A 71555-nucleotide genomic window follows, 5' to 3' on the forward strand; every position below is an offset into this window, starting at 1 on the left:
CCCCCCCTCCTTCCTCCTCTTCCAATCCTATTTCCCTACCCCTTCCCCTCTCCCCGTCTCCCCCAACTGCTCTGCAACAGCATCTTAGAATGAGGCACGGAGCCGGGGGAAGCTGAGCCCAGCTGCAACCAGGTAAAGAACGCACCAAAAACACCATTTCCATATGGGAAGCCCACCATAGCCACTGCAATTGCCATGGCTGCCACAAAAGCAGCTAGTCATAGCAGCAGTCACAGCCACCATTCAGATGGCACGCCAGGCTCTCAACTGCATTGACACAAGGAGAGGCACCAGTAGAGACAAAAAAAGAAAAAAAAAGTAAAGAAAAAAAGAAGAGGTCCTCCATAAAGCACACTCCAGAGTAATAGAAGAAGCATCTGCTTTATGAGGTCCTAATACAGGGGAGGACTTGATCACACCTGTCCCAGCACTGGACAGGTCATATAGGCCACAAACCAACAGAGGAACAGTTAGTCTGTCAGATGGAGAGAACAAATCTATGGTTATTAGAGGGGGGAGGGGGCGGGGGGAGGGTAGGGGGCAGGGAGGAGGAGAAAAGGGAGAGATTGGATAAAGGGAATAAAGAATAAGTATGATTTGTAACAATGAATATGCTAAGAGAATATAAAAAAAATGTCCTATTATACACTTTCTTTGAATTCTTTCAATTTGAAGCATTTCTTTCCTTCCTTCCTCCCTTCCTGCTTCTGTCCCTCCTTCCTTCCATCTATGTTCCAGTGATTCTTGCTCTAATTTCACTCTCCAGCTCTTTAATTGAAGTCAAATGAAAGTGCACTTATCCTGCTAACATGAGCCTTTCCAGCCCACACGAAACTTTATTATTGCAAATTTTAAAAAGGAGTTATGTTCTATACCTCTGTTAGAGACTGAAAATTCTGTTCCTCCAAAAGTGATATCTTGAAACTGATGCCCGATATAATGGCCTTAGGAGACTTTAGTAGGTGATTAGGTCATGAGGGTGGAGCCCTCGTGGATGGGATTAGTGCCCTTCTAAAAGAGACCCCAGGGAGCTCTCTAGTTCTCTCTGCCATGTGAAGATACAACAAATCAGTATACAGCCCTCACCACACACCAGACCTGCCCACACCTTGATCTTGGACTTCCTAGCCTCCAGAACTACAAGAAATAAATGTTTGTTATTTATGCCACTCTGTCTATGGAATTTGTTATAGCAGCCCAAACAGACTGAGACACTCCATCTCCAGTATGTTTTAAATATTTGCAGAGCCTTAGGCACTGATAAAAGTATCTGGCAGGAACTCACCCCCATGGCCTTCCCTGAGAGGACATCCCATCTACCATTCCCACATGCACTTGTCCTCCACGGATTTCTCATCAGGAATCATGGACATGAAGACTAATAAGTCATGTTCCTTGTCTGAGGTTGGTTAGAGTTCTTAATTGCAAACAACAGAATCAACTCTGACTAGTTTGAGCAGAACATAGATTTACTACAGGATGTGAGGTTGCTCACAGACTCATGATACAGAATGGGAAGGAGTTCTGAGACTCTGCTTGCAGGACCAGCACAAGACCGTGCTGCAGGACTGAACAGATAAGAAGCTGCCCTCACCAGTGCCACCCCCAGAGTAATGATTGGGCTTCTGCTACCAGAACTGACTGCCACATTTCAATTATAAACGTGGCCTTGCACTGCTATTGCCAAAGCCACATGCAGACTGGCAAAAGGTTGTTCTGCAGAGAGCCTGCTTCCTCGTGATGCTCACTTCCAAACTGAAGCCTCGTGTGGTGTGTCTGGCTGGCAGAGTCCAGGCCACTGCCCAGCTTTCTAGCCTCATGGGAGGTGGGTCAGGAGACAGGCTGATAAACAGGAAGTTCCAAAACATCTTAAAATAATACATTAAGGTTATTTAGGGCTGGCCTGTGGCTCACTTGGGAGAGTGTGGTGCTGATAACACCAAGGCTGTGGGTTTGGATCCCTGTATAGGGATGGCCAGTTGCTCACTTGGGAGAACGTGGTGCTGACAACACCAAGTCAAGGGTGAAGATCCCCTTACTGGTCATCTTTTAAAAAAAAAAGATATATATGTATATATATTAAGGTTATTTAAATTATTCTGAGCTATGATTATGTCAAATGTGCCCCAGTAGTCTACAGTCTAAGAGAGAGAGAAGCGCAAACATTTCCAGTGTGGCCTGAAGGCTGATGGCAGAAACATACCTGAGACATCACAGCTAATGAAGAAAGCAACACCAACATGGGAGAAGGTACACATTGCTTTGAGGGCTTGTCTAATTCTTTCTAAATGAAAAGGAAGCCTTTTAAATTTCAAATCAAATGTGTAGAGTTCTCTCTCATATGTTCAAGAAGTTTTCAGGCTATTTAGCCACTTTGTAAGTTTGCCTGTTCACCTGAGGAGTGATTTCATTGATCTAGGGAGCTTTCGCAGCATTTGGATAAAAAAGGTAACTGCCTAAGATTCCTCCCTCACCCCACCATTGGCCAATTACCCTAATTGTTTTAATTGCCCCAAATAGTAGCTTTTGAAATGTACCATAAAAAATTGACATTATAATTCTTAATTTGGAAATATGGCTGAATTTAAATGCAGCAGACTTAAAAGACTGAGTCTGCTGATTAGTCTGTCATGCATTTGTGTGGCTCTGTGCTCTGTTAAATAGAAGTACTTGAGACACGTGGAGAGCAGGGGGCACCAGCATGCTCAGGGCATGCTGCTGGAGGCTGTCTTAACAGCGCTCTGCCCTGTGTCCTCAGTTCATCTCTCTTGGCCAGAATTGAAGATGTTGCAAAAAACTCACTGCTGTACATGTTAGCCTCCAGCTGTTTTGGTAACCTGCACCCCAACTTTTGTCAAAAATCACACATAGCGATGGTGTTGCTTTTACAAACTAAGCAAATTGGGTCATGCACAACTTCCTAAGCTTTTTTGTTTGTGTTTTTAAGTAAATGACTACAGTCACTGAAAGCTTTGAGGTGGATGAGCTATTTAAAGGATATTTAATTGTACTAGAAAATACACAGATAAAGTGAAGTCTGCATTTTGACTTATAAGTGAAGACCACATTTCAGACAAAACCCTAAAGAGCTTGCATTTACATCTGTCTCCTTTTCTTATCATGTGGAATCTTAAGACACCACGTTTCTCCCTAAAATCCTCCTATAGGAAAATTAAACACTGGTGCATAGAAGGTCAAGAGAATGTTAACTGAGGGAATGATTTGAATTTATATGATGTAAGCCTTGGTGTGAAAATACATGGCATGGTATTTAGAAAAGTTGGATATGATTATTTTTATTTAAAGAGAAAAATTGTAACTCAGAAAGGGCACAAGATAAAGTTTTCACAAAATAATCTTTCAGGGCAATTTTAAAAGGTTCTAATAGTACTAGAAACCAGATAGTAAAAAGCAGGATTATCTTGTTTAGCCAGAACTCTTTAGTGTAGACAGACTAGAGGATTGAGAATTGAAGCAATAATAGAGATTGAATTGCTCAGACAGTTGAATTATCTCAAAGGTTATGGGCAAACTGACCTCCAACCTCCTGTTGCCAAGAGAACTAGCCAAAGGCACCATCTTCTAAGAACTACCAGCCATGAGAATGAAAAAGCCCACTGAAAATAAGAATTAACACTGATACTAAACTAGATATCAGACAAGTGCTTGCAAGTGAGAAATGCCCTCACCCGTCCAATGCCAAAGGATGTAAACACGAGGTACAGCAAAGCGAGACTTTAATAACGGCCTTGCAAGTCCAGGTGTCAGTGAATGGGACCAGCACACAGAAAAGGGCTGTAGCAAGCAGTTTATTCCCTAGTTTGCAAGTCCCTCCCCCCACTTCCTCATTAGCTGAGTACTACAGGGTGCACAATCCTCCTTAACACCTAAAATGTATTACCCCCTCGCAAGGAATTCCTTTATCTGGGGTCTCAAGACAAGCCCGTGGAAAAGGCCCACTTAAGCCCTGTGAAACACCAGGGAATGAAGAAAACCATGGGGCTAGTAACGAATTACCATCTCAAGGAGAGCTCTATCTGTTCCAAGAAAACAATAGGAGCTAGTCATAAAAGAGCTCTATCTGTTCAGAGACCCTCTGTGAATGGGCTGGACCAGTCAGACAACTATTGGGCGGGGCCTGAATCAGTTAAAACACCCTCAGATAAGTCATTTCTGAAAATGAATCACTTAGAATTATTTTCTTACATTGCATAACATAGAGTAAAATATGATTTCAACTGAATTTAGAACTATTACTTGGAAATCACATACAGTTGACCCTTGGACAACTCAGAGGTTGGGGCCCCAACCCCTGCCCAGTCTGCCTATAACTTTCCCCGAGTCCTGCATGGACCCCACACCATTGGGGGCTTGTTGTTATTTAAGTAGTAGATAAGTAGTGAAGTACTTAACTATGAATAGCCTACTAATAGCCTACTGTTAAGTAGGGTACTTAACTGTTTGGTTAGGTATGTCATGCATTTATGGATTATACATGGATTTTTTTTCAATAAATATATTGTAAAAACTTTTGTTAGGCATGTGTATAAATGGACCTACACAGCTCAAACCCTCATTGTTCAAGGGTTCACTGTATTAGGACAGGCACTCTAAGGACAAAATTGTAAGGAACATTTTGAACTTTTATGTAGCACTTTCATTTTATGTGGTAATAATGGTATGGTTATTGTTTAATAAAAATTACCAGAGCCATTGCTGTGGATTAAGTTCCTGCACTAGGTCCCAACAGACCAGACTAGAAGTCAAAACAGAGTCACACCTGCCAAGTTCCACGTCACTTATGTTGTGGTCCAACCTTCTGAGAAGTCAGGACAAAGAGGTTACAGCCAATTTCCCAGACAGGCCAATTTAAATCTTCAATAGCTATGATAACGAAGTTCCCTCTGCTTTAATCCTTACACAAAAGACATAGCCTGAAGTAACCTGATGTTAACTAGTCAGTTATTTTTCTCTTGTTCTGTCTCCCTGTCCCCACCTTACAAGGAAAATCACTTTGAATTTTGTTCTTTGTTTCTGTTTTCTGCAGTCTTTTCTGCCTGTAAAGACTTTGTTATTTGTAATGAACTTTGGAGCATGTCTCTGACTGGTCAGACGGTGTTTCCTGGGTCCGTCCTCATGTTTAACTCCCAATAAACTTTACAAAATTATTTCTGCCTTGACAGCCTTTGTAAGACTGGCCCAAAAGCGTGAATCTTACTTGTTGGGAAGGCTCATCTCACAAAGACCAGGAGACAGAGATCGCTGCAATCAAGCAAGAGGTTTTTTATTTCCAGCATGCTGGGGTCACTCCATCTTCAGGACAGAAATGGCCCCGAGCTCTTAACATGAGCACTTTTTATACAGTTTGGTAGGCAGACTTTGGCAACAGGATGAGTTGTATACAGCTTATTGGTCACCTGAGGTAACTTTTAAATTCATTGGTGGCTTTCAGTGGGTTGGTATACAGATGAGGAACTGGGGAATTGCCCAACAGCCCACCCTTTGTGTGGTTAGGCCCTTCCCGGAACTGGGTGAACTTTGGGTGGTTTGGGAAGTCCTTCATCTGCCCTTACCAGAAAGTCCCACCCGCAGGGGCTTGTAAAACCTTGTGCAAGCTAATTACAGAAGCAGAAAAGCTAGTCAGTTAATATTTAAGGGTGGGGGAAGGGGTTCAGGTCCACACCTTAATTTCAATTGATGTTATTATTAAACTATTTTTCTTTATATTATTGAGAAAAGGAAATTAAGTCTGAAATGTTTGTGTTATTGGAAATAATGCTATTCAGTGTAAAAGAAGAGATTCAATTATAAAATCAAAGAAATTAAGTAGAAATTCTATACTGGATTTTAAGTGGAAATATGTTGGGGCATTGAGGCCACACACCTCCTCCCGGAGCAGAGAACTAGCCACGACCCCACCCACATATGTGTATGTAATCTGTTGAAAACATTCGCCTGGACAGGAGAGATAAAGATGGCGCCAGATGGAAGCCGCCAGGGAGTGGCCAAGGAAAGACATAGTTTAAAATTATTGGATAGAAGATATTTCCGTGCTCATGCTCACCGTGTGATTGCAATAGCAAAGCATTAGAGCAAGATGCACGTTCACATGACCTTTAGGAATATAGGTTGAAGTTAGGAAATCCCCTTGTCATATGCTTATAAAAGCAGGTGCTTGTGTGAAAATAAATGGAACTGCTTGATGGAACCCCTGCCACGTCTGAGTGTCTCTCTGCAGGGCTGAATAGGCAGTGGCATACTCACCTTCCTCCCAGGCTCTCCTGGCCACTAGGGTGGCAGGAGTAATCCTACCGGTTCCCTCTCTTGCTCATCCCATGGCGGGGGGATAAAAGGGGCTACTGGGAGGTTCAGGGCCTGCCGCCCCTGAGCCCCAGCAGAAATATCCATATGAACTTTTTTTTTAAATCCTTTTTAGCACTGTCCACTGAAATGGCAAGAAGCAGCATCCCTCTGGAAGCCTAAGTGTGCCAAGACCCCATATGTTGGTTACCAACACCATTCATGAATGAAGCCAGAGCTCCTTGGAGAAATGTCTCTTCCATGTTGGGGGCAGGGAAAGGACAGAGTGGGCAGGAGGCATCTTGTACCAGAAAACATGAAAGCTTTCAAAGATTAATGGGATCACATCAAAAGGATGCCTTTACAAGGGCTCCCATTGGCCAAAGAAACCCCAGATAAGCCAAAAAAGAGTAGTAATCATAGTTTATAGAAACACATTAAATTTACGAAAATTCATGAGTCTGTTATGCTCAAAACAGAAAAAAATTCAAAATAATTTGTTATGAATGAAATAGCTATTACACCAATTTGTTACTTTTAAAATTGGGTAGAGTTGGTGCGAGGGTTGTGGGTTATTGTTAAGCTGATTTAACATTGCCTCCCCCCAGAACCACACTTGACCAGCTTTAAAAAACAAATAAATAAACCTACGTCAACAAGGAAAGAATTTAGCTTTTATCCTGCCTTTTCATTAGGGCCTGTGTTTGTGTGTAAGTAAATAGATTTAGTTGATTAAGTAAACTCTACCTTATAGAAGACTAGAAATAGAAAACCACACCCCCAACAGAATTATTAGTTTAGGTGGGAATTGCCAGTCACGGCTGAAATATTGCCGCATCTGCCTCAGATGAATGGCCCTTTCAGAGCACCTGATAGGAATGAGCTGCAGTCCATCAGGAATGTAGGAGAGCAGCCGTGTTTTGTGCCAGCTAATGGACGTGGTAAGGCAGATTTTGACCTGCAACTACGTTTCACAATGAAGTTATTGGAGAGTAGTGATGGATTTTGGACGTGGCTGGCACCATTGTGCACACAATAAGCACCAGCACGAAAGAGCCTCCAGCCTCATCTTCTACTCCAGCATGAAGCGCCTCCTCCCTTCTCCTTTCAAGAAGCCTCCTGACTTAGAAACCACTTTCCAGCTTCTGCATCGGTGCAGTTCTCCACCCACTTCCATCAATCTAATGATCCCTCCCCCCATACATTTCGCACCCAAAAGCTAATAAAAACTCTTGCAAACCCATTGTTGCTGCTGTCCCCCATTTTCAGGGCAGTCTTGGGCTCTCCTCCATTTTGAGTACAGCCCAGCAGAGATTTCTTTCTTTAATAAATCTTGAACAATATCCAGCATCTCGACTCACTTTCTATCATTATGGTGTCAAAACCTGGGAAGGGTCTTGGCCAGACCGTCAGCTGATCCCCTCTCTTGGGTTGATTGGCTCCCAGCTGCCATTACTAGACCTGCTGAAACTGGGTACCTCATGACTCTCCTTTTGTCATTTCAGACCAATGCATCCAACACTGGCCTCAATTCAGAGTGAGTCAGGGGGTCTGTCCTCCCTACTTCTATAGGTTCCCCTGACTACTCTCTATGACTTTGGTCTCTATGAAGCCCAGGTGCCTGGCCGATGGAACTCTTCTCATGCCCCCCAGCTATTGGAGGACGCTCCTCTAGCCAGTCGGTGGCTTTTCTCTTGATAAGAAGGTGGACAGCAGAGAGGACACTCTTTGTTGGCACACTTCTTCTACCAGGACTGACTGCCCATTCTCACCCTCTACACTGGATGCTCAAGATCCAAACCTCCACACACTACACACTTGGACTATCTCTGGACAATTTCTTGTCCTCCAGGGAGACATTAAACCTAAACATCTTGTTTTCTACCATACTCCATGCTCTATGCCTCTGGGCCATCTCCTGGCCAATTTCTTGGCCTCCAGGGAGACACTAAAACTCGAACGCCTTGTTACAATGGATCCCAGTGGGCACAAGATGGCACTCGATTTAGACACTCACCAAAATGGCAAAAGCTGTAGAGATTCCTTGTTCAAGCCTTCTCCTACCTCTGAACGTGTTCTCTCTGTCAAAATTGTCCTATGTCTCAAATTCTCCTAGCTCATGCTCCACCTCTCCTTCCAGACTCAGATCAATCTGCTGATCTGTCAGCCCTCCACATTTCTCTCTCTTCCCCACACCGGGCCTCCAGATGGTCATCTTCAGCCCAACTCCTCCTCTTCTCCCCCTTCATCAGGTAACAACCCCGCCTCAGCTCCAGCTTTTTATAACCCTTCCGTGAAGTGGCTAGGGTGGAGGGAATTGTCTAAGTCCATGTACAGGGAGCAGGTCTGGATGGCAGCTCAGGTACATGCTCAAAATAATAGGGGGCCTGTGGGAGCCATTGCTGTTCCTTGCACAGACCCAAGTTGGAACTACCAGGTTGGCCATGGGGAACAGGATCTCCAGGATAACATGATCACACACTTGATTTATGGCCTCCAAAAGGCTACTCACAAGTCAGTCAATTATGACAAGCTTAGAGAAATCACACAGAGATCCACTGGAAATCCCAGCAAGTTCCTAAACTGCCTTTCTGAGGCTTTACATGAAAACACATGTATAGATCCAAACTCCCCTGCAGGCATGGCCCTCTTACACTCTCATTTCATTACCCAATCAGCCCCAGATATTCAAAAAACTATAAAAGAGATCAGGCTAAATACCAGCTCCTGGCTAATGCCATCTGTGGCTCACATACTCCAAAGCTGGCTGCCTCTAGGGGAGTGGCACAGTCAATGCCTAGTGATCTGGCCATTTGTAGTGAGGACAGGTTACGACAGGCCCGTGCTGTGTGGCCCAGTTGACTGCATTTCTTTCTTTAATAAAGCTTGAACAGTACCTGGCATCTCGACTCACTTTCTTTCATTAGTCACCGTCAGCTTTTGTGGTTTTGGATCTTTCTCTTCCTTTTGACACCCTGGAAAAACTTCCTTCTTGCCAGTCTTTAGCACTGAGTAAGGAGTAAGAGGATGTCCCACATTCCTTTGGAAAGATTTGCTAGCTCCCTAAAGGCATGGCTGTGCAGGTCAGCCCAGCAGGTACCTGGAAGAGCTGCAGGGATCTGAGAACAGAGACAGCAGGTGCAGGAAAGGTCTCTGATAAAAATCAAGTCAGTAGTTTTCTTTAATGAACTTTTCTCATATACTTGAGGAGAAAGCATGGAGAGAGAAAGACCAGTAAGGTAATTCCTGCTAACCAAAAGCTTCATCTGCAGTTAGAGAGACCTGTGAGTGAACACATGCAAGCCAAGCACGTGCAGATGCAGAGGAGTCTTGGAGCACATGGGCCAGGCAGAGTGAAGGGCCAGTTATGCGGGGCTAAGCTTACACTTGAGTCCTGAGGCTCATGGGAGGCTTTCTCTCTCCACACAGAGCCCAGAACTCTGGCAAAGACAAAGTCAAGCATACAAAATGAATGATTAGAAGCAGTGGGAAAAGGTATGAGATTTCCCACTGCTGGAATTTGACTCTGTGAAAAACACCCTCACCCGTTCAAGGTCAAAGAATAGACACAGAGACACAAGGTACAGTGAAGTGAGACTTTAATTATGGCCTTGCAAGTTTCAGGTGACTGATGGGCAGGCCCACGGAAAAGGCCTGTAGCAAGCAATTTATTTACTAGTGTGCAAGTCCCTGTCCCCACCTCCTCATTGTTTGGGGTGCACAAACTTCCTGGTGATGTCTAAGAGTACCCTAATTTACTACCCCCTCGTAGGAAATTTCTTTGTCTGAGGGCTCAGGACAAGCCCATGAAAAAAGCCCACCCAAAACCCTGTGAAAGGAGAAACATTAGGAAAGAAAGAGAACTATAAAGGGCTATTAACTCATTAACGTCTCAAGGAGAACTTTAGCCATTTGAAGTAAACAATTAAGGGTCGGAAACTCATTAGCATCTGAAGGAGAACTTTATCTATTTAGTGACCCCCCCCCCCCAGGAATGGGCTGAACCAGTCAGACAACTTTCAGGCTGGGCCTGAATTCTGAAAATGAATCACTTAGATTATTTTCTTACAGATTCCTAATTTCAGAGAGCATTGAGACTAATCGTGAAAAACTGTACTCCAGAACAAGATTTTTTAAAAGGTTCTCAGTTGCTTTAAATTTACCATTTCCAATGTCTGTTGTTATCAAAAAGGACACTCAGAACACCCGGGAATTCAGTTTATGAGTGATAGCCTTACCAAAAGAAGACTGACCAGTTGTTTAAATTCTGCTCTCCCTGGAGGTGGGAGACTTCCTAGCAATGTTGACTCCCAGGCCTTGGGCAAGCTCTTACTGCCTCTTTATCTTGGGAATTTCCAGAGCTTTTTGTCTTCTGGAGACATGGGAAGTATATTATCTGAAAGAAAGTGAGCTGAGATGCCAGGTACCATTCAAGCCTGAACCTGCCGTTTCTTATTAAAGAAAGAAATCTGCTGGGCTGTGCTTAAAATGGAGGACAGCCTGGGATTGCCCTGAAAATGGGGGACAGCAGCAGGTGTGGGGGTGGTAGAGCTTATATAGTGTGCCAAGGGCTGGCTAATACCATCAAGGAGGGTCATTAGGCTTCTCGTAAAGGGAAGGGGGGAAGGGAGGGGAGGGGAGCAGGTGGGCGGTGCCACTTTGTACTTGGACTTGTCTAAAGTGGCGCTGGTTATGTTGCAGATCTATTATTATCACATTTGGTAAATGTTTGGTCTGCACTGGGAGAGCAGTGTACATGATAATGGTACATGCTAAGGACAAGGAGTCAGATCTGGTCTCCAGTATAATCTCAGAGTAGTAGTCACGTTAGTATTTTGATAGGTATTAGTGGAGAATACTGCTGATGATGTAAATATATTAACCATAAGAGAGTCCCGGGCTCAGTTTAAAGTCTGAGGGGGTGGTGGGGGAAGGATGTGGTAATAGGAGGTTGGCCTGTTCCCTAAGATCCCTAATGAGTGAAAGAGTAGGGAGATACTGGCCTAAAGGTGCTGAGCTGGAAGGGAGAGGTGTGAGAGTGAAGGATCTGCCATACATAAGTTCGAGGGGGCTGAGGCCTGTGGGCTTGCGGGGGGCAGCCTGTAGGCGAGTGAGTGACTGATGGGGAGGCCAGGACAAGGGATGATTCTGAGGTGAGAGCATGCGTTACTGCTGTAGCGTCCTCTGAAGTGCAGGGAAAAGCCTCAATCCAACCTGTAAAGGTATCTACTAATGTTAGAAGATAGCATGTCCTTTTGTGTGGAGAGTAATATAAGGGCTGAAGAAGTCATAGTAGGGGTTCATAGCCTATATGAATCGAATTATGAAAATCTAAAAGGATTTGCTCAGCTGTTGTAGTAGGGAGGACATAGTGACCAGAGAGAGCATACCAATTGTCCTTTCTCTGTGCTCCCAACTGTTGGAGGTGTTGTATTTCTTGGGGTGTGTATTGGGATAAGGGTCTAGGGGCCATGAGAAGAACTTGAGCAGGAGAGGAAGAGAGGGGTCCTGATGATTGGGCAGCCTGTTTTGCGGTTAGATCCACCAGTTTGTTTTCCTGTGCTATGGGGTCATTGGAGGTTTGGTGTCCTCTGCAGTGTATAACCCCAACCTACTTTGGCAGTTGTGAAGCCTCAATAGCTTGAGTTAGATTTACTGTGGCATAACCCACCCAGGGGACAGGCATGGAGGTTGTGCTCCCATCTATGAACCGTGTAATGGGATGCGGGGAGATGTGTGGAAAGGGATTGAGAAAGAGCTCTAAAGTCTCCATGCAATTGTGTTCTAAGGTCATGAGTGTTTGGGGATGAGAGTGGCTGGATTTTAAGGGATGGCAAGGTTTAAAGGAGAACTGGGAGTTTTCACTGAAAGTAAGGTGAATAAGTTGTAAGCGGGAAAGGGAGAGAATTGACTTGGCCTTATGGCTGAGAAGGTCTTGACTGTTTGTTGTTTAAAAGTTAGTTTAGAGCTTTCTTATGGTAAAAGGGAAGCTGCCACCAAGGCCTGTAAACAGGGGCCCATTCTCACGCTGTGGCATCTAGTTGTTTAGAGAGGTATGTAACTGGGGAGAGAATATCTCCTGCCTCTTGTCCCAAAACCCCAACTGCCAATCCTTGGGTTTTGGTGACAAATAGGATAAAAGGATGAGATAGGTTTGGGAGAGATTGAGCTGGAGCTATGAGGAGAGCGGCTTTTAATTGCTGGAAGGGAAAATGAATGAGCTTTGTGGGATCTAAAGGAATGGCAGGACCCCCTTTGGCTGCCCCATAAAGTGGCTTTGCTAGCACACCAAAGTTAGGAATCCATAGGCAAAGACACCCTGCCAGCCCCAAGAAAGAAAGGATTTCACCCTTCGTGGTAGGAGAAGGGAGTACAGAAATTAGACTCTTGAACTGAAGGAGAAGAAATTTGGGCCTTGCTGGGGGACACTCGGTATCCCCTGGAGGGCAGGAAATTAAGGAAAGCAACAGTGTGGGCCTGTGAATCCTCATAGGAGGGGCTGCAAAGGAGGAGGTCATCCATACATCATATTAAAGTGCTAGAGGTTGGAGGAAGTTCAGATAAGTCTCGAGCTAGGGCCTGGCCAGAATGTGGGGGCTATCCCAAAACCCCTGAGGTAGTACTGTCCAGGTGAGTTGTTGGGAACAGTGTGCATCAGGATTAGTCCTATACTAAATGGTACTAGCTGTTAGGCTTTATAATTGGAAGGATGGGTATATTGAAAGGCGAGTGGGTAAGCCGTGAGAGATGAGAAGAAAGGAGTTTGTGTATGACGGGTTTTAAGCCTATTGGGTGTTTGTTAGCGATGGGTACTGTTGGACATTAGGGAACTAAGAGGGGTTCCACAATTTAACAAGGGTAGGGGAATGGTGCATAGCAATGGAGGGAGAAGAAGCATCCCATACTAGGGATTAACCTTGTCCAAGGGGCCGGGGAAGGTGGAAGCCTCAGGGGCCAGGTCTAGGGTGGCCTGTAACAGGAGTATTGTAGCTGGAGTTAAAGTGTTTAGGGTAACAGTAGCTTTGAATTTGAAAAGGATGTCCCATCCCAGTAAGGGGGCTGGGTATTGAGGCATTATTAAAAATTTGTGTGTGAATTGGGTGTGTTGTAAGGTGTAGGAAACGGGTTGAGTGATCTGTGGGCAATATTCTGATCCCATGATCCCTACTATTGTGACCCCTACTATTGTGATAGAGGATGGGGTTCTTGGTTCTGCATATTCAGGTAAGGTAGAGTAAATGGGGCCCCTGTATTGATGACAAAAGAAATCAGCTTACTTGCTATGAGGCGAGTTACCCTGGGCTCATACATGGTGATCTCCATGGGGGTCTCAGGCCCTGGGCATCCTCAATCCTCCTCTTGGGCAAAGCCTAGAAGCTCCAGTAGGGATAGTCATGAAGCCAAAGGCTGTAGGTTGGCGACTGGGCCACTCCTTCTCTGGCGAGTGGCACAGTCAATGCCTAGTGACCTGGCCATTTGTACTGAGGACAGGTTACGACGGGCCCATGCTGTGTGGCCCAGTTGACTGCATTTGAAGCAGTTCCCAGGTGGCTTGCCCATAGAGGCAGCCAGCTTTGGAGTATGTGAGCCACAGATGGCATTAGCCAGGAGCTGGTATTTAGCCTGATCTCTTTTATAGTTTTTTGAATATCTGGGGCTGATTGGGTAATGAAATGAGAGTGTAAGAGGGTCATGCCTGCAGGGGAGTTTGGATCTATACATGTGTTTTCATGTAAAGCCTCAGAAAGGCAGTTTAGGAACTTGCTGGGATTTCCAGTGGATCTCTGTGTGATTTCTCTAAGCTTGTCATAATTGACTGACTTGTGAGTAGCCTTTTGGAGGCCATAAATCAAGTGTGTGATCATGTTATCCTGGAGATCCTGTTCCCCATGGCCAGCCTGGTAGTTCCAATTTGGGTCTGTGCAAGGAACAGCAATGGCTCCCACAGGCCCCCTATTATTTTGAGCATGTACCTGAGCTGCCATCCAGACCTGCTCCCTATACATGGACTTAGACAATTCCTTCCATCCCAGCCACTTCACGGAAGGGTTATAAAAAGCCAGAGCTGAGGCGGGGTTGTTACCTGATGAAGGGGGAGAAGAGGAGGAGTTGGGCTGAAGATGACCATCTGGAGGCCCGGTGTGGGGAAGAGAGAGAAATGAAGAGGGCTGACAGATCAGCAGATTGATCTGAGTCTGGAAGGAGAGGTGGAGCATGAGCTAGGAGAATTTGAGACATAGGACAATTTTGACAGAGAGAACACGTTCAGAGGTAGGAGAAGGCTTGAACAAGGAATCTCTACAGCTTTTGCCGTTTTGGTGAGTGTCTAAATCGAGTGCCATCTTGTGGCCACTGGGATCCATTGTAACGAGTCATTTGAGTTTTAATGTCTCCCCGGAGGCTGAGAAATTGGCCGGGAGACAGCCTACGGGCGTAGAGCATGGAGGTTTGGATTGTGGAGATCCCATTTAGAGGGTAAGAAAGGGCAGTCAGTCCTGGTTGAAGCAGCATGCCAACAAAGAGCATCCTCTCTGCTGTCCACCATCTTTTTGAGAGAAAAGCCACCAACTGACTACAGGAGCATCCTTCAATAGCTGAGGGGCATGAGAAGAGTTCCCTTGGCCAGGTACCTGGGCTTTGTAGAGACCCAAGTCATAGAGATTAGTCAGGGGTACTCACAGAAGTAGGCAGGACAGACCCACTTACTCACCCTGAATTGAGGTCAGTGTTGGATGCCTTGGTCTGAAATGGCAAATGGAGAGAGTCCCAGAGGCACCCAGTTTTGGCACGTCCGGGATGGGTGGCCAGGAGCCAATCAACCCAAGAGAGGGGATTGTCCGACAGTCCGGCCAAGACCCTTCCCAGTTTTCAGCACCAAAATGAAAGAAAGTGAGCCAAGATGCTGGGTACCACTCAAGATTTATTAAAGAAAGAAATCTGCCAGGCTGTTCTCAAAATGGAGGTCAGCCCGGGGCTGCCCTGAAAATGTGGGACAGCATCAGGTGTGGTGGTGGTAGAGCTTATATAGGTATGTTGGTGCCAAGAGCTGGGTGATGTAATTCTGGGGTGGGGATTGAGTTAGGTCATGGGAATGGAGAGTTCTGCACATGCCGAAATGCCAAAAGTTTCATTTTCTCCAAAACCATGAGGCTTCTTGTAAAAGAGAACGGGGGAGGGGAAGAGAGGAGGTGGACGGAACCATTTTGTACTTGGGCTTGTCTAAAATGGCACTGGTTATGTTGCAGACCTATTAGCTAACACTGGAGAGATGGCCAAGGGTGGAGGAGGCCTAAGAAGGCTTCAGTTGTTATGCTGTGTCTCTGTGAATTTTCTTACCAGCAGTGCATGATTACTGCATGATAAAGAAGAAATCGTCTTAACCTAAACCAAGCTATGGCTCTTAGTGCTAGTTCCTTTAACCAACTTCAACCCTGTTCTAGATAGCTGTGGAAGATTGAGCCTGAGGGAGCCCTGCTTTGGCACTGTTCCCAGTTGAGTCTGCCCCGCCCAGTCCCAGATGGCGTGTGGCAGGACAGGAGCCTGAGGGCAGGAGTGACACCTGGCCCTGCCAAGTACCAGGCGTTTCACAGCTTCTCAATCAGCTTCCTCCTGTGAAGCATTCTGCCTGCTCACAGGGGCTGCATGTGGCTCGAGAGAACACATATGGCTGTGCTTTGTGAACCACACAGCACCTTGAAATGCAGAGAAAAGGCAACAGAATGCTAACTCTTCAGAAAGAGCAGGCAGGCAAGGAAGGGTGCTCCCAAGGGGTGCAGCACCTGCCCTCTGTCTGCTCTCACCTGCCACTGGAACAGAGATAGGAAACTGTTCACGTTCGAGTCGGGTGGTTTTAAAACCTTGACTTAACTGCATGATGTAAACTAAGAAGTCAGTCACTTGGTCAGATGTCCCAGAGCAGGCCCTGATGAACAGCTTCATCCCTTCCCTGTAGGTCAGCTTCCTTTACCTGAGCTCCTGGTGCAGTGCTAGTGACCCAGCAATCAACAGGCCCCATGGTACTGCAATCTCAACAGATTTCTCTGGAAAACAGCACATTTCTTAGATCACCGCAGAAATCACCTACTTCAACTTTTACAGACGGAGAAATGGAAGCCCAGGATTTAGGTGGCTGGCCTGCAGTCATGTTGACTTAGGGGTATTTTTTAATGTATGCCCATAAGAGAAAGAATGCATTTTGAATAGCTGAGACTGTTAATGTTTTCCTAAGAAACTAGCCTTCCAGGTCTTCATTTCCTCTTTATCTCTCAAAAGTTTCCCAGGGGTTCCATTTTTGACTTGTAATTGTCTTTTCAGATAGTTCTGCAGTTTCCTAACAAATATAGAAAGATATTTAATCATACTCATTTAACAAATATTTAAATCCTTTATTGTCATTAAGTTACAGCATCTCAATATACACACTGCACGGAAATACACAGATAACTTCAAACACTGGAAATAAGATCTCAGGTATATGGCCAGCTGTTGGTTGTCTTGTGATCATTAAAGAGAAGTGAAGGATGTGGCGTATTTAGGTGCTAGCAGTGACACATTTTGTTCTCTCCGGATTTTCATCTTGTAAATCCTAACAGATGATATACATATTACTGCAGATAAAACCATCATCCAAAATCATTAAATTAATTGCATATTGTGAGCTACTCTTTATGAAGAAGTAAAATATTCAGTACTTGTAAAGCAGCAGAGAGCTGGATTAGGGACTCTCAGCTAGTTATATAAAAATAGGATGGTTAGTAAAAATAGCATTCAGCATGTTTTCCTCAGCAGTACTATTTAGGGTGATGAAATCTGTGACTCATCGGCAGTAGCTGGCAATGCCGTCCCTTTAAAGAGCGTGTTCTTCATCTTTCATTGTTATGCAGATGCCTTTTTAGACATCCTAGAAATAAACACAGAGGAAAATTCAATGATAAACAAAATCTCACCGCAGACTCAAAGGCTTTAGATCATTTTAAAAAAAACACCTTTATGTAACATTTATTTCAACTTACAATTTTATAAAAACAATAATGTCTTATTTCATGTTTTAATAAGTTTCCCCGACTGTTAAAGCACAACATACACACACTCACACCCCAGTCCCCAGTGCCTCCAAGACAAGATTTTAGTTTCATTCTCCCCAGTTCCTCAAAACAAAACATTTAAACCAGAATCCGCTTACTCATGCTTGATAAGCCGTCCTCCCTGAATGAGCTGTGCCACTTCATTTGTCACATGGCAGGCAAATAGAAGCCAGTTTCGAGGCTGCACCTTGTAGGCAAATCTCATGAATGTCAAAGAGTAGCAACAGAGAGCTGCCGAAAAAATCAAAGCAAAGAAAATCAATACCCTACAGTTTAGGAAACTTAGCTGATGGGAGCACAGAGATCAATAGTCCGTGCCTTAATCAAAAAAGAACCTCTTCTGCTAAAACCACTGACAGATGGTAAGTTTTTGCTTAAGTGCTTCTATGAATGGGAAGCTTATAAAGTAGTTTACTGTACTATTAGGAATTTTTGTCATTATTACTTAAACATTTTAGGAACATATTTGCTAGCAAGAGTAGACAGAAGTTAGTTCTAGCCACTTTTTTATGTCCCCTAGAGGTGTTCATGATCAATTGTCTTAAAGAATTGCTGTTTATTACCTCAACAAGTTTTATTTTCAGATATTAGGGTTCCAAATATTTGAGGATGTCTAGTAAGCTGATAAAGGTGACATATTCTTCCGCTGGATATACTAAATCTGAAAGGCAGACTGCTGTTAATACTTCCTAGATAAGTATTTCAAATTAACCCTTTTTCCTTCCTCATCACAGACAGGTAACACTCTTCAGTATTGTCATAGTCTTTATGTGACTTTTTAATAGTGACTGTAACATCTGGTGCTACAAACTTGAAGTATACGCAAGAGCTATGTTGTGTTTAAAGTCCTTCCAATTACCCATATCTGCATCCTTACCAAATGTCATCCGCCCACTGATAATCTCTGGAGACTTTTTCATGTCATTGATGGCAGCAATGGGAAGACCCCAGTTGGCTACTGGGCCCCAGAAATGCTATAAAAAAAAATGAGAGGGAAGAAAGAAGAAAGAGAGAAAGTCAAGGTGGAGCTGTGAACAACTGCAGTTTCTCTTACTTCAGACAATAATGTGAAATGTGTGAAAACAATCTCGCTCACAACTTGCAGGTTTACTGGGTTAATTTATGGATGGACAACACTGAGGTATCTGACTGTTCAGTGTTTTCATATTAGTCAGCAGTTCTTACAAGGTGGGCAATTAGAAAGGATTTGTCATTTTACCAACGTTCCTACCAATTTCCAGATTACAACTAAGTTATCTCTGATTGTTCCATTTAGGTAATTTAAAAATGAGACTAACTTCTTACACAATTCACTCTTGCTATAATTTAAACCTTGTTAGAACTATTCTCCATAATATAATATTTAAATCTATCAAAACTCCTTTTTTCACATTTTCATTAAGGTATTTATTAATAATTATTAAAATACAGAACCTAAGCTGGATACAAGAAAGGAACTTAATAGGGGAAGAAATTGTTTTTCAGCTCAGATAAGCTACACTAAGACTAGAACTTGGAAATCTACACCCAGGACCCTAGATACTAAGAAATTAAGACTGGAAAATACTTTTGAAGTAACAGCAAAAACTTATAATATGAAATGGACCAGCAGTTTTCAGTCTACAACTACAGCCACCCAAGGATACCAAAATTAAGTTGTCCATGTTTAACAGCAGTCATGTCCAATTTAATTTAATTTCTGAGGGTGAAATGAAACACGGCCAGTGGCTTTAGTCCATTAAATTAAAAACTGTTAATATACAATTTGCAAATAATATTTTTAAATCTGAAAGAAACCACACATTGTTGGCTAACACCCCTTTTAGTTATTAGAAATTAATCAGTGAAAATGGTCTTGCTTAACTTCTGCCTATCATAGTGTTTAAGCTCAATTCAGACTGTAGAATACATTTCTAGACCCTGTTTTTCTACTAATGACTAGGTTGTTAAAATCCAAAAACTCCCTAAAAAGTGGGAAACCAAGGGAAGTACAAGGTGAAAAGAGAGAATTTAATTTGGCATGATGCAAGAATATTTTGAAATGTTTACTTAACATGCTTAAAATGTAAGCCATGAGGCCTATGCTTTATATAACTATAAAATACCTATGGCCGGCATGGTAAGTACTTTGGGGTTTAACATCTGAGTTATAAACTCTGAAAATCAGGCACAATTGATTTTTAAAATCTTTATGATTCTGAGCTGGCTACTTAGTCCTCCTGTACTCAGACTGGATATTATCTGAGTAAGATACTCACTGCTGAAACTTGGATTTAGCTTCTCATATGTAGAGGAGGTGCAGCCATTTTTCTTATTCCTCGTCCCCATACCTTCAGTAAAGGAGAGTACCTATCTCCCCCTCACCTGATCACTTCTTTTCCTACCTGTTCTTTTATTGGGTGTCACTCCTTTTTCAACTCTCTATTATTCTAGTGATTTTCCTTCTCCTCCTTTTCTGAACAGGACTTTCTCCTCTTGGTCTATTTTCAGCTCTTTTTCCGTTAACGTCTTTCCACTGCTCTGCACTGTATGGTGGTCTCGGTGTCTAGTTTACCGTGCATTGACTCTGAGCCTGTAACAGAGCCTGGAGAGTGATTCTAAGAGGAGCATATCAACCACAGCTTTTCTACCACCAGGTATAAATGTGTCTTCTCTCACAGCTGAGGCTGAGGTAGTAACATACAATGACATAAATAAACCTTGAGTAGCCCTGAGGCATTTTTGGTCAATGATGGCATTAAAGTTTAAGTGTGATGAGTGATGGGGTATATGAAACAGAGTTCTGCAAGTTAAGAATTATATATACACTTATGACTTGTAAGCACTGAGCTACAGTCTCTTAAAAAGAACACAGAGGGTAAAAATCATTTCAACACTCATTTACTGTAATACCTAACCATAGAGAGTTTACAATACATCCTTTCCATCTAGTATGAGATTCTAGTTCTCTCTTCCTTTTTGGAATACACATTTGATCTATGCTCTGGCAGATATTTATCAGTCAATTTCTAGAAAAATAAGGAATTTCATAACTAATATTCAAAAGAGAAAACAAGTACATTTTGGATTAAATAAGAAAATGCTTTTACTCCACTATAATTCTTAATGGTGGCTAAAGAAAGCTCAAGCAGAGAAGAGCAGTGTTACAATCTATCTCCTTGTTGGGAAATCAAGTCACGGAAATGAGTTGCAACTACACAAAGAAATCACCGTACCCTTCTTTCTCTCTCTCTCTTTTCCTTTCATCATCTGCCAGCCTTTATAGTGACTGTTATAAATTAAGTCATTATATGCCCCTTTCTAAAGACAGATGTAGGAGGGCCGGCCCATGGCTCACTTGGGAGAGTGTGGTGCTGAGAACACCAAGGCCACGGGTTCGAATTCCTATATAGGGATGGCTGGTTAGCTCACTCGAGAGAGCGTGGTGCTGACAACACCAAGTTGAGGGTTAAGATCCCCTTACCGGTAGGGACGCAGCTGAGACACTGGTCCTCACAGAAGCTCCTGTCTGACTAGGAGAAGTAGGGGCACAGTGGGGGCACTTAAGCCACACTCACCATCATGGTGGCTAGACAGGCTGCCTCAGACAAGGGACACTACGTCTGCTGTCCCTAACTGTGTTAATGCAGAAAGTCTGCAAAAGCCTGAAATAGACAGAAACAATTTTCTTACCGTACTATTTTGTGAGGAGTCACCAAGGTTCAGACAGGGGAGACATGGAGGGAAAAAAAAAATAAAGATCAGATGTTTTCAAAGATTTCAGTTCTGTGAGGTTACTTCAACATCACACTGTATTCAAGCTTCAGTAACCACAATGTTAGCAACACACATCCTTTTTTTTCTTTTTCTGAGAGAAGTAATGTTTCTAAAAACAATTTGGACCTAATGAAATTAAATCTTAATTTAATGGAAAATGAGCTTAATCCTTAGAGCACAGCTGTCCAATAGAAATATAACACAAGCCACAAATGTAATTTAAAAATTTCTAGAAGCCACATTAAGTAATCTGTTTTATTAACAATTTGTTTATTACAACATAAAAATATTTTAATTTAAACATATAATCAAGCAATTATTAACCAGATATTTTACATTCTTTTTTGGTACTAATTCCTTGAAATGTGGTGTGTATTTTACAATTACAGCACATCTTAGTTTGTAATAGCCACATTTCAAGTGCTCAGTAGCCACCTGAGGCTTGTGGCTCTCAATTGGAGGAAATATTTCTCTGCAAACGACAAGTTGGAAAGAAGCACACTGCTGCAGAATTCTATGAACAATACGTTTTCCATTTCTACTCACTAACACGTTACCACCAGAATGTAAGCCCCGTGGAGGCATGCATTTTGTTACTACCGACTTTCAATGCTATTTTCCTGAATGTTAAACTTGGTATCATTTAAAAATACATCAAAAGTTTCATAGTGAGTTATGTTTATTTCTAAAATGGCAGTTTTCTTTGTAAACTGGACTATCCAGATATCAAGAGATTCTTATGTCCAGTCCTGCCTGCTTCAACACTTCCAACTTCATTCAATTTCTAAAGCTTAATTATATGGCAGGGAAGTGCTCAAAAGAGTCCAAGAGCAGGGGTAGGAAGCAGTGTGGCAGAGAGAAGGGAGACATATGCAGGACAAGAAAGCAGTTCTTTTCAAAACCATTTCTGTGTGGTACTATTTTCCTTTAAGTCCTAAACTGATATTTCTGTTTTGGCTTCACAAGTTTGGTGTTCAGAGGGTCTCAAGTTTTCTGCTCGGTTTAGATATCTCATGTGGCAAGTAAAGTGTTAGACTCTGATTTCTAGAATCTGTTCCAACGGACTAAAATAAATTTAGAAAAGCAGGGCTAACTCTCTTCCTTGAAAATATATTTTAAAAAATTTTCTCATGTAATAGAACTGTTACATGAGTAACAGTTAGAAACAATAGAACTGTGAATCATCTGCACAATTTTTGTATGGCTAAGGTGTACTAACTTTATTAATTATACCATACGATTTTATCCTTAGCTGTACCTAACTATAAGGAATGTTCATTATGCAAGCGGAAGACATTCACAAAAAGCTAAGTTAATATTCAAAGCCATAAAGAAACTTAACTGTAAGGATTAAGAACATACCCTAAGATTACTACTTTGCTCAAATTTTCCCTACACATTAATCTGATAAATTGCTCCTTCCACAGAACTAAACATCTGGTTTAATGAATCACAGCCCTATTTAATCACAGAAACTTCCTTTTTGGAAAGTCAGGAGTGAAGCTTCTGTTACCAAGTTTACCATACAGCACACAGAATTATTTTTCTTACCCTATTGCTCTGTAAAATTAGAAGTAAAAAGTATTTGCTATAAAATTCAAGATTTAAAAAATTCTTTTTGATTGCTAAAATCAAGTTGCCTTCATTCTATATCCTTCGGGTGGTTATTATAGGAATTGTTTCTCCTAGGTTTTAAAGTCACACTTTTAGTTAGAAAAACTAACTAAAAAATAAAAAATTAGTATATACTCCATAATAATTCAAAACTGTTTCAAATCTATAGTAAATATTTTAAAATAAAGGCAGCCACTTCAAAGTTAGAGGTGAAAATAAACTATAGAAAGTGCATTTTCAGGTCTTTCAACCATGACTTTGTTTCTAAGTGGAAAGGAAGAGTTAATGAAAAACAACTGTAAGAAAAATTTAGCTCTTGAGTTCACAGAATATTCGGCCATAAAAACAGTTTAGATTTTGTCCCCGGCTTAAGTCCTTAAAATGAGAAACCGAAAGGCGAGCTGGCCGCAGCGCTTGTCGTTTCCTCGTCCCGGACGCGCGCTCAGGCACCTGGAGCGCACCTCTCATAGCGCGCCGGCGACATTCCAAGGGACGCGCGGCGCCGCCTGCCCTTGACGTTTCCCAGGGCCACAGATGGGGACTCTGCATCCGCACACCTGCCCCAGGTGCAGCGAGGCGGGGCTCGCGACCCACTCCAGGGATGCGGCGGAAAGACACCCCCCAGAAAGGAGCCGCTCTGTCACTTGACCCAGAGTGGGGGTCCCGACTGTCACCCCAGCAGGGTCGGGAGCCCCGCTGTCACCCCAAAAGGGGGCCTCTCTGTCACTGGACCCAGAGTGCGGGTCCCGGCTGTTACCCCAGCTGGGACGGGAGCCCCACTGTCACCCCAGAATAGGGGTCCCGAATGTCACCCCAGCCGGGACGGGAGCCCCACTGTCACCCCAGAATGGGGGTCCCAACTGTCATCCCGGCCGGGAGGAGCGCCCCCTTCACCGGCTCTCCGCGCCGTGCGCACCGGAGTGGGGGTGTGGGTGGGGCCCCCGCACAAGTGCGCGCCCCCCCCCCGCCTCGGCCCCCCGCCGCCCGGGGTCACCGCGCCCTCCCAGGCGCCGATCGGGTTCTGGGGTCCGGCCCGCGGCGTTCGTCACCTCATGAGATAGTCCCGGAAGTCCTTGCTGCGAACATAGTCCGCCGCCTTCCGCACCAGCGCGCCAGCCATGGCCGTGCCGGAGCCCAGCCCGCTCGCGGACCGCGCCGCACCGCCGCTCTGCGGAGCCCAATGACAACCGGCCGACCCGGCCACACCGACCGCAGTCGACCGCGCGCGCGCGCCCGCGGGCCCGTCTCACGACACACGGCCACGCCTTACGGCCGTGCTCTCCGCCCAGCTCTCGGCCTATGGGAGGGCGTAGGGCCGTAGGCGGTGGCACGGATTGGCTGGCGTGTTCCGCACCCCTCCTTCCCGCCCCTCCGGCGGCTGGTGGGGGCGGGGCCTGGTGCCGTAAAATAGCCGGGGCCCGGCAGGGATTGGCTGGCGGTTGTTAGGGGGCGGTGCGGAGAGGGGGTGCCCCCCGAGGGACTCCCTGTGGCGGGGCGCTGTCTTCTCCTCTTTCGTCCCCAGCTCCGCAAGGGAGCGTTACCAGGCGGCTGCCACCCATGAGCGTGCCCTGCCTAGGGTCGGGGCGCAGTCGGCGTCGCCGCGGCCGCACCGGCAGAGCTCGGGCCGGCCAGCGCAGCGGGGACTCGGCTTCCCGGGCACATCCCCCAGACCCATGTCACCCTGACTCTGTGGAGGGAAGCACGTGAGAACTGCACGGAGGAGGTGTGATGGCCTGCGTGTCCTGCCGGGACACTCGCCCGGGAGCTTGTAAACCTCAGCACGACTTTGGGATGATGCATCGAAGCAGAGAAAGGAAAACACGGAAGGCTTTTGTTCTTTAGTGTTCCAGGCTGTTTGGTTTTGTACAGTTTTGTAGGTTTTGGTTTTTTGGTGTAGAAGACTTGGTCACTTAAATGCCTGTGGTGAACAGGGACTCCCTGATGTTGTTGGCAGGGGTGTGAATTAGGATATATACCAAGCGACAAGGAAGGATGTATTAGCTAGCCTTCATAAAGGACACGCCCTTTGACCCAGCAAATTTATTTCTAAAGATATTCTAGGGTAGACTAGCAAGTTTGTGCAATTTCCTATGTACAGCATTATCTTTAATATGGAAGGATTGGAAGCAGTTTATGTATCCATCCATAGGGAGTTAAGGAAATCATGTGCATCCACTCTATGGATCACAGTAGTGAAGAATAAGGGACTTCTATGTGTGATGACATGAAAGATGTTTAAGATTTATTTGCAAGAAAAAAGTCAAGGTGGAGAATAGTGTGTAAAGTATGTTACGCACCTGTGCATAGGGACAAAGAAAACGTATACATTTCTGTTTGCAAAGATACTGGAGATATGTTAGTAGTAGCCACTAAGGATGGCTGAGGGGACAAAGGATGGAAGAAAACTAATGTTTCACTGTCTAGTCTTTTGTTTCTTTTTTACGTTGGTAGAGCAAACATATGCTGTATTAGTCCATTTCTGTTGCTTATAACAAAATACACGGAACTTGGTAACTTATAAAGAAAACAAAATTTATTGCTTACAGTTTCAGAGGCTGGGAAGTCCAGAGTCTGGGGAACACATCTGGTGAGGGTCTTGGTGGTGGTGACAGTGACCTAGGGGTCTCACGTGGCAGAAAATGGAGCAAGGACTAACCTCTCATGTGCTCTCCTTTTAAAGCCCTCAGTACTACACCCCTGACTACCATTTTTAGTCCATTCACTATGGCATGATCCTACAGTTTAATCACCTCTTCAGGGCTCCACCTTGCAATTACTGTAATAGGATTTCTTGCTCTCAACAGTTACAGTGGGGATTAAGATTCTAATATTATGGACTTTGGGGACACAGTTCAATCAATCCACAGCATATGCTTATCTGTTCAAAATAACTAACATTGAAGAAATGCCTTTGAGAGTGAAAATAGCAAACCTTTGAGTCAGATTCATTTTCTCTTGAGATCTATAGTTTTTGTGGGTCACACCTGACCCTGATCTTCTATTAAAGTGTATCTCAACACACAATATTGCAATACCATAATAACACCAGGAAGGTCATTCTCCTCCACAGGTGCTTCATGATATGGTTAAGAATGTACAACCTAAGAGAAGCAAGGGGGTCTTGATTATTAATAGTAGTATTGTCGGTGGCCACCTTTTCTTGATCACTAGGCACTATTAGTACATATTTCTCCTCACATCCACCCAGAAGGTGAGTATGAGGAAAGTGAATGACTTTTTGAATAAACACGACCTGCTTCTGCGAGACTGGTGGAGGAGGGAGACTCTACATGTGAGAAGGGGCTCCTGGATCTGACAGCTGCTCAGTCTTACCCCCTAATGTATTTCTTTCCCTCGTGAGCAGTGGTTTTGAAACTTGAGCTTTCAGAAGAGTCCTCAGCAGATTCCTGGACCCCAGCCTCAGACTCAAGAGGTCTGGAGTGGGGGCCTGAAAACTGCCTCGTTCATGAACACTGCCAGTGATTCTAAGGCTGCTGGTCTGTGTTCAGCATTTGGAGAAACTATTGAGGGCATTTGCCCCTCTTGTACTGTTGCCTGCACTGGGCCATTCAGTGTTAGGAGACTTGCTTTCCACATTTGGGCCTAAATTGGACCTTAAGGTTCCAGTTAGTTTCCCACCCACACAGGAGTATGAACTGGAGTATTTAAGTAAAGGAATATATAAAAGGAAATAATTTGCTACTAAGTAGGTAATCTGGATTTGAACCCAGTGTTCTTCGAAAGCCGTACTTTCCCCACTACTCCATGCTGCCACAAAGAGGAGGACTTCTTTCATGTTAACATGTATCTCTGTTACTTTAAGTATGAAGCTGGCAATGTGGTCTAAAGCATAAGAGAACGTAGCAGTAGGTAGACCCACCTACATGATTTCATAAAACTTTAGAAAGGATAGCCTTTTCTGGGTCATCCATATTTGGGCAGCGTATGGAAGGTACAAATGCGACCACCACCTGCTACTTTGAATTTCAGGCATGTGGAAGTGAGGGTGGAGGCCCAGCGCTGAACAGGCTGCACTCAGAGCTTCCCTGAAGTTCTGCCAGGCACAGCATCTGTGAGCTCAGACGAATGTCGGAAGGAAGCTGGCCTTCCATTTACAGAGCAGCCCCATGGGTCAGCGTCAGGCAGGTGGTTACATAAACGGTGTGTATGTGGTGAAAAGCTGTGCTTGTGGAAGTGGCGGGTGCTCAGCAGTGTTGGTGACAGTTGCAGCCTGTCACAAAGGAGTCCCCATCCTTGCTGAGTGCTGCAGCCTTGTACAGTGGTCACGGCAACTGCTTAACTTCAGTGTTCATTTCTGGACCAGAAATCTCTGTGCTCCAGGATGGCAAACTTTACATTATCTTGAGACCTTTTATTTCCTTTAAGAAATTACGGCAAACAGTTGTCTGTGATGGGTTTCTATTGCGTTCGTAATCATCTCGGGGGGGAAGTAGTTATTTATTTATGTGTTTAGCCACTGACTAGGATTAATGTTTCCATTTTTTGCAAGAACAGAATGTATGTATTATTAATTTGACTATAATTTCAATTTAAACAATTTTTGATATCATTAAAAACATTTGCGGTCATATGCATTTCCTTTATGGTTATGGATTTTTCCATATATCTACATAGCATTTTTATAATGATCCAATTAATTTTAGTTCATTCACTTTCCCAGTAAAACGTTTGTTTCCATTTCAAGACATAGTACTTGTGTTAGCTTTTCATGTACTAATTAGCTTTAATCAGATTTACCTCCATTCTCCTGGATGGATCTCACAGTTACCCATCAGTGTCACATTTACAGGAGAAGAAAAGCTTCCATTTATATTAAACTAACTCTATTTTCTCATCTAACTACTAAAATAGGAAAAACAAAGAAAAAAAGGGAAGCTGAGTAGTTCCAATTGTGAGCTAAAACACTTAATTCACAAGTTGCTAATACTGTCTTCATTTCAGTTTTCATCTGGAAATGAGGACAGTAATGGCCCTTTTGTCTGTCTTGCTGGGTTGTTGGGATGACAAAGGCAATTTCCGAGGAAGTATTTAGTGGATGATAAAAGTGTTCCATAAATATGAGGGTACTTAAAAAATTTCATGGAAAAACAGAATGAAGATAGCGTGAATCTTTCCATGAGCTTCTTGAAGTACCCTCCTAAAAAGATGCCTTGTTTTTGTTCTGCTGCCCCGTTTTCTTTCTCCCCAGCACCTGCCTCTGTCTGGCCGCAGTCATGTAGGTACACGTTAATGGCTTAGTAATTTAAAGAATGTAGTAAATGAGTAAGCCGAGAAACTCGAGAGTTCAAGGAGAACCAGTGATGCCTAAATTCAAAAGCAATGTGCTCTTTCAAATAGGAATGTGTAATATTTCAGCCAAGTTAGCTCTTCCTGTCCAGCTTCTAATTAACCCATTGTGCTGACCCCAAGGCTCTGAAAGTCCTTTTGGATGAACAGCCTCTCTCCTCTCTGCTCTCCATTTTTGTCCTACGTTTCATTTCTCACACTGTGGATAGACAGAAAAGTCACAAAGAAATGGTTTCACGGGTGAGGAATCTTCACTGTGTTTAGCAACTCAGTAACCTGCTGGAGCATAAATGGCAAAGGGATAAAGGAAACAGGAACATCACCATTTTGCAATCCCTATTGAAATGAGTGATTCAGGCAATAATCACCAATAGATGCTAAAATCATGCATTGCAGGGCGAGGGGGAACTGTCACCCACAGATTGCCTGCTGCTGGTCGTAAGGGGAAAGGTGTTTAACACTTTATAAGCAGCTTTTCCCATCCCTTGTAACCTTCAGGAGTTTGGGGGGGGATAAAGAGGGGGGTTTCTTGGTTAAATATATTTAGGAAACTTATTTGACTCAGACAATTAATTCATAATTAATTGATTTGTGCAGCTCTTCTGAGAGTCTTTACTAAGCTTCTATGAACTGTGATATCACAAGAGAAACTCACACCTTGTAACATTTCACAAACTTCCTCAACCATGGAGCCCGTTTGGAAGGAGCATCTTGTGAGACTAACGATCAGCTCTAGGGTTTCCGGTGGCTGTGTGCCCTGACAGCTCCTACCCCTTCTGAGCCAGGAGAACTACACACCAGGCTGGATTCACCCAACTGCTATTTAGCTGCCTGCATTTGTCAAGTTACTGAAACTCTCTAGGCCTCAATTTTTTAATCTATAAAATGGAAAAAATAAATATCTCATCATATAAATTACTGAGTTTTTCTGAGAATTAAAAGGAATAATATCCACAAGAAGCCTGATACTGTCAACAAATGTTGACTCAATAAATGTTAATTTCTCATTTCCCTTTATTCTGCTTTATGGCAGCTTTATTGTACCCTCCTGTCTGTTGTACTAATTAGCTTTGTATTTATTTATTTATTTATTTATTTATTTATTTATTTATTTGGCAGGTGGCTGATATAGGGATCTGAACCCTTGATCTAGTGTTACCAACATCACATATCCCTATTGATTTCTGAACTTGGAGAAGTCCAGAGAGGTCACAAGTTCTCTCTGGGTCCTCTTATCTACTTCTCTTGCATAATCTTTTGGTTCTGTGTATGGTAAAAGCCAGATTGGGGAAAAACTGGATCAACAGAGACTGTAGCTCACATCTCTGCTCTCAGATCTTAGTCTACCTGTGGGAGCCAGGTTGGACAGAGCCCTGGATGAGCTCATGGGCTGTGATTGCAGGGATACCACCCAACCCTTCTGTATTAGTCCATTTGTGTTGCTATAACAGAAATACCTGAGACTCGGTAATTTATAAGGAAAAGAAGTTTATTTGGCTGACAATTCTGGGACAGCTGCATCTGGAATGGGCCTCAGGCTGCTTCGACTTATGACAGAAAGTGGCAGGCAGCCAGTGGGTACAAGCAGATCACATGGTGAGAAGAAGCAAGACAGAGAGGAGGTTCCAGGGTCCTATAAACAACAAGCTCTTGTGGGAACTAACAGAGCGAGAACTCACTCATTACTCCCCCATCCCCCAGGGAGAGCATTAATCCATTCATAAGGGATCTGCCCCCATGACTCCATCAGTTCCCAACACTGCCACATTGGGGATCAAATTTCCACAAGAGTTTTGAAGGGGACAACACATCCAAACTCTATCACCTTCTCATCTGAAATATTGCCTTCATAAGGAAGCTGTCAAAGAAGTAGGAGGTGCATCAGCAGAACAGAAGGCACCTTTGAAGGGCCTCACACTGGCTAAACACAGGACAATTTGAGTATTAAAAAGAATAATTACTAAAAACAACAGAAACACTGATTTATAAAATTCTGTGAATTTATGATCCTCAAGGGAAAACAAAAAGTTACAAAGACAGACCACAGAATGAGAGAAAGTTTTTGCAGATCATATATCTGATAAGGAACTTGTATCTAAAGTATAGAAGGAACTCTTACAACAACGTAATAAAAAGACAAATAACTCAATTAAATAATGAGCAAAGGATCTGAACAGACATTTCTCCAAATAAGATATACAAATGGCCAATAAACACATGAAAAGATGCTTGACATTACTGACCATCAGGGAAATGATAATTAAAACTTCAGTGAGACCTTTTAACACCAAGGTCATGGGTTTGGATCCCTGTACCAGCCAGCCGCAGCCCCCCCAAAATAAATAACTCTACAAAGAGATACCACTTCTGTCCATTCAGAATGGCTGTGATCAAAAGAACGGAGAAAGCAGGTGTCTGTGAGGACTTGGAGAAATAGGAGCCCTTGCATGCTGCTGGTGGAAATGTGAAATGGTGCAGCTACTTTGGAAAACAAGTCTAGCCGTTCTTACCATTAAGCAGAGTCACCATATGAAATTCTACTCTCAGTTGTATACTCAGGAGAGATAAAAACATATGTCTACACAAAAACTCATACCAGCATTATAAACAATAGCCCCAAAGTGAACAACCCAAATGTCAAGTCAACTGATAAATAGCTAAATAAAATACAGAATATTCATATGTAACCTAGGGTTCAGTGTCTCTCAAACACTTGCTGCCTCTAAAAGGCCCGAAACAGCAAGGGAACTGGTCATAACCCTTCTGAATTTCTGTTCTTGCAGGAGGAGGCTTGAAGTCATGAACTATGAAATACTAGACAGCCCTCAAAATATATTGACTGAAACTGAAACACCGGCCCCAGACATGAACCTCGGTGAATCTTCACCCAAGGAGGAGCCAGGATCTCCACACCTACCTGCCCCTGTTTTATGTCATGGGTCAGCCACAACAAGAAGTCTCGGTTCACCACCTATGGACTGTAAACTGCACTAGCCGAGGGCTCAAGGGTTAGCCCATGTGACAACTTCCTGAGGTCCTGCTATTGCCCAAAGATCACATTCCTTCCCAGGTCCAAATGCAAATTTGACTTCAGAACTCACCAGTAAACTATGTCCCATAGTCAACCATTCCAAATTGAAGAAGCTTGTAACCTTCATTTACATGAGAGGACCTCAGTGAGGACTTGGGCGGGAAGTCAGGTGGGAACTTTGGCTATGTCAGATGACCCTTTTACCTTTTCCCTTTCTCCCTTTTACCAGGGAGACACTGCTTTGGGAGTGATCCCCAGTGTTCTCCTTACTTGCAAGTAATAAAGCCTTTTCCTCCTACCCTGGTCTTGGCAGTTTTGCCCTCTCTGAGGGATGGACCCCTGTTGTCCAGTAACACAAGCAGTGGAATATTATTAAGCAATAAAAAGAAATGAAGTATGGGTACCTGCTACAACATAAATGAATTTTGAAACTGCTATGCTAAGTGAAAGAAGCCAGACACAAAGGACCCCCCATATTGCATGATCTATTTATATGAAGTGTCCTGGGTGGGCAAATCCATAGATACAAAAAATAGATTGGTGGTTGTTAGAGATGGGGATGGTTGAGAGTGACTTCTAATGGGTACGTGCTTTCCTTCTGGGGGCATAAAAATGGTCGAACATTGATTGTAATGATGGTTGCACAACTCTGCAAATATGCTAAAGACCACTGAATTGTACACTTTAAACGGGTGGATTGTATGGTATATGAATTATATCACAATAAAGTTATTGTTAAAAGCTTAACATAAGAAAAGATACATAGAGAGCAAATAAAACACAACCCTGAAACTCTTTTGTCATAATCAGTGCACTAACTCTTTTGGTAATTAAAGGGAAAAAAGTATTTATCTCCAATAGAATTTAATTCTCTAGTTTAATTCCAGCCAATAAATGTGAAAGAATGGTAGACTTAAAAGAATGCCAGTTTGCAATCCCATGTGAAATTTGAGTTCAGACAAAAATCATCCAGGGATGCTAAAGCCATTCAGTAAATGGTTAATAGGGAATCGCATAGGCAAAGCACAGCAGAGTATAATCCCAGGGATTATTTGCTGATCCTAAAGGGAAAAATGCAAATTTACAAGGAGGGATCCTGCTGAACCTCTTTAGCGTCACTATAGGAAGAAGGACCTGACTCCAGGCCCCCCAGGGTGATGTAGCAGCAAGTGAACAGCCCCACTGGGACATATTTTTTGGGCAGAGCCAAAAATCTTGAATGTCAATCCTATGAAGTTTTTAGCTCTGTCCTCCAGTTTACAGAAAATAAACGGGAAATAAGAGAAACTTGTTAAAGCCAACTATGGGGAAGTAATCAAACATATCCAGAAAATAGAACGTTTAACAGGACTACCGAGCCCTTCTTTCCACACTTCCTGGCATGAAGAACAGGGACTTTCTGAGTCAGTGCTGTCCAATAGAAATAAAACAGGAGTCACATTTGGACTTTAAGTTTATAGTAGCGACATTAAAAATGTAAAAAGAAACAGGTGAAATTAATTTTAATAATACATTCTATTTAACCCAATATATGCAAAATATTATTTCAACATGTAGCCACTATAAAAATTACTATTGCAATATTTTATTTTTCTCTTTTCGTGTTAAGGCTTCAAGATCTGGTGTGTATTTTACACTTCAGTTCAGATGCTGAATTCTCACTGGCAACACTTAATTTGTATTTGAATTTCATAAAGCTTGCAATCTAAAAAAATGTGTTCACTTATGCAAGTTGTTCCAAATATACGAAAAAGTTTTCCAAAACTGAATTGAGTACCAAAAAAACAAACAAAAAACATCTTTGTTTAGTGTTTGCATTCACATTGATAAAACAGGCTCTTCTGTTTTAGGATTGATTTACTTTGAAGCAAAAAAATAGTCTTAAAACTACATCACTTCAAGTTAAGTAAATTCACCTACTCTTGTTTCAACTGTCAACCTAAATAACAGAGAGAGGATCTCTAAAAGGCAATGATGTTAATTCAGGAATTGGGCATTGCAACAGGAATCCATGTGCCATAGAAAACTCTGCATCTTCAGGGAGGTGAAGGCAGACAGAGGGTTTTAAAGGAGAGATGATGACTGTTTCCTTGGCTACAAGGATCAATAACAAGGTGACTCTGGTCCAAGGCTGGACAGACAGTGGCTGGGCAGACGTCCTTGCAGAAGTATTTTTGTGTAAGTTGCAATGGCCTCTGTGCAAGGGTGTGGGTTTGCATAGTCCTCTGTGACAGTTCTTGTTATCAGGCATTTGTGCGTGAGACCCCCCTTCATGGCCCTCCCTGGCTCTGTTTGTCAGGGGTTTTAACCCATGTGACTCCACGTGGACTCTGACACCTGTCATACAACTCAGTTGTGTTTACATTGAATTCAAAGGTTATTGCATAAATGGAAAAACATTTCAATTTGGGGAGTAGTTTTTATAATAATCTACATAATGCTGTTTATTACAATTAAAACTTTCAGGAGCTGGCCAGTTAGCTCAGTTGGTTAGAGCGTGGTGCTGCTAACACCAAGGTTCAGGGTTTGATCCCTGTACTGGCCAGCCACCGACACCCCGCCCCCAACCCAAACCCTTCTGCCTATACATTCACGTTACAAAAATTGCAAAATTACTATTATTGACTTGTATTCCAACATTTTAAATTGCAAATAAATTCTTATATCTTTCTAGCTGTATCACAAAGAAGCGTTTTAATGAAGCTTTTAAGCTTCAAGTTTAGCTCTTTCACAGGCAGGATGATACTGGTGAGAAACAAACCACTCCGTTTGTTGTCTTTGATTATCAAATACTTGGCACACATTCTCTTTAAGAAATTCTTGAATTGGGGTTAACGTAGTATAAATCTTTGTACAAATCCTCCCACCACTAAACCAACGAGCACTAGCAGACGTTTCTTTCAGGAGTCTCATGAACTGATGATAGTTCACAGCATTTGCACATATGTACTGAACTATTTTTAGAACTATCCATGACACTCTTCATAGTGTCTGCTTCAGAAAATGAAATACAAATATTTTAATATGTGTCAGATGATGGAATGAAGCAATAAGGGAAACATGAGTGTCTTGTTTTAAAATTCTAATAAATCTGAATTTTCTGCTCACACCGTTGGATCACCCTCCACTGGGATAGAAATTAGTTTTTTCTACCTCTAGCCGACATTCCAAAAGGTTCAAATATATCCACGCCATGGGTTCTATTTTTTAGGCTGCAAATTGGCAAATTTCTCTCCCTATCTGAAAGTCTGCTGCTGGCCTGGAGTGTGGCCCTCACCTGTGCACCAGCTCAGCTGTTTCTTCACTCATTTCATGTATTGTTCCAAATTTGTGTTGCTTAGGTGCATTTTACATCAGCTTATTATTACTTTTTCTCTTTTACCCAAATGATGTTTCAAGCAGTAGAAAAATCTATGTATATTCTGAATACATAACATTGGCTTAGCATGTTTTTCATAAATTTGAATTTTTTTAATCATCAATTATAGCCCTCTGCCCCTTCGGTTCTCCAGGTCTGGTTAGTTGCTAGTTTCCTCAAGCCACGTGGCAGGTGTTTCATCTCAGCTGCATTAAGGTTTCTTCCTGGGATGGCACTGTCACCTTCCTCTTGCTCATGTTTACCTAAATAACCCCTGGCAAGTTCTGCCCACTGTCCAATGGTGCCTCTTCTTTAGCATGAAAAGCCAGTGGGGGTGGGAACTCTGGGCTTTTTCTAGGCCTCCTTGACTCTTTTTCTAACTGTGATGTAGAAGGAACAGCTGAATGGCAGCATATTTGCAGTGAAGGCACTGTAAGTATAACACTGTCACTTGGATGAGTCACAGAACTTAAACGTGGAGTGAGATCAGTCTATTTCTTCAGAACTCTTTCTCTCATAAAATGGGTTAATGTTGGACTGGGTTGAGTTTGTTTGCTTGACCTCAAAGAAGCCTCCACGTGGAGCATGCGGTGAGGTCCGGACAGTCGTCCCTGCCGCATGTCCCAAAGCTAATATTTGGTTTGTGCTCACTTGTTGCCCCTGCACTAGTCAGGCTCACCGAGAGAAGATGCAGCTTTACAGACTCCTACGCTGAGGAAGCGGACTCTGGTGTCCTTGGATCATTCACCCGAAGGGATGTTGGCTGCCACAGCAACAAAGCCACCACCGACGTTTGCACAGAGGGACAAAGGTCCCGTCTCTCACCCTGCGTCCCTTGGAAGGAGGGGTGTGCCTCACTGCTCGCCAGCCCCTGGACACGGACCTTCCCACTCAGTCCTCCTTGCTGGAGCTGTGGTTTAACTTCTAGGCAGCAAAACACATGCATTTTTCTGCTTCGATGCCCCACTGGGATGCTGTGTTGAAATTAAGTTTTCCAGTGACTTTGGGAGAGGTGGAAGCAGGTGGAAGGGGAGGTCATTTGTTGATGGGTCAGCCCTGGTCAGGTCTTGCATGTAGCTCGCACCCTGCTCTGCCATCCCATGGTTCCTTCTTTCATCCGCCTGTAGGGAGCCTGAGTGCAGTGCCAGGTGGTGTGCCTGGGGCTCAGGTAAACACAAACTGATGAGCTTCCTGCTAGGCTCACCTTTGAGCTGGAGGAACAGGTTGAGAAAGAGAGAATAAATTAATCCAAGATCAGGCTAAATGCTGAGAGGGGGGTAAGCAGAGTGCTGTGACTGAGCAGGGGGTGTGGGGGGCTGCTCCTGTAGAAGGCTTCCCCAGAGGATCTCTGAGAAGGTGGGCCTAGGCCAGCCACAGGTGCCAGCACCCTCCAGGCCTGGGGAGGTGGTGTGCGCAGAGGAGACCCAGAGCAGACAAGGCCCCGCATGCCTGAAGAACAGCAGGGAGGTTGGTGTGAGTGGTCGGTTAGTGGGAGAGGGAGAGAAAGGCGCACAATGAGCTTGGAGCGGCTCTGTCACCTGCAAGGACAAGGACGCTTGACGTGTCTGCACGGATCGAGGTGCTGGGGTCCAGCACCAGCCCTGATGTGGGAACCACAGGGGCGGCCCCAGAGGTTTTGGAAAGAGTCGTGTCCTTTTCAGCAAATAACTGTTTTCTTTTTGAGAACTAGTTTCTGGGTTTTTCCCAGGCCCTGGTGGACTCTCAATGCCTGATCACAGGACCCCATGTGACTTGACAGTTCATCTCAAAATGGTGTTATCTGAGTCATCCAACCAAGGAGCTGGATGTGCCCAGAGAGGGTTCCTCAGGAGTTGGAAGGGGAAAAGATCAGACTGGGCAGTCCTTGAGCACAGGTGGCTCCAGCCACCAGGGGCAGCTGCCCACTGTAGCCTTGGGGAGGCAGGGATCCTCTCTGACCAGATGAGTAAAAGCAAAACCTCAAGCCTGGTTTGTAGACAGCTCTGCACGCTGTGTGGACCCCACATACCCAATACTGTGTGGACTCCGCATGCCCACCCACACTCTGCTTCTGCTACAGTAAGACCTGTGCATTACAATAAGACGTGTGCCTTATCCACATGGTAACCACAAGTTAGTGTTTCCGACCAACAAGCTCACAGCAAAGAGTGTTATGGTGTGAATGTTTGTGTCCTCCCAAAACTCGTATGTTGAAGCCCTAGCCCCGCAGTGTGATGGTGAGGCAGGAATAGAACAGGGACACACCCCAGGGAGGCTGCTCATAAATATTCAGACTAGATCCGCCAGCACCTGTGCTCTAGGAGGACCAGGAGGGGTAGAGGACAGGGCCTTCAGGAGTTTCCACGTGGGACAGTGAGGAAGGAGCAGGCCGAGGTGCAGGTGTCTCTCTCTGGAGGAGATGGCTGTGCACTTCTGTGGTGTGCACCTTCAGCTGGTGATAAAGCCCTGTCGTGTCCCATTAGCTGGTCCCATGAAGACATTTTTCTTTTCATGGATAGACCAAGAGCCTGGATCTGCGTCTGGTAACACTAGGCTGCTGTAGCAAAGTCCCACAAACGGGTGCCTTAAACAGCAAATTTATTTTCTCACACTTCTGGGGACTGGAAGTCCAGGATCAAGGTGTCAGCAGGGCCAGATTTTCTTGAGGACCCTCTCCTAGGCTTGCAGACGGCCGTCTCCTCCCTGTGTCTCCTCACATTGTCTTCCCTCTGCACCTGTCTATCTCTGTGTCCAATTTTTCCCTTTTTATAAGGACACTGGTCATATTGGATGAGAGCCCACTGCCCTAATGACCTCATCTTCACTCGATGACCTCAGTAAACACCTTATCTCTAAATACAGTCACATTCTGAGGTGCTGGGGGTTAGAACTTCAACATAAGATTTTTGTTTTGGAGAAGAGTGGGGACATGATTGCACCCACTATGGCAGCTATCCACATTTTCTTCCTGGGTCTTGTGGGAACTGATTTTCTTTCCTTCTCTCATTTCCCTATTATCTTTTATGGGGTGTGCACATGGTAGTTAACATGTCGCCCATGGTTTCAGAAATGAACTGGAAGAGAAAACCCATCCAGAGCTGTAGGAGAGGCTAACAAAACTTGGGATTTCCTTTTTGGGAGAGGGCGTGTGTGTTTTCAGTACTTACCAAGAGTAGTGGCATTATGTTAGGTGGGGCATGTTCCACAGGTGTCACTGCTGCTTTGGACGTTAAGTGTAGGAGGAAGGTTGTGTAAAGTTACTGGTGTCTGTAGGCTGGAGTGTGGTAGATAGAATAGCTTGGCTTTTATACTCTATGTATTTGAAAACTGGAATCCACACTTATCCCACTTCCTTGCAGCACTGATTTCCCCTGTGACCAAGCTTCCTTGAGCAGCTACCCATGTGAGACGTGGAGTGCAGGGGTAGCCTCATGCAGGGGAGTGTTACCAACAAGTAGAGCCTGGATGAGGGTGGGGGTGGGGGCTTTGGCTATGTTGTTTCTGGTCATGAGCTTCCTGGCTTCATTTTCTGCTCTTCTGAAAGTTCTGCGAGTCACCTACCATGCTTTAATAATTTCTTTTCTGCTTAAACTTGTTAGAGTAGGTTCCCTTGTCCGTAACTTAGAATCCCAACCAATGTTCCAGAGCAGCACATCCGATGGACAGACACGTCCTGTAATCTACACTGCCCGATAGGGTAGCCTCTGGCCTCGTGTGGTTGTCAAGTGTTTGAAATGTGGCTAGTGTGGCCACCAGACTAAATCATGAATTTTATTTAATTTTAAGTAATTTAAACTTTGAATAGCCAAATGTGGCTAGTGGCTACCACATCGGACAGCACAGTATTAGAGCATAAATTGTTTTAAGTCACTGAACTTAGAGCTGCACGTGATATCAAATAGTGCCTCTCCCACACAGCTGATGAACAGAACCACATGGATGCTGTAGAGATACAAGAGTACTTCAAGAAGCCCACGGAAAGATTAGCACTCTCTTTCAATTCCGTTTTTCCACAAACTTTTTGAAGTGCCCACGTATAAGTGCTGGCCTTTGTTCCAGACACCTGGCCTGAGAATCTCTTCTTAGACGCTACCTGAGTCAGAGTCATACCCACTCACCATGGAAGAGCCCTTTGTAAATTCACTGTTTCCTGTAGACCTGTTATATAAAGATTTTGTCTAATTCAGAAATATTGATTAAGAAACTTGTTTGCCTCGCCTAAAGGGGGCATTTAAAAGGAGACAATTAAAATTTTTTCCTCTATGTGAGTGTTAATGTACGAGTTAATATAAAACCAAGCAAAACTCAAATAAACTTGAGTTTTCACTGGTGCAGGGTCACGGTGTGTGGGTTTGTGATCCTCATTCAGCTTTTCCCAGTATTGATGGAGATCACAGACTGCTGGTTCTGTTGAGAACGCCAGATCGACAGTCACTTGGGTGGGGCTGTATGAGGAGCTGGTGCCAGGATCCTAGCTGACTGGAGTCTCACCCCGGGCTCTGTTCCAGGTAATGCCCTTGTTCTGAGGCGGAAGGCTGAGCAGGTTCTTCAAGGCCCAGGGTCTGACTCTGGAAGCCCCGCTTCTGAGGACCTTCATCTCTCATCCTCTAGTGGCAGCTTGTAACAATGGCAAACACACTGAACTTAGTGCTGGCACTGCTGTGAATTTGGAGAAGAAAAAAAGACAAGCTTATGTGATCAGCCAGCCTGCCATGTTTGACAAGGCCACCCCCAACCCCCACCCCAGGCAAAGACACCAAAGCCCCATGTAGAATTTCCTGTGGCCACATTCCTAGTAGTGGCAGTCCCCAGTTCGGTCCCCCACCATTCACAGATGAGTATTTGTGCCAGGCATTGTGGGGGCTAGGCATAGAAAGAAGGACAGATTTCATCTCTCAGGGTGTTCCAGGCTAGGAGATCAGCATGCACAGAGCAGCTCCTTTCAATGTCTTCCTCGCTGAGGCACAAGCGTCAGGCAGGATTTGTCTGCCAGGTAATTTTAAGAAACCACTGGTGATCAAAATTGCACTGACACCTGATGACAATACTTGGAGCTGAGTATCTGAGCTGGAGATTGCTGAAGATAAAGGGAGTTACAGCTAAAGTGAGCTGAGGTCCTCTGAAATGACTAAGCTGCATGGGACCCTCTACATATTTGCTGGCATGAATGACTTGATGTGAATACAAATCTTTCCATTCACATTTTGAAAAATCCTTGTGATGGAGTTTGGACGTGCTGTGCCCTCCAAAACTCATGTGGAAATTTGATCCCCAAAGTGGCAGTGTTGGAAACTGATTGAGTCATGGGGGCGGATCCCTCATGAATGGATTAATGCCCTCCCCGGGGGGAGGTGGGATTAATGAGTGAGTTCTCACTCTATTAGTTCTCGCGAGAGCTCGTTGCTTAAAAAGACCCTGGCACCTTCTCTCTCTCTCTTGCTTCCTCTCACCATGTGATCTGCTTGTACCCACCAGCTGCCTGCCAGCAGCCACTTTCCTGCCATGAGTAGAAGCAGCCCGAGGACCATGCCAGATGTAGCTGTCCCAGAATCGTGAGCCAAATAAACCTCTGTTCTTTATAAATTACCCAGTCTCAGGTAATTCTGTTATAGCAACACAAAACGGGCAAAAACACCTTGTCGATCAGGCCAAGATAATGGCTAAATTACCACTTCATTTTCTGCAAGATAAACACATTCTCACTGTAGTAGTCAGATATATATTATATACATATATATGTAGAGAGAGAGAGTTGATTTTTAAAGAATTGGTTCACAAGATTGTGGGGACTAGCAAGTTGTCTGCAATCTGCAGGCAGGCTGGCAGGCTGGAGGTTCAGGCAAGGTTGGATGTTCCGATCTTGGGTCCATAAGGCTGCAGATCAGGCAGAACTTCCATGCTGCAGTCTGAAAGACAGATTCCTTCTCCTTGGGAAAACTGTCTTTGCTCTTAAGGCCGCCAGCTGTACGGACAAAGCCCAGGACCTTACTGAGGGTAATCTGCTTTACTTAAAGTCAACTAATTATGAATGTTAAACACATCTAAAAAATACCTTCATAGTAACATCTAGAGTGATGTCTGATCTGACAGTCACCATAATTTAGCCAAATTGACACATAAAATTATACATCACACTTACCTACTTAACCCTGCAAATGCATGTGCACCAATTAAATGATCACATTTCAGAATTCTCTTGTTATTTTGTGGCCTTGGGGTACAAAAACTGTGCCACTTAGCAACAGCCATAAACACAGAAGGAGATGTGTGGAAGCTGTGGAGGGCTGGGCTGAGGTTGAAGCTCTCTAGTATCTGGTGAGTCGTCAGCAGAAGAGCAGCGGCAGGTGGAATGTTGGGGACAGCATTCCCTCCACCACGGAGTCCCCCTCTTGCAAAGGGTGGTGCTCAGATTGACTTCTAAATAGTTTCTTCAGCTGGGAAAGTCTGGGTTCTGCTGTTTTCTAACTGCACGTTCCTACTGTTGAAATAATTAGAAAAAGAGGCAATAGAAAAGTGGAAATAGAAAGGAGGTTAATCTCATTATAGAATAAATGTATGCATAGCTAACAGTAAAGATTTTATCCAAAATCCTTATGACCCTATTTATTTCAGAATTCAGAAAAGCCTGGATTTTAGAAAGGTAAAATAATGTAAATACTGTATATTATGTAAGAGCCTCAGTGTGGTCTGGGGCTGCACTTTATAATCCTGCAAATAAATATTTCTGCAGAAAAACATGAATATTCATGCAATCAAGGATAATTAAGGGTAATTAAAGACCATCAGTTGCCTCCCTCAGTTATGGTCAAGTGTTGCTTCACCTCCCACAGATTTGTCACCCCTTTGCCCCTGGGTGACGGAGCTGCCAAAGATTACTCAAAGCCCATGTCTTCTGAGCAGTGAGAAGCCCCCAAAAGGGGTTAATCTCCCAGAACCTTCAAGAGAGAGGCTTTCCTTCCATTTGGGAAATTAACCCCAAATTGGGGTTCTCTTCCCACATTTATTCTCCAGACAAGGAAGTTACAGGAAGAGAACATAGGTGGGGTTTTTTCTAAGCACAGTTTAACAAGTTTAACAATAGAAGCTGGTAACATTCAGTAAGAAAAGCAAGGTGACATTTCATAATGCAATTTTCAAGAAGTTAAATCAATCCACTAACAAAAGCTTGATTTTAGCAAACATTCTCTTCTTACAGCAATTTCCCAGTATCTTTAGGTATCAATCAGTAACCTGACTGTCTTTGAGCCAGCCACCTTGCTGTGTTACAATTCCTTATCTTACAACAGAGACTATAGCCTGGGGAAAATTTCCTGTCCTTTGCAAGGTCAATATTTGAAACTGAAAGGCTTTGGAAAACCAGGCCCTGTGAAGTACATTTGCTTTATGCATACTCCGTAGTCAAGATTTGCTGCCAGTGGTGAGTTTGTGGTTTTCTGAGCTGCAGAGATTTTGGAAATGCATTAAGAGATATGATCCTGAGTTTGTCATCATGCCTTGCAGAGATGGCAGAAGCAGAGGAAAAGCCTTCATGGGCTGAGTACTGCCTGGCAACCACTGTCAGGATGCACGTGAGAGGACAGAGGGCCCGTGCTGTGGCTGATCCTATCTGTCTTCTTCACCTTAAGCATTAGGAGGAAGTTTGAGAAATATCTACTCATGCATGTTGACTAGGTTGGTACATAAAGGCTCCACAAAACATGTCAAATATCTGAACTGTCCTATGCACTGGGAGCCAGTCTACTGGACATCTGCTGTCTTTGCTTGTCTCTCCTCCTTTGGAAACATTGCCCCAATTCTTTTGGGGGAGCTACTTTCCCACTGTTTCATGTGCCCTGGTGAGTCTGTGATCACATATCCTGTTTTCTGGGACAATCTGACTTGCTTTTGCAAACTTGAGATTAGATATGGAGAGGCTTGAGCTGGGAGGGGTTTGGGGTGAGCCATGGTCCAGGGTCCTGCTGAGAGTCCCAGGTTGCTGCGGCTGCTTTCTCTCCTGGCCTTCAGGTCTGATGGGTTACCCGGGTCCATCTGGGTAGAGGGAGGGCACCTCTCACATGAGGGTCTTGTGACTTTCTTCCAGGGGGGAAGGTCAGAGAGACCTTCCTGCTTCTGCTGTTTTCTCATATGCCAGGGTGCCATATTTGGGGGTTGTGTGTCCTGAACCCCATCATCCATGCCAGAGGGCTAGCACATGTGGGTCAGGGGAGACCCACCCCACATCAACCAGAGCAACTCAGCTTTCTCTGTTTCACACATGGGTGCCATAGAAGGTTTTGTCTGAGAAAAGGGTAGTTTGAAAACCTCCAGTGTCCTGGGGAGTGTGGGAGCTACAGTCAGAGACCTGGGTTGAGCCCCAGCTCTGTTACAATATAATTCTGAGCACTACTGACCTCTGGCTTCCTTTTGTCTGAAATGTTGTGAGGACAGAATTCATTATTTTATTGTTAATCATCTTGAGGGTGATGAAAGAAAATGGTATCTGTCTGGTCAAGGCAGCTGACGTGGAGTCAGAAGACCATCTCAGCTTGAGCTGCAGGTACATCTCATCCACGGGCACCCCGAATCTTGAACTCTTGCAATCAATCACACCCAAAGGCGTTGTAGAGTTTAAACTTTTCCAATCAGTCACAAGGGTTACAACCTCCTGGAAGAATGAAGGCCAGCACATCTGCTGACCATCTGTTGACTGTTACTCCACATACCTCCTGTCAGACTGGAAAGCTTCTAGCTGAGGCCCATCTCACAGACTGCTACAGCCAGTCGCCACTGCTAGCACCCACCGTGATGTTAGACAAACACCTGCTGTAGCTGCCTCCTCTTCTGATGGGATTTTTTCCTTTATGAGCCTGACTTCTCCTTGAGGCAATGAGGCAATGTGGAGCACATCCCAGGCTGCAGTTACTAAAATTTGGCTCAGATAAACTCTTTGTCATTTAAGTTGTGCCTCAGTTTCTTTTCAGGTCCACGAGGGTTTAGAAATTAACCTTTTGCTCTTAGATTGAAGTCTGTGTAATTTTGAATTTCTTTGGATGTTTTTTAGATTACAGTGGAGATATTTTGTAACTAGGCTAGAGTTCATTTTGTTCGTGAGATTTAAAGCTTTAAAAATGTGTCTTAAATTTATGTGACAAGCCTAATTCTGACCCCAATTTCTTTCTTTCTTTCTTTCTTTTTTTTTTTTTTAAATCTTTTCTTCATGGAATACTTACCTTTTCAACTGCTATTTAGATCTCAAAAACAAAACCTACTTGCTCTGGTTTCCAGTCCACGGTCTTACATAACACAGAAGTGTAGTTTGGAAGGCTGTGGGTATTGTCATATTTCCAACGACGAAAGCTTCCAGTTTCACAATCTGTTCTGCCTCAAAAACCTCAGGAGAGCCAAGACCAGGCGAGGAGTCAGCGTCCCATTGCCTCAGGAAAAAATACGCCCGGATAAGATTACAGGAAAACACCTAAATTACTTGAACCCATTGCCAACAGTGTTGTTTCTAAGCCGAAATCACAGCTATAATTTAGAAAATCTGGCTTCTGTGTGATAAAAATAACATACTGAAGATTGTTTCTATGCTAAATATTTATTTGATGTTTTTCCTCATAGAAAAGTGACAAACCCAATTGAACAGATGTCATCTATGAATACTTTTGATTTTAGATCCTGCATGACAGCCATTGATGGGGAATAAATTAAATAAAACTATAAAGTCCATAGGCTAGCTATTAAGCGGCAGGCAACACATGTAGCTGGGAAGAAGAGGAACATTTTCAGGACTGATTTACGCTCTGCGTTCCTCAGCCATCCCGACGGAATTCAGCCGCTTCCTCTGCTCTGCTCTTCCCCCTCCAGGGCACTGTCCCCTTGGGCACGCTATTTTACTTATTTATTTGTTTATTTTCTCTCTCCTCCTGCTCCTAAGTTAGCTTTTTGAGAGACAGGGCTGAATCTTTGTCTCCTAGAGTAGCAATGGTATTAGTAAATACTCAATGAATATTTTTTGAATTAGTTAATTTTTGCCACGAGGGATCATCTCATTTAGTTCAACTGAGTTTTTATGCATCAATTACAAAATTATTGTCCTGGGGCCAGGGGAAGAACTTCCTCTTCACCCTTGAAAATCACTAAATATCACTGTCAAATTCAGATCAATATGAAGAAAAGGCACAACAAATTTTGCTGTTTTAATGTGCTGGAGGGGCAATGCAGGGGGCAATCTCGACAGTAGTGTCCTGAAAGAAAGTGAGCCCAAATGCTGGGCACTGACCAAGCTTTATTAAAGGAAAAGAATCTGCCAGGCTGCGGTTGAAATGGAGAGCAGCCACCTGCGTTGGGCTGGGAGGGCTTATACAGGCTGTAGGGGAGGCCGACGTAATCAGGGAGGGGTTCGGTGCTGGGTGGAGGAGTTTCTATTTCTCAGAAACCACGAGGTTTCTCATAAGGGAAAGGCTGGCAACTGTTTTGTGCTGAGTGTGTGTAAAATGGTGCCGGTCATGTCCAAGATGGCACAGGTCACATCCAAGATCCATCATTCCTGCCTTTTAAGTATAGGGAGAAGGGAAAAGGGGTGAAGGTCCCATTCTTCTGAAGCCACTTCCTGCTGGAGATGGGTGAAGATATGAAAAAAATAAAAGATTTATGTTGGCGGGTAAAACAATTAGGTGGCAGGGTATTGGTTTTGTGTGGGGGGGAAGGGCTGTATTCTTCTGGGGAAAGGTCGACAATTCTCAGGGGCTGAAATCCTCCTCCCAGGAACAATTTGTCAACCTTTTGGTTGGTGAAGGCCTGCATACATTCCTCTAAGAAACTAGAGAAACACCAAAAGAGTCAGGAACCAAGAAGGACAAGGCCCATCATGGTCAGGGGTCCAACGTGTTTTGTCCTGAAGTCCTTCCCCATCACCATAGCCTAGGTGACTGGTTTGGGTGAAGCAGAAATGTTTTGTTGGAGAGGGGGCACTGGACTCCAGCAGAATCCCCTTTGGAAAGAGCTGTCCAGTAGATTTTACCCCTGTAAGAACATGATGTGGCAGTTGTCTGCTCATAGCATGTTGTGGGAACGTATGTCAGGGATGTGAATGTGTCCTGTGGGGTTCCCCCGAAGATTCTGGGTGGCAGACCCAGGAGGTTGGAAAGTGTCCTTCCACCCACCAAGACCTCGGTTATACATTGTGAACAGGGTGTGGCATATGCTTCTGTCAGGAAAAAAACAAGAGGAAGAGAGAAGGCAGGTGCTCAGGGGCTGAGAGGTTGAGAGGGTGCATAGTAGGAGAAAGGAGTAGAGGGTAACCTCGTCGGGGGTGTAATCGCAGAGGGCGCCCTGCCAGGCTAGTTCAGTTACCCACTCAAGGATGCCTTCAACACTGTGGGTCAGGACCAGTCTTGGAGCAGCTCCAGTGTGAAGGACGTGAAGCAGGTGTGCAGGAATGAGAGGATAATCCCCAGGGGAAAGATCATCCTTCTTCTGGGATTGGGGAAGAGTGGAGGTCCTGGAGATTTTCAATTTTGTGGGTCCTAAGATAGATGAAGTGTAAGGAGATGTTGGGTTGGGAGTTAAGCAGAGGGACCCCTCTGGCTTGGTGTTAACAGATTCTTTGGGTAAAGTCTCAGGTGCTAGTTTTACTGAGGATAAGTGATACCAAGGGGCCTCTCCTAATACCTTTACTGCCATGGGGGTGGTGAGAAGTATTGTACAAGGCTCTTCCCAACACGGTGAGAGGGGCTTTGGGATTCGGGTTTTAATATACACTTGCTGTCCCGGGCTCAGTTTAAAGTCTGAGGGGGTGGTGGGGGGAGGATGAGGTAAGAAGGTCTCTAATGAGTGAAAGAGTAGGGAGATACTGGCCTAAAGTCGATGAGCTGGAAGGGAGAGGTGTGAGAGTGAAGGATCTGCCATACATAAGTTCAAAGGGGCTAAGGCCAGTGGGTTTGCAGGGGGGCAGCTTGCAAATGAGCAAGTTCTAGAGGGAGAAGTTGGGTCCAAGGGAGGTGAAGTTCCATGGACAGCTTGGTGAGGTGTGTTTTAATGAGGTGATTGGCTTTTTCTACTTTGCCTGATGACTGAGGCTGATATGGTATACGTAAGTCCCATTTGATATGTAAGGCCTGTGCTGTGAGTTGTGTAATCTGGGAAATGAATGCTGGGCTGTTATCAGACTGGAGGCTGGTGGATAGGCCAAAACGAGGGATGATTTCTGAGGCGAGAGCATGCATTACTGCTGCAGCATCCTCTGAAGTGCAGGCAAAAGCCTCAACCCAACCTGAAAAGGTATCTACTAAGGTTAGAAGATAGCGTGTTCTCTTGTGGGGAGGCATGTGAGGAAAGTCGATTTGCCAATCCTGGCCAGGGGTGTATCCTCTGGACTGGTGGGTGGGAAAGAACCGAACATGGAGGCCACCTTAATTGGAGCAACGAGTACACAAAGGACAACTTTGAGTGATTTGTTTAAGTAACTTGGCCATGTGGGAGAGTAATATAAGGGCTGAAGAAAACCTAGTAGGGGTTCATAGCCTATATGAACTGAATTATGGAAATCTAAAAGGATTTGCTCAGCTTGTGTAGTAGGGAGGACATAGTGACTGGAGAGAGTAGACCAGTTGTCCTTCCTCTGTGCTCCCAACTGTTGGAGGTGTTGTATTTCTTGGGGTGTGTATTGGGGTAAGGGCATAGGGACCATGAGAAGGACCTGAGTGGGAGAGGAAGAGGGGGGGTCTGATGATTGAGCAGCCTGTTTTGCAGTTAGATCCGCCAGTTTGTTTCCCTGGGCTACGGGGTCGTTGGAGGTTTGGTGTCCTCTGCAGTGTATAACCCCAACCTCCTTTGGGAGTTGTGCAGCCTCAAGGAGTGTTTTGATAAGATGTCTGTTTTTTATGGGCCCTCCCTCAGTGGTCATGTATCCCCTCTCCTTCCATATGGCTGCGCAGGAGTGTAGGATGTGGTGAGCACACTTAGAGTCTGTGTATATACTGACTCATTTGTTACTTGCCAGAGTGAGAGCATGGGTGAGGGCAATGAGTTCTGTCTGTTGGGGAGTGGTGTTGGGGGGAGGGGGCAGCCTCAGTAGCTTGTGTGGGATTTACCTCTGTGTGTTGGGGCCGCATAATGGGATACAGGGAGATGTGTGAAAAGGGATAGAGAGAGCCTCCATGTAATTATGTACTAAGGGTTGTGAGTGTTTTGGGATGAGAGTGGCTGGATTTAAGGGAGGGCAAGGTTTAAAGGAGAACTGGGAATTTTCAATGCAGGTAAGGTGGATAAGTTGTAGGTGGGAAGGGGAGAGAATTGACATGGTGTAATGGCTGAGAAGCTCTTGAAGATGATGGGGGGAACAGATGACTGTTTGTTGTCCAAAGTTAGTTCAGAGCTTTCTTGTGTTAAAAGGGCAGCTGCCGCCAAGGCCTGTAAACAGGAGGTCCATCTCTGGGCTATGATTTCTAGTTGTTCAGAGACGTATGCAACCGGGGAGAAAATATCTCCTGCCTCTTGTCTCAGGACCCCATCTGCCAGTCCTTGGGTCTCAGTGACGTATAAAACAAAAGGATGAGACGAATTTGGAAGAGAGAGAGCTGGGGCTGTGAGAGGAGCAGTTTTTAATCACCGGAAGGGAAAATGAATGGGCTTTGTGGGACGTTAGTGAACAAAGAGGGGTTCCGCAACTTAACAAGGATAGGGGAATGGTGTGTAGCAATGGAGGGAGAAGAAGCGTCCCATAGTAGGGTTTAACCTTGTCTGAGGGGGAGGGGAAGGTGGAAGCCTCAGGGGCCAGGTCTGGGATGGCCTGTAGCAGGAGTATTGTAGCTGGAGTTAAAGTGTCTAGGGTAAGAGTAGCCTTGAATTTGGAAAGAATACCCCATCCCAGTAAGGGGTGGGGGCTGGGCATTGAGGCATTATTAAAAATTTGTATGTGAATTGGGTGTGTTGTAGGGTGTAGGAAAGGGGTTGAGTGATCCACGGGTGGGATTCTGATCCCGTGACCCCTACTATTGTGATAGAGGATGGAGTTGTTGGTCATGCATATTCAGGAAGGGTAGAGTAAATGGCCCCTGTATTGATGACAAAAGAGATAGGTTTACCTGCTACAAGGTGAGTTACCCTGGACTCATGCGTGGTGATCTCCGTGGGGGCCTCAGAACCTGGGCATCATCAGTCCTCCTCTTGGGCGAATCTAAGAAGTTCCGGTAGGGATGGCCATGAAGCCAAAGGCTGTGGGTTGGGGACTGGACCACTCACTCTCTGGTGACTGGGACAGTCAATCCCCCGATGATTTGGCTGTTTGTAGTGAGGACAGGGCCCAGGAGGAAGCCTGGGGTTATGACAAGCCCATGCCCAGTGGCCAAGTTGACCACATTTGAAGCAGTTCCCAGGTGGTTTTCTCCTGGGGTCAACCGGCTTAGGGGTATGTGAGCCTCGAATGGCATTAGCCAGGAGTTGGTGTTTGGCCTGATCTCTTTTGTATTGATCTTTCTCCTCCTCCTCCCTATTGTTAAAAACCTTGAAAGCTGCGGTGAGTAGGTCTTGTTGGGTTGTATTTGGACCCTCCTCGAGATTTTTAGTTTTTTTTTAATATCAGTGGCTGATTGGGTAATGAAGCGAGAGTGTAAGAGGGCCATGCCTGCAGGGGAGTTTGAGTCTATACTTGTGTATTTATGTAAAGCCTCAGAGAGACAGGTTAGGAATTTGCTAGGATTTTCAGTGGATCTTTGTGTGATTTCTCTAAGCTTGTCATAATTGACTGACTTGCAAGTAGCCTTTTGGAGGCTGTGAAGTAGGTGTGTGATCATATTATCCTGGAGGTCCTGGTCCCTGTGGCCAGCCTGGTAGTCCCAATTTGGGTCTGTGCAAGGGACAGCAATGGCTTCCACAGGCTGCCTATTATTTGGGGCATGTACCTCATCTGCCTGTTGTTGAGCCATTATCCCAAACTTTTCCCTGTCCTCGGGGGACAAAGTAGTAGTGAGAATCATAAAAACATCATGCCAGGTGAGATCATAAGACTGAGTGAGATACTGGAATTCTTTGAGATATGTGTCTGGTCACACTGGAAGGATCCCAGTCATTTTTTTTTTTAATTTGGAAAAGATCAGAAATGGAAAAGGGGATGTAGATCCAGAAGAAAAAGAAGGAGAGGGAAGTTTGGGGGGCTGGGTATGGGCATCATGTGACCTAGTATGGGGAGGAGAGGGAAAAGGTGAAGGGGCAGGTGGAGGATCTGGAGCATAAAGAGGTGGTTGGGGAGCAGAGTGATCTTGACAGATCAAAAGATTGATCCAAGTCCAGAAGGGAAGTTTGGGCATGAGCTAGGAGAATTTGAGATGTAGGACAGTTTTGACAAAGAGAAGGATGTGATCAGAGATAGAAGAATGCTTGAATATAAGGAATCTCTCCAGCTTTGCTGCTTCAGTGACCAAAGTTGTCTAGCTCTCTGAGAGTATCCAAATCGAAAGTGCCATTTTCTGGCCATTGGGATCCATTGTCTAGTTTGTATTTAGGCCAAATCTGATTGCAGTAGAAAATGAGGTGTTTGCACTTAATATCTCCCTGGAGGCCAAGAGGTTGGGCAGGAGACAGCCCAGAGACATAGAGTGGAGAAAATGAGATGTTTAGCTTTAATGTGTCCCGGGAGGCTAAGGGGTTGTAGAAAATGAGATGTTTAGGTTTAAACTGGCCAGGAGACAGCTCAAAGGCATAGAGTGTGGAGGTTTGGATTGTGAAGATCCCATTTAGAGGGTAAGAAAGGAGGTGATCAGTCTCAGTAGAAGAAGGGTAACACCAAGGAGCATCCTCATTGGTTTGTACCATCTTTTCAAGAGAGGAGCCACTGACCAGCTAGAGGAGCATCCTCCAATAGCTGGGGGGGCATGAGAGGGGCTCCCTTTGCCAGGAGCCTGGTCTTCGGGAAGTAGGTAGTAGTCATAGAAAGTAGTCAGGGGAACCCATAGAAGTAGGACAGACCCACTGACTCACCCTGAATTGAGGCCAATGTTGGATGTGTTGGTATTGAAGCAGCAAGAGGATAGAGTCCTGGAGGTACCTGATTTGGCAGGTCCAGGAAGGGCAGCTGGGGGGCCAACCAACCCAAGAGAGAGGATCGTCCAAAGGTCTTGGCCAGGACCCTTCCCAGGTTTCAGCACCAAAATGAAAGAAAGTGAGCTGAAACACCAGGTACTGATCAAGCTTTATTAAAGGAAAAGAATCTGCCAGGCTGCACTTGAAATGGAGAGCAGCAACCAGCGTCAGGGTGGGAGGGCTTTGGTGCTGGTGTGGAGGAATTTCTATTTCTCAGAAACCACAGCGTTTCTTGTAAAGGAAAGGCTGGTGGCCATTTTGTGCTGAGTGTGTGTAAAATGGCACCAGTCACGTCCAAGTTGGTGCTGGTCACATCCAAGATCCATCAGTGCCCCAGTTTCCCAATAATCCAGTGGTGTGCAGAGCTTGTACACCAGTGTCAGATGAAAGAGAGGTGGGGAGGGACAGGCCCTGGAACAAGTGCCCACCTGAGACCAGGTTTCTCTGAGTTCTGGGGAGGTGGTGTCACAGGTGAAAGAAGGAAGGCACAGGTTGGAGTTAATCACAGACTGTTTTGCTATGCACATGGAAATATTTCAGGAATAGACAGTAGCCAAGTGAAGGGCCTCAGAGGAAACCTAGCTGTTTGCAGATTTTTCTCTATGGATGTAAATTTTCCCACAAAAGGTAGCCTTCTAGTTATTCCAGTCTTTCCAGTCTCTCTGAATTAGTCATCTGGAAATATGTCAAAAGAAATACATTTTGGACTGAAATATTTTGCTTTCCCACAGTCGCTATGTGTAAAACTTTGACAAACTATGAAAAAAGGCTGAAGATGGGTGAGATTCAACCTTTAGAGATTATTACATATTGTGTTAGTGTGAAGGCAGTGTATGTTGGGTGTGCTAGTTCCAGCTGCTAGAACAGAATGCCACAACCTGTGTGACTTAACCAACAGACGTTTATTTCTCACAGTTCTGGAAGCTGAAAGTTGAAGACCAGCGTGCTCTCATGGTCAGATTCTTGGTGAAGGCCCTCCTCCTGGTTTTAGACTTCTCATATTCTCACATGACCATGAGCAGAGAGAGCTTTAGTGTCTCTCTCTTTACTAGGGAACTAATCCCATTCATGGGGATTCTGCCCTTCTCCCAAAGACCTCACTTCTAATACCATCACCTTTGGGGTAGGAATTTCAACATAGGATTTGGGGGTGGGGGACACAAACATTCAGTCCATAACAGTTGGCACTTCTTGGGCAAGTGTTGTCTTTGGGCAATCCTATCAGAACCACAAAGGGGCTTGCTAAAAATGCTTATTCCTGCAGCTAGAGTCACAAGCTAGAGTCATTAATTTAGTCATTGTTTCTTCTTGCTGTGGATATTGGAGGGCATTCTGTTGTTAAAAGAAACCAAACAGGCAAACTGAGTTAATGGCTTAACTCAAATACAGATCTGGAGTTAATTAAAATACTTTTAAAAAAAGATTTTTTTTTTTCAGTTTCAGGTGCGTGTCTACTTCCAATCCCATAAATAAAAGCATCAGTAAAAAGTAGAGGGAACCAAAAGAACCTGCTAGGACCAGGTTGGCTAAATTACAGTGCCCTGGGAGGTCTGGAATAAGTCGGCAATCACATCCACCCATCCTAGAAAACATTGTCATAAGACCATTTTTACTTAGAAGGAGACTTAATGCCACCAAAAAGCTATAAAATAACCCAGAATTCTTATTAAACTAAATCCCTGCATGTAGGATGTAAACTAGTAACAATCCCAAATCTACACATCATGTACAACCAGCAGAAAACCTGACAAAGTGATTAGGCTGGCTGTCCTCTCTCTCCTTTGACCCTTCCCCTTCTTGTGAACATAAAGTGCTAAGCTCTGCTGGCCTCTGCAGAGCGCATTTCCCAGGGTGACCTGACTATGTGTCTCCCCCATTGCAATGGTCGTATGAGCAGAATAGATCCTTGCTCTGTGTGTTTGGCCTCAGTTTCTTCTTAGGTCAGCTGTAGATAATTAATTACCATTGCGTTTAGAGGGGATGTGGAAGAACACACCATGTCACAGAGGGGCTAAGTTTAATAGAACGTGGGAGGCTACCAGGCTCTTGATTATATTACGTCAATTAAAGCGTGGTTGCATAATTTTTTCTGCCTTTTTTATAAGCTTCATTAAGATTAAGTGGAAAAAGTATCAGTGAAGCATGACTTCATTTGTTTATCAGCTAGAACATTTTTAGGTTGGGGTTCTCTCATTCATTTATTTTTAATAGGGAATTTGTAATTTTTGGATAAGTACATAATATTTATTGAACAGTGTGATACTGTGAAATAATTCAAAAATAAACTCTATGACATAAAATAATGGAGTAATCTGGCTTCTAGAAGCCAGTTCCCTGATTTCTAGTAACCACGAGGGACTCCATCTCTGCTCCTCTTGGGTTATGCAGCACCTGCGGGCATCTGCCTGTGGGCACCAGGAGAGAAGGCAGCCAGTGTCTGAGCTGCTGGCACGGGCCACATCTGACCCCTAAGGACTCTGGGACTTACACAAAGTAGGATCGAATGTGGCATGCCCTGATCTCTTTGAACTCAAGAGATGGTTTCCTTCCCCTCTCCTGTATTTTCCCTGCCCAGCTGGGGCTGGGGCTGGGGCTGGGGCTGGGGCTGGGACTGGCCCCCAGCTGCTGCCTCCCTGCCTGAGCTGCCCAGCTGGTCCCTGCTCTGCCTCCCGGCCTTCTCCTAAACTCACAACTCTGATGGTCCACCCCATCTCAGGGGGCTCCTGTCAGCAACAGAGGACTTCAGGGTTTGGCATTCCAGGGGTTGCAAATGTGGTTCTCATCAACTTCCAAGCTCAGGTGCAAACCCTTTCCCTGCAGGCCCTGCCCAAGTGCCCCAGAAGCTCAGCCTCATCAAGGAAGGAGTAGGGGCGTCTCCTGACCTTCGTATCTTTGAAGTCTCTTGGTTGCACCAGTGAACTCCAGATGCTTCTGAGGCTAAACTCAAAGCCGATATCTCCACAATCATCAATGTGATCAATGAATGTGCTGGCACTGATAGGGGGTCCCTTCGACACCTTCTACTCTTCAATACTCCTCTTTGCATGGCCTGTCCCCTTGCCTCGTAGGCTCTACAAGGGTCTCCAGGGACCCAGCTTGTCTGTTGCAGGTGCTTTTGGGCACGGGGTAGTAAAGGCAAAGGCTGGAGGGACAGGGGCCAGTCTTACCAGCTGTCCTTCACGCTGCAGTTGCCATCCCCAGAACCCACAGACCCAGCATCCTGGATGCCACACAGCAGGGCACTGGGCCCTGCCCAGCCCTTTCACCATGAGGACCAGCTTCAGCCTCCTCCTCACACTCATCCGGTCCCCTCCTGGCCCTGTCCTGGTGGCCCTGTGCCCAGGCCACCCACCTGCATGTGTGGCTCAGCAGCCATGGAGAAGTCATTGGCACTTTCTATTTTATTTGCTAATGACAGCATGAGTGTGGTTTCTCCAACGTTGTATGCAGACAAAATGGAGGCTCCTCAGGGCTCAGGAAGCAGCTGTCCAGGTTGAGTTGTGAGGGAAGAACGAGGAACAAAAGGCAGGAGGTCGCACCCGCGTGAGGGGCATAGGGAGGGGACACGTGGCGCTCCCAGAAGCCCACCCATATTCAACCGTTGGACTTTTTAAACTTTTAGGTAATTAGGTGCAAACATGCACCTGAATAAGACATCACTAAGCCCCTGCAGGAAGGGCTGGCTAGATTTTGACAGGCAGGGGCGGAAGAGTTTTGGGGCCCTCCTACCTTGCTGTGAGAGAGCTGCCTCTGCTCCTCGTGCCTGGGGAGGACAGAGTGGGGACCCCAGAGGAAGACAGGAATTAGAGGCCTCACAGAGGCCTGGGCAAAGAGACCCATGGCTGCATCCAAGGAGGCTCTTGGGTGTCATTCTGTCTCTCTTTGGGGCCATCTGATCATCCCCAAAGGGTCAGGGAGCCAATTGGGCTGATCATGGGGTGTCCAGACTTTCCACATTGGATTTTAGAAATCTGGGAATGGCTTTCTCACCTGGAGTCACTGGTCTACATTCAGAGGTAAATGTGTGATAGAATATCCTGTGTTCTGCAATTCAGTGTGGTTGCTGAATTGTTGCAAGCCGGTGCTCACTGAGACAGGTTAGAAAGCCCCAGATCAGATCCGTGCAGCTGCCTACAGAGTTCTTGCAGTTATATCCTGCTGCACCAGGCCATAGGGTCACAGAGCCTGCGAGAGCCCTGAGCAGTTCTGAAGTCCAAGGCCAAAGAGGCTGACAGAAACTGCAGGAAGGGCTTAGTGAATATGTTAAGTAGGGGGAAATTGGGTTTTAAAATCTGGAATTATGCAACCGAGAGAAAGGAAACTGAGGCAGGGATTTGAAGGTGGACTCCAAGTGCATAAGGAAATGTTAGAGATAGCCCACTTGTGCCTGCAGAGAGCACGGGGGAGCAGGTTTTCATACGTGGCTTCAGGGACTTAGATGAAATGAGTCTTTTTCCATTGAAGGCACTAAAATTCAGTGCAGCTCCCAAGGGGTGGAGGGAGGGTGTGCCCTCGCCTTCTCTGCCACAGGTGACAGCTCCACTCACTGATCATGTACCGTGTGTGATCTGTCACCCTCACCCTGTCCCCATTTAGGGAAGAGCAATCAGGGCTACAGGGGCAGAGGATGGAGCCCATGCCATCAGGGTGGCAGAGCAGGGACCAAGGCCAGCTCCAACTCTGCAGCCTGAGAGCTACAAGCTGCTCAAGGATCCACCTTTGCAAATGAGATTAATTCCTTCTACCTGAAAGCCACAACCGGATGAAATGTCAGGGATTAGTTGAGCCCTAAAATTGGGTGACAATAGTTTTTGCTCAATGTCCCTGGGGCTTCTCTTGAAACCAGGAGTCAAGGCTCATGGCTCCTTCCTATGCCCCACTGATTTTCAGCCAATACTGCTGATGCCCTGAGTTGGCATCAGTTAGGACAAGTGCTGAGATGCACTTTAAGGAAATATGTGTGTGTGTGTGTGTGTGTGTGTGCATGCGTGCGTGCGTGCGTGTGTGTGTGTGTGTATTCTGAAAGAAAAGTGTGTGGAGGACTAAATGAAGCCCTACAAAGGACTGCTATTTATATCCTTCAATGCATTTGGAATTGAGAGTTTAGCCAAATGTCTCCACAGGATAAAGGGAGCCACCCAAGCATGGGACCAGCCCTCCTCCCCCAGGCCTGGCAGTGTATTCCTGGATGACACTCAGTTCAGCATTTGGGGACAATAGCTACAAAACTGAGCCACTTGTTGGGAGGCAAATCTGCGTGGGTCTCTTGCATGGCTGCATAGCATCACTGGCTGCTCTGGACCTGGACCATCTTCCCAAGGATATTTGTAGAGTGGACAGCCTGGGGAGACAGAGGCAGCATCTCCCCCAGGAGCAAAGGGCAGGCCTGCTTCCCATCCACTGTGATAATGTCTCCTTCTGGGGCAGCACTTAATAAATGGTTGGGGTTTCCTGAGTTAGGGTCCCCATCTGTGACACAAATTCCCATGACATGTACACAGAGCTCAGCTGTTGCTGTGTGGTCTCTGACCCAGGAGTTCTGCATCTACATCCAGTATCCCTGAGGTAGGGGTCAGCTAACACGTCAGGCTGACCTTTAGCCTTCATACTGGACTATTTTCAAGGCTCAGAACACACCTTGCTAACTGGTGAAGGTCTTCTGCATCGAGCCAGTCTGCAAACACTGGGAGAAATTGTGGTTTCTTTCAAATGCCTGAATTTCAACTAAAGATGACAAGGCATACAAAGTAATAGAGAAATATGGCCAATTCAAAGGAAAAAAAAAAAATCTCCAGAAACCATTCATAAAGAAACACAGCGATCAGACTTACTAGACAAAGATTTTAAAACAACTGTCTTAAATATGTTCAAAAAGCTAAAGGAGAAAAGAAGGAATAGAGAGAGAAAGGGGAAGAGAGCTTATATGAAGAAATAATGGCCCCCAAATGCCCAAGTTTGAGGAGAGACACGAACATACAAACCTAATAAACACCAAGTAGGATAAATGTACAGAGACCAACACTAAAAGTCATTATAATCAAACTGTCAAAAGACAAAGACAAAGAGATAATCTTGAAAGCAGCAAGAAAAATATGACATGTTGTGTGCACGGAATCCTTAATAAGATTATTGATGGATTTCTCAGCAGAAACCTTGCAGGGCAGCAGGCAGTACAATAATATATTTAAAGTGCTGAAAGAAATGGGCCAGCCTGTGGCTCACTTGGGAGAGTGTGGTGCTGATAACACAAGGGCCTCAGGTTCAGATCCCATATAGGGATGGCCAGTTAGCTCACTGGGTGAGCATGGTGCTGACAACATCAAGTCAAGGATTAAGATCCCCTTACCAGCCATCTTTTAAAACAAACAAACAAACAAATAAATAAAATAAAGTGCTGAAAGAAAAAAAAAAGAACTGTCAGTTGAGAACCTCATATCTGGCAAAACTATTCTTCAAAAATGAGGGAGAAACCAAGACATTCTCAGATAAATAAAAGCTGGGGGAGTTCATTACCACTAGACCTACCCTACAAGAAATTCTGAAGGGAGTCCTTCAAGTTGAAATGAAAGACCACTAAATAGTAACTAGAAGCCACATGAAAATATAAAGTTGTCTGTAGAGCTAGGGCTAGGTCTGGAGCTCACAGACCCCTCAAGCCCATTCACAAACCCTTCACATGCAGGTCTACAAGCTAGGTAACAGGAAAAAGGTCCTTGGAGCCATGGGTAAAGAAAGAATAGTCTTTATTCAGCACACACACATCTAAGAGCTAGGCAGTCCAAAGAGAAACTGAACAGTTGCTGGCAAAGTCCAAAGAGTAACTGAGCAGCTGCCAGCAAAGTAAACATACTCTATTGTTAGATGTGAGCTCTGCTGAGCCACTGCTTCACACACTGAAAAACACAACAATAGCAATAAGCTAAAAGTACCTGTGTGTGCATGTGCAGTAACTCCACCCCACACAACTTGTTTACAGAGAATGTGCTGCACCACCCCCAGCCAGACCTGAGACAAGGGGGCCTGACCAAACTACTTCATATTCCTCACCTTGTCCATTAAAGATAAATACATGAACAGATGAAAAAACCAATATTATCATAATTTTGGTGTGGAAGTCCATGTATCATTCTTCCACAAGATTTAAAAGACAAAAGCATACAAAAAATTATAAATCTATGTTATCGGGTACACAATATATAAATATGTAATTTGTGACATCAGTAACATAAAGGGGTGGAGACATAAGGGAGTAGAGTTTTTGTATGTTATTCAGGTTAAGATGGTATCAGTTTAAAGTAGATTGCTATAACTTTAGGATGTTATATGTAATCACCATGGAAACCACAAAGAAAGTATCTGTAGAACATACACAAAAAAAATTGAGAAGAGAATCAAAAGTGTCACCATAAAAAAATCAACCAAATATAAAGGAAGGGAATAGTGGAGGAAACAAAGGACAAAAAAGTATAAGACACACAGAGAACAAACAACAAAGTGGCATTGTTAAGTCCTTCCCTATCAGTAATTCCTTTAAATGTAAGTGGATTAAATTCTCCAGTCCAAATACGGATTAGCTGAATGGATTTAAAAAGCAAATAAACAAACCAGGATCCATATACGTATGTGCTGTCTACAGAGATTTGCTTTAGACCAGCGACACACACAGGTTGAAAGTGAAAGCATGGAAAAAGACATTCCACGCAAATAGTAACGAAAAGCGAGCAGGAGTGGCTACGTTAAATCTAGGGTCTATTTCTGAGCTATACATTCAGTACATTGGGCTGTCTGCAGTCATGGAATTACAACATAATGGCTCGAAATTATTGTAACTTTATAGCAAATTTGTAATCAGATGGTATAAGTTTCTAATACTCTTGTATGACTTTTTAGTCTTTCAGACATTTTGCCTTTTTTCAATACATTTTAGAACCATCTTATCAAGTTTTTTAAAATCCCATTTGGATTTTGACAAAAACTATGTTACAATTTTGTATACATTTGGGGAAAATTAGCATCTTTGCTATCCTAAGGCACTCCATCCAGCAACGTGGCATGTCTCTCCATTTAGTCTTATAAAGGTTTTGATGTCTGGTAGGGAAAGTCTGCAAAGCAGTCTTGGCTAAGCCTGTATTTTATATTTCTGTGTATGTTTTGGAGTTAGCTTGGCATCCCACACACATAATAATCTCAGTATATTGATATTAACAATACTACCAACAACTCTATCTCTGTAAACAGTTTAAGATTTCTTGTAATCCTTCTTGTCCTTAGGGTGTACTCCTATGAACATATAGAACCAAATTGTTATGCTTTGAGGTAATTTTGAAACAGTTCCTGTGTAATTTGTCACCAATGCAATGTACACCAATGTACACCAATGCAATGTGCACCTTGATACACCTTGTTTGTTTTATTTTGCTTTCGATTTTTTGTGATTGATTTAAAATTTTTCTTTTATAGATATCAAAAATATTACATGGTTTTAAAGCCAAATCTACAAAACAAGGTATATCAAGAGAAGTTTAATTTCTAGTTTCTAGCTCTGTCTCCTTCTACCTTATTCTCTTCTTCCCCTCTATATTAGTCCATTTATGTTGCTTATAACAAAATATCTGAAACTGGGTGACTTATAAAGAAAAACAACATTTATTGCTTACAGTTTCTGAGACTGGGAGGTCCAAAACCCATCTGGTGGTGGAGACAGTGACCCAGGGGTCTCACATTGTGAGACGGTGGAAGCAGAGAGAGCAGAGAGAGAGAAAGACAGACTTACCTGTTCTTTTAAAGCCCTCAGAACCACGCCCCTGACCACCATTTTTAATCCATTCACTACTGCACAGTCCTACAATCCAATCACCTCTTCAAGGCTCCACCTCTCAATTACCATAATAGGATTTCCCACCCCTTTTAACAGTCACAATGGGGGCTGAGTTTCTAATACATAAAACTTGGGGGACACAATTCAAGCTTCAGGGAGTTTTGGGGGGACATAATTCAATACACTTTATTCTACAATGGCCCCCCAAACTCATGTCCTTTTCACATGCAAATGCATTCATTTCATCCCCAAAGTCTTAACTCATTTCAACTCAAGAGTCCAAAGTTCAAAGTCCCATCTGTGAAATCAATACAAGTTATCTTCTTCCAAGATACAGTGGTGGGACAAGCATGGAGTACATAGTCCCATTCCAAAAGTGAGAAATAGAGGACCAAGCCGTGGCGCACTCGGGAGAGTGCGGCGCTGGGAGCTCAGCAACGCTCCTGCCGCGGGTTCGGATCCTATATAGGAATGGCCGGTGCACTCACTGGCTGAGTGCCGGTCACGAAAAAGACAAAAAAAAAACAAAAGTGAGAAATAGGCCAAAAGAAAGAAGTAACAGGTCCCGAACAAGCCTGAAGCTCAGCAGGACATGCATTGAATCTTAAAGCTGGTGAATCTTGTAACTTGACTCCATATTCAACATCCTCTGCACACTGGTGTGGGGTTGGGTCCCCAAGTCCTCAGGCAGCTCCACTCCTATGGCTTTCCTGGTCTCAGGCCACACTTCAGCTCTCCCAGGCTGATGTTCCACTCTAGTAGCTACACAGGTCCGGGGTCTCCAGGTAGTACCGCTCTCATAGCTCCACTAGGCATGGCACTGTTGGGGTTTCTCTGCTGCAACTCTGATCCAACATTTCCGCTCCACATTGCTCTAGTGAAGGCTGTCTTCAGTGACTCTACCCCTGAGATGGATCTCCTCCTGGGCCCCCAGACTTTTCCATACATCCTTTGAACTCAGGGTGGGGGCTACCAAGCTTCTACAGCTCTGGCATTCTACGAGCCTGCAGACCTAACACCACACAGATGCTGCCAAGGCTTCTGTCTTGTATCTTCCAAAGCTGTACATCCAGCCACACCTGGGGCCAAGTTAGCCACAGATGGGGCAACCAAAGCAGCTGGGGTGCTGGTGCTGGAAGCAGCTTCTCAAAGTGGCCGTGGGCATCGAGCCCGTGGAGGGCACCTGAGGCCTGTTCCCCAAGGCCATTTTGTCTCTCTAGGTCTTTGTGCCTAAATCCTTCAGGGCCTTTTCCTCCTTCTCTTGGTAATCCCATTCTTTTGTGTTAATCTTCTTAAAACTATTGAATTTTTTCTTCTGAAAATGCTCTCTACTTCTCTACCACTTGCCCAGGCTGCAAATTTTCCAAATCTTTACTCTCTGCTTCCTTTCTAAATTCTTGCTTATGTCATACCTTTGCCATCATAACTCAGCATTGGCTGTTGCAAGTAGCCATGCAGCTTTCTTATTGCTTTGCTGCTTAGAAATTTCTTCCATCAAATACTCCAATTCACACCTCCTAAGTTCCCACTTCCACAAAGTCCTAGAGCATAGACACAATGAAGCCAAGTTCCTTTCCAGTTCACCTCAAGGGTGACCTTTGCCCAAGTTTCTGAAAAACTCCTTCTTATTTCTATCTGAGACCTTACAAAGGTCTTTACAGTCCTTTCTATCATATTGCTATCAGCATTCTGCTTGCCACCACGTAACCAGTCTCTAAGACAGTCCAAACTTTCCCTTGTCTTTTTGTCTCATTCTGAGTCTTCCAAACTCCTCCAACTTCTCCTCAACACCCAGTTCCAAAGCCGTTTCCACGTTTTCAAGTATCTGTTCTAAGCAACACCCCAACTCACTGGTACCAATTTTCTGTGTTAGTTTGTATTGTGTTGCTTATAACAAAATACATAGAACTGGGTAATTATAAAGAAAAATGACATTTATTGCTTACAGTTTCTGAGACTGGAAGGTCCAAAGTCTATCTGGTGGTGGTGACAGTGACCCAGAGTTCTCACATTGCAAGACGGTGGAAGCACAGAGAGCAGAGAGAGAGAAAGACAGACTCACCTCTTCTTTTAAAGCCCTCAGAACCATACCCATGACCACCATTTTTAATCCATTCACTACTACAGGGTCCTATAATCTAATCACCTCTTCAAGGCTCCACCTTTCAATTACCATAATAGGATTTCCCACCCTCTTAACTGTCACAGTAGAGGCTAGGTTTCTAATACATAAAACTTGGGGGACACAATTCAAGCTTCAGGAAGTTTTGAGGGACATAATTCAATCCACTACACCCTCTTTTCTTAACTATCTTTAAAAAATTTTTTTTATTTAATTGCCCCTTTATTGCTTTTTTAAAATGTTATTTCTGAGATAACTTTTCTCAACTCCCAAATTTGTCCATTTCCCCTTAAAACATGCCCTGCTTTGTCCTATTGATAAAAACCAAGTTTACTCTTTTCATAATCTGGTTAAGCAAGTGGGGATCATGGTTTTCCTCCATGGCAACTGTGTGTGAATTAGAGAAAGGAACTTCTGATTCCTGCAATGTGGACTCAGGACTTGCGGGAGGAGGGCACTTTGCACACAGAGCAGTCACCCCCTGTGCTGGTGCTGTTGTAACCTGGGCACCATAGCCCAGAAGATTCCACTCCCACCAATCCTGTCCACCACTGCCATGCGTCATCTGTGAATTGGGAGGTAAAGGGTGTCAGGAAGATACCAACTAGAGGAGCCAAATGCTAGACCTCTCCACAAAAAAGACCAAAACAATCAATAAACAACTACATTTTGACCACAGTGACTAAGACAGAGTGCTGGAGTCCCACAAGGGAGTAGCAGAAATGCCCCATGGAGCAGAGTAACCCGCATGGCTGCATGAAAGAGGAAACAAATCACCCTGCCTGTCTCCCTGGAGGGAATCAGCTTGGAACCAGGAGGGACTTCTCCCCACAGGGAAAGTTCAGCCAGTGGCCGCCAGCAGTCACCATCTGAGCCTGGTTAGGGAGTGACCTGGAGTTCATGCAGTCACATAGCTCCAAGAAGGAGCCACACTGTGCCCCACCTGCTGACCCAAGCTTCCCCTGCTGGCACCCCTGTAGTCCTCCACCCCAAAGCTCTCCAGTCACTGCACCTTGTTCACACAGGATGCACCATTCCCCAGCTGAGCTGCAGCAGCTCCCTAGTCCCTGGAGGCAGCTTCCCCCTCCTCAGATCAGCTGGAACCCTAGCACATGAGCTTATGCAGGCATTCTTCCCCCCAAGGACAGGTGGTCCAGCCTCACAGAGAAGTTTCACCCAAACCAGTGGAGCGGCTGTACCCCCTCAGTGCCTGACCAGCCTGTTGCCCCACTCCTGGGGAAACTAAGCTTTGGCCCAGGGAGCAGCCAGAACCCCAGCACCCAAACCCACGTGGTGCTCTGTTCCTCAGGGACCAGGCACTCTGGCCCAGTGGAGAAGCTGCACCCAAGCTGGCCAAGCAGTCATACCCCCTTGGTCCAACCCAGTGCCTTGGTCCCAGGAAATTGGAGCTTTGGCCCAGAGGAGCAGCTATAACCCTGATGCTCAAACCCACATGGTGCCTGTGACCCCGGGGAAACACTGCCTGGCTGATCTGTATCCCCTGAACTCTGGGATGAACAGCCTCAGCCTCTGCCTCCCTGGATCTGGACCAGTCCTATGGAGTCTGAGCTGCTAAGGTGCCCCACCTGTCTGGGAAGTGAAGTCAACCTTGCTGGCCACTCTCCCAGAGCTCAAGCCACAGCTGACTCCAACCATTCCTGGATCCAGTGTCACCACTGTGTGGGATGCTCTCTTCTGGTGCTGCAATTGTCACTATGCCCTATTGGCTCTGTAATTCAAGTTGTCGATGTGCTCTAAAACTGGGACTTGATTCTCAGGAATAGCCCTCCCTCCCAGGAAGCCATGCCAGTGGTGTGCTCTGATGCCCAGGATCAGAGTCATAGGTGCATCTCTGCCCCCTGAGCCTGAGCTCCTGGAAAGTGCCTCTGAGTCACAGTCCTCAGTTTGGTGGGAGAGTTGTGTATACCTGTGCCTAACAGGGTGAAGCTGCACCCATGTCACAGGTGCCACAGTAGTTCAGCAACACACTGAGCTCAGTACCCCAACCCTACAGCCACCCTGAGCAAATGTGCTCTGGAACACAGTACTGCTGTGGCTACCTGTGGCCATGCCTGACCCAACACCAAGAGGGACACTGTAAGCTAAGTCTCCCCATTGTGGTGAAAATGAGAACAGGATATCCCTAAAGCCCTTGCCACAGAGAACCCTAACAATTGACTTTACCACCACTGCTGCCATGAACTCCTGAATTCCAGGCCACTGAGAGACTCACAATCATCACTGCTGTTGACTACAGCTGAGGAAACTGCATGGAGCTACTGCACAGAGACTACTGTACCCACCCAAGCCAGAGCCAACACATCCTATCCAACTAACGCCCTAGGACACATCTGGTGGTGAAAGTCTTTCCCTATGAAAGCCATGCTATAAAATTGGAAGAGGGGACTCTACCAAATACACAGATATCAACTCAGGGACATAGGGAACATGACACAGCAAGGAAACATGACACAACTAAAGGGACACAATAATTCTCCATTAACTGAACCTGAAGAAATGCAAATTTATAAATTGCCTGAAAAGGAATGAAATACTCTATTTTTCAAAATGATATACTAAAAGTACTCAGAAATAAAGAAATAAAGTCTTTCCCAGACAAGCAAAAGTTGAGTGCATTTATTACCACTAGACCAGCTGTATAAGAAATGCTTAAGGGGGAAAGAGATCTGGTCAAGATGGCGGAATAGACGGTTCCCAGCATCACTCTCTCCAGCAAATCAACCAACTTACAACTATAAAAATGTTACATCGGCCAAGCTGGCACCACTGGAGCTTAGGGGAAGAGGAGGAGAGACCTATGGAGTTCATGAAGGTGGGAGAAACCATGATGAGAGAAAGAAAAAACTGTTCTGAGAATTTCAGCCACAGCCACTTTAAGGCTGGAACTGATGAGCACATGGAGCAGGAGCTGGCAGAAGCCACAGCTGTGCCCTTCAGATGGAGTTGCTTGGAGCTTGCAGGGGAGAAGAGGGCCGTGGTGGCCCCCAGGACAGCAAGACCACTAATAGGGTTCCCATGGACCCACGCAGGAGCAAGGAGACAGAACAGCTGAAAAAGGGGGAGTCATTCAGAGGCTGGTGAGTCATTGCAAGGGACCAGCGCAGGGCCCGTCCCATGCGAAGTGTTTAGAGCACGGGCAGTGGGGGAGACAGGACCACCGGAAGAGCACTGGGGCACAGCAATGACAGCCAACCTGCCCCCAATCAGCACAGGACCACTCAGAGGAGAATGGTCAGGAAGGCAGAATTGCATGGGGTGCAGTTTGATGAAAACACTCAGGCCCAGATCAGAGTTTCTGTACAACCCAGATCCACCAGGTCTCTGGAGAGCCAGAAGTACCTATAATGTCAACCATTAAACCCTGAGCTGCACAAAAAGCCTTCCCTAGGGAAACAGCAGCAAAGCAGCAATTTAGCTCAACCACACAGCTCAAGTACTGGTTCCCACAGGAAGTTCCCCCATTTTAGAAGTAAGCAAAGGACAAAAAATTAGTTCTGGCTCAGGCACACCACACCAGCACCTCAGGGCCTGCCTGGGGACCCAAGGTATGGAGCCAGGGACCAGACACACCCCACAACCAGGCACACCACCAGTGCAAAGGAGCATGCACAAAACATCACCTCCATGTGGGTGGCCCACCACAGCCACCACAATAACCATGGCTGCTGTGAAAGTGGCTAGAAGCCATAACCACCACATGGATGGTCTGCCAGCCACTGGAGTGCATTGACACAAGGAGAGTCACCAGCAGAGATAAAGAAAAGAAGAGGATGTCTCTCTCCACAAAGCCCATTTCAGAGTGACAGAAGAAGCATCTGCTGTATGATAATATTGGGGGACTTGATCACACCTCTCAGCATTGGACAGATAATCTAGGCCACAAATCAGCAGAGTAACCATTACTCTTTCAGAAGGAGAAAAGAAATCTAGGGTAATTAGAGGGAGTATGGGGAGGGAAAGGGGTATGGGAGAGAGATTGGACAAGGGGCATAAAGAATAATTACAATTTGTAACAATACATATGCTAGTAATATTGATTTGATCAACATATCTCAATGGTCAACCCCCATAATATGTATAATCAATTTTGATTCAATAAGTAAAATAAAATAAAAAGAAATGCTTAAGGGAATGCTTCAAGCAAAAGTATAATTACTATCGTGAAAACATATGAAAGTAAAAACTCACTGATAGAGGTAAATACATAATCAAATTAAGAATACTTCATTACTGTAATGGTGGTGTGTAAGTCTTTCAAATCTCTAGTATGAAGGTTAAAAATTAAAATGGTTAAAAAATTACTATAGTTGTTAAATAATATACAATACAAAAAGCTATAAATTGGGGCAACAAAAATATAAATTGGGAGGGCAGGGTAAAAGCCTAGAGTATTTGTTTGCAACATAAGTTGTGATCAGCTTAAAATAGTCTATTCTAACCATAAGATGTTTTATGTCAGCCCTGTGGTAACCACAAAGCAGTAAATTACAGCAGATGCACAAATAGTAAGAGCTTTTGATAAAGCTTTGCACTGAAGGACATCACCAAGCCACAAAGGTAGATAAAAAGGAAAGAATAAAGGAAAAGGAATCTATAAGACAACTAAAAAACAACTAACAAAGTGGTGGAGATAAGTCCCTACCAGCAATAATAACCTTAAATGTAAATGGATTAAACTCTCCAGTTAAAAGACATAGACTTGCTGAAAGAATAAAAAATCAAGATCCAATTATGTGCTGCCTGGAGAGACCCATGTTAGCCTTAAGGACACACATAGGCTGAAAGTGAAGGGATGAAAGAGATATTCCATGCAAACAGTAACCAAAAGAGAGCAGGGGTGGCTACACTTAGATCAGATAAAAAATAAACTTTAATTCAAAAAGTATTGTGAGAGGTCCAGGGCTCTAGGAGGGCAGAATGTTTTCAGGGAATGGGCCTGGGTGCCCTGCAGGGCTTGCTGCCCAGGGTCACCTCAGGTCTCTGCTCCCTGTATCCCTGCACAGCACTTCTCAGCCACCTCTGCTGTGGCTCAAGCATCCCAGGTGTCACTTGACTGGCTGCCCTAGAAGGAGAAACTGGCAAATTTCGGCAGCATCCATGCAGTGTTATGTCTGCAGACATGCAGAATGTAAGAGCTGTAAGGACATGGCTTCCTCCACTTATTTTGCAAAGGATGCCATAGACAGCCTGGGGACCCAGGCAGAGACTTATTGTAGAGATGGGGCATTGCAGAGTTCTCACTAGGGCAATGCCTAGTTGAGCTATGAAAGTGGGACCAGCACCAAGACCCTGGAACTATAGAGCCACCAGCATGCAGTGCCAACACAGGAGAGCTGAATAGTGGGTTGAGCCCTACAAAGCCATAGAGCTGCCCAAGGCCCTGGCAGACAAACCCCTGCACCACTGTGCTCAGGATGTGGGGCATGGAGTCAAAGGATATTGTTATTTATCTTAAAGACTTTGTGCTGTTTCCCCTGTTCGGTTTTGGACTTACCTGGGGACTGTTAGTCCTTTCTTCTTGCCTATTTTTCCCTTTTGGAATGGAATGTCTGTCCTATGTTTGCTTCACCACTGTATTTTAGAACTAAATAACTTGTTTAATTTCACAAGCTCACAGCTGGAAGAAATTTGCCCCAAGTTGAATCATGCCTTGAGTCTCACCCATATCTGATTCACACGAGGCTCTGGACTTAGTACTTTTTCATTGATGATGGAATGAGTTAAGGCTTTGAGGACCATTGGGGTGGAATGAATGTCTTCTGCACTGTGAGAAGGACATGAATTTGGGGGGCTGGGGGCAGAATGCTATGGTTTGAATGTGTCCCTTAAAAGTTCGTATGTGGGAAACTTAACCGGCAATGTAACAGTGATGGAAAGTGGGCCTAATAAGAGGTTGGGTCCCCAGGGCAAAGCCCTCATGAATGGATTAATGTGATTGCAGGCACACGTTAGTTATGGTGAGCGGCCTATTACAAAGCAAGACCAGCCCCTGAATCCTCTCTCTCTGTCTCGTGTGCTTACTTGCCCTCCACCTACAATCAACACATGAATTTGGGGATTAAGATTGCAAAACATGGAATTTGGGGGACACATTTAAACCATAGCAAAATCCATCCTTTTCAAGTGTTTCCTAATGCACTTTTGAAATCCCTCCCCTTCTCCATCCTGAAGCCCAGGCAAAAAGTGATCTGCTTTCTGTCATATAGATTAATTTGTATTTTTACAGAATTTTATGTAAGTGAAATCATATGATATATATTATTTTTTATTGCCTTCTTTCATTCAGCTTATTGATTTTTGAGAGTAATCCAAGTTGTAGCATCTATCAGTAATTTTTTTTCCTTTTTATTGGTGAGTAGTATTTCATTATATGGATATACCACCAATTGCTTATCCATCCACTTGTTTGTGACCTTTGGATTGCTCCCAGTTTTTGACTATTAACAGAAAAAAAAAAAAAAGGTGCTATGAGCATTCATGTACAAGTCTGCATGCAGACATATATTTTCATTTCTTTAGGTTAAATACCTAAGAGTGGAATGCCTAGGTTGTATAATAGAAGTGTATTAACTTTTTAAGGAACTACCAAAATATTTTCTGAAGTGGTTGTATAAGAGTTCCAGTTGCTCCACATGCACAACAATTCTTGGTATAAGTCTTTTTAATTTTAACCAATTTGGAGCATGTGTAGTGCTATCTCCTTATGGGTTTAATGTGCATTTCCCTCATGACCAATGACATTCAGCATATTTTCTTTCTTTTTTTTTTTTAAAGATGACGGGTAAGGGGATCTTAACCCTTGACTTGGTGTTGTCAGCACCACGCTCAGCTAGTGAGCTAATCGGCCATCCCTATATAGGATCCGAACCCGCAGCCTTGGTGTTATTGGCACTGAACTCTCCTGAGTGAGCCACGGGCCGGCCCTAACATTGAGCATATTTTCAAAAACACATCTGCCATTTGTGTCCACTTGGGTAAAACATCTCCTCAGATTCTTTTGCATCTGATCTGTGCATGAGTCAGGGGTTAAACTGAAGTTTGTGTGGGTGGCCCGAATTTCAGTTTTGTTCTCAAAACATTTACCCTGCTGGTTTGGGTCTCTTCTGCTCATACTTAGCTCAGGGGTTAGGTTGAGATTTGTGTGGATTAGTAGACAGAAGTGAGCCCTTCTCTGGATCTTTCTCCTCTACCATTTCCTCACATGCTGGGCCTTTAGAAGCCTCTGTCATAGTGAGAGTTCTTCAGAGAAATAATGTGTGTATATATTGTGTATATAAATATATAAATATATATACATATGAGAGAGAGAGATTATAAGACATTGGCTCACATGATTTGGGAGACTCAGTAAGTCCCAAGATCTGCAGCTGGAAAGCCAAAGACCACTGTGGTGGTGGACAGCTCCAGTCTGAGTCTGAATCCAAAGGCAGGAGAAAACTGATGTCCCGCTTGAGGACAGGCAGAGGGCAAATTCCCCCTTGCTCAGCCTTCTGTTCGACTCAGGTCCACCCACATCAGGAAGAGCCATCTGTTTTGCTCAATCTATCGATTCAAATGTCAATCTCATCCAGAAACACCCTCACAGATACACCCAGAAATAATGTTTAACGAGATATCTGGGCACCCTGTGGCCCAGTCAAAGTGACACATAAAATTAACCATCACAGCCCCTTTTCGTGGTCTTCTGGACAGAAATGTGGAGTTTCTATTAGACTTTTAGCCACCAGCCCCATGACTGGAGCCTGCTGCTGGGGAGGTGCAGGAGGAGGGGGAGAGAAAGGGAAACGTGTCTTCATGCAGGTCACTTCTCCAAGTTGTGACTTCCCTTCACAGTCTTCTCAGTTTTATTTATTTTTCAGAATCCTCAGGTCGTTGTTTGTTTGTTGGTTGGTTGGTTGGTTTTTAATTTGTCTGGAGTTTTTAGTCATAATCAGCATGAGGGATGGGCTGTATTGGGCTTACAACCACCAGCGTGGAACTGGAACCAAATTACCAAACTGTGGGTGATTGTTACCTAACCTGATCTTTCCTATTGGACTAAAGAGGGATCCTGCCAATCTCTATATGTACATCTTCAAGAACATAGAAACAAATCACTAAACCAGGATAGTTTGCTGGTACAATATTTAAAAATCGAGAGCTACTAATACTTGGAATTTTCCTAGAATGCCCAACATTTTCTACCTTATATTTGTGTATTTTTCTCAGAAACGTCCAGGCATGCTGAAATTCTTACCAAGAATTCTAGCAGTAATTTTGAGATGACGGAGCCTCCGCAAACGTGAGCCAGTTTCTCAGCGAGGAGCAGCCTGCCAGTTGTTCAGCTGACCTGTCATGTTGAAAGTCAGTCAGACACGAGGAGGGGGTTTGTTAGGAGAGTTGAATCAGGAACATTCTGTGCACTTTACTATTAAATGGTTGACACATTCGGCGTATAATAGATTTCTCATTTTTACAGCAAATCTTTACAGTCTCTTAGTAAGAATGAAAAGATCCTACAGATTTGGCAGCAGATCTAGAGCAACCCACAACTCACGGGACACAATTCCATGCAGGAATCTGAGTGGGCAACGGGGATTCCTGGGGTGGGGGGTGGAGAAGTCTTACTAGTAAGAGAACTTTCCAACCTTGGTGAATTCTCTCCAAGTCCCTGGATTTCTTGGAAGCAGCATCAGAAAATAGGAGTGCCTCTGTGTTCATGGGGAGCAATTGTAGATTGGGGGGGGGCAGGCAAATATTAGTGGTTTAATCTGCCTTACCCTGGAAAGAAGGTAAAAGTCAAATCTGAGTGTCACAAAGGTACTTTGTCTTGCCCCTGCTGAAATCCTACTGCAGAGATGATTAATCTGCCAGAGATACATGTTGAAGTTTTAGGGATGCTTTAGAAACCAATTCACAGGCAAAACTTCCCTACATTTTTTCCTGAGATGATTCTAAATAGTGTCATAATAACACCGTGACAAATAAAGCCATGAGAGGTGTTAACTGACCAGTAAGCATGCTGTCAGCACAAGTATCCCAGCATTGCAGGTCAGGTAGCTAACAACCGGAAAGCAGCAAGGAAAGACAAATGTCTTCATTACCAGCCTCTCAGCATTTAGTATCCTCATCTACAAAATGAGTTGATATGATTGTTGGGAGAATAAATAAGTAATTTATATAAAGCACAGTATGAATACTCAGTAATCATTTCTGTAACTATTTTTTAAAATTATCTTTACTGGAAACTGCAGACAAAATAAAAGTATACATATCTTAACTATCTTAGTACAAGTCAGAATAGAAACTCTCCCCAGTTCTTCAAACAAACTCAAGTCCCTGAGCAGACGGTTCTGCAGCTGAGCTCCCGGGACCCAGAACAGCAGCTTCTTCTGGATGAAAACTCTGACTCTCCCCTGTGTCCACTCCAAATCTTCCAGTTCATTGTTCTTACGTTTTGTCCCCCCTTTCCCCCCACGTCTGCCACTTTTTAAAACATTGATCCCATTATCTGTAAACAATTCTGTCCTTCCTCAGAAGTCAAATTCATAAACGCCCAAGGCCCTTTCGGAGACTTCCCTGTGTGGCGTTCTGGTGGGATTTTCTTTTAAAAGCACAGTATTTGGAGCTTTTTTCCACCTCAGTAGTGTGGTTTGAGTGAAGAAAACCTGACGGATTTCTAAGAAAACAAATAAAACAACCTCAACACAAGCTATAATTTGCAGCCATTGATCTTATTTGAGATATTTTGCATGATTTTATTCCTCTGATTAATGCTTTTTCTTTATATTGTTTACATGTTATAGGGGCTAAATTTAATTTTAAGTTTATTATGCAGAAGATAGGACACATATGAAAGTCTCTAATAATTCATTTTAGAGGACTCGTTTTTCAAGTTTACAAGCATTCATCTTCCTTTCAGGAAGCAGGCCAATCTCATTCTTTGTTTAGTTCACTTTCCTATTTGTAACTCTTTCTCTGTTGAATCGAGTGAAATGGTTTCCACAGTTCCTGTTCATACCTTTTCTATGCAGCACGAAGCCATTAGGACGATGCATTTGTGCGGAACATGCTCTAAAACAAAACACGCACAGCAATTTTACTGGTGATCACACAGGCTTCGGCGT

The 71555-nt window shown here is 44.5% G+C and overlaps 1 protein-coding gene, 1 long non-coding RNA gene and 1 other non-coding gene across 4 annotated transcripts; 2 read left to right on the top strand and 1 right to left on the bottom strand.

The window, feature by feature from the left end:
* Positions 1 to 16664: 16664 nt before the first annotated feature.
* On the bottom strand, positions 16665 to 23993 carry MPC1 (mitochondrial pyruvate carrier 1). 2 transcript variants are annotated; one of them, XM_063097503.1, is made up of 5 exons: positions 23804 to 23993; positions 21057 to 21060; positions 18262 to 18358; positions 17483 to 17615; positions 16665 to 17200 (listed from the first exon to the last, which is right to left on the bottom strand). In XM_063097503.1, the coding sequence occupies exons 1-5, from the start codon at positions 23872 to 23874 to the stop codon at positions 17176 to 17178; spliced, it is 330 nt and encodes a 109-aa protein (XP_062953573.1). In that variant the 5' UTR covers positions 23875 to 23993; the 3' UTR covers positions 16665 to 17175. The 2 variants fall into 2 exon arrangements, with proteins under 2 accessions (XP_062953573.1, XP_062953572.1); XM_063097502.1 differs by lacking the exons at positions 21057 to 21060; positions 23804 to 23993 and adding an exon at positions 19769 to 19944.
* A 297-nt stretch (positions 23994 to 24290) lies between these two features.
* On the top strand, positions 24291 to 31390 carry LOC134377585 (uncharacterized). Its single transcript, XR_010023542.1, has 2 exons — positions 24291 to 24477; positions 30845 to 31390. It is a non-coding gene; the product is annotated as an uncharacterized LOC134377585 (long non-coding RNA).
* Positions 31391 to 33563: 2173 nt separating this feature from the next.
* TRNAS-GCU (transfer RNA serine (anticodon GCU)) lies at positions 33564 to 33637 on the top strand. The gene has a single exon. It is a non-coding gene; the product is annotated as a tRNA-Ser (tRNA).
* The last annotated feature ends 37918 nt before the right edge of the window (positions 33638 to 71555 follow it).

Source organism: Cynocephalus volans, chromosome 5 (assembly GCF_027409185.1).
Source record: "Cynocephalus volans isolate mCynVol1 chromosome 5, mCynVol1.pri, whole genome shotgun sequence".
Lineage (NCBI taxonomy): Eukaryota > Metazoa > Chordata > Mammalia > Dermoptera > Cynocephalidae > Cynocephalus > Cynocephalus volans.

Coding starts and splice junctions, on each gene's coding strand:
- MPC1 (XM_063097503.1), bottom strand. CDS start 23,874: ATGGCTGGCGCGCTGGTGCGGAAGGCGGCGGACTATGTTCGCAGCAAG. Junction 17,616..18,261: donor CAGTGGGCGGATGACATTTG/GTAAGGATGCAG, acceptor TTTTTTCGGCAG/CTCTCTGTTGCTACTCTTTG. Junction 17,201..17,482: donor GGACGGCTTATCAAGCATGA/GTAAGCGGATTC, acceptor GTTTATTTCTAG/GATGTCTAAAAAGGCATCTG.